Here is a 72089-nt window from a genome sequence, read left to right as displayed (position 1 = left end):
AAATTACAGAAGAAATTTCTTTTTGAATTGTTGATAACCTTGTCGTGAATAAAAAAATATTATAATTTTTCTTTAATAAATTTCACATCCACAAAATAACATTTTAAATATAAGACTAATTTATTCAAATCAAGCAAATCATATATTGGAATTATTTTGTGGCTGATACATAGGAGCACGATGCTTTCTCTATAACACACAAGATTCTTTGTAGAAACCGATTTATAATCATTACCCCAATCACGGATCCACCATAATTTTTACAAGATTCGGTTTAGCCGGTTGGATGGAGACATGAGGACAGCTTTTTTCCCCCGACAAGGAGCCGAGCAACTCTGATGTGGCAACTAAAGAGGTATTGATTTGGAATGGCAATTTGGAGGACTTTGTGACTGCGGTAGTTTGACGTGTGCACCAGTCACCATTAGCAAACACGGAGGGCCTTCGATCAGCTGGTATCAAGCCCAGCACTCTCCAACCCAGCTCTGTGGAGTCGGAGTCGGGGTTTAAAGTTCCAAGAGTCGGTGTCAGAGTCTATCATTTCCTCTCAAAATTTGCAACTCGGCCAGTGCTTGCGGAGTCGGGGTCATACTGATTTTGGGATAAAGGAGTTAGAGTCGGAGCTAGTGATTTTTCCACTGTCTCTGCAGCCCTGCGCCATCCACCAGTTCGGTGCTTCACCGATCGGGCTACATACCTCGGTCCTCTTTGAGGACTAGCAGGATTATGGTATGAGACAAAACTTCCCATCTCACATTGAAGTAAGTTTGCTTAAACGGTATAATTTTTTAGCCACTCTTCTCCCGTACATCTTTTAACTCTTTCAATATGAAAGTTTAGGAATAATGTGGGTTGTCTCCTCTCTCCTGAATTGTTTTGCAGATATTAATATCTTCCCTACCGCTTATGCGACCTATATTCACTCAACTTGCCTCTGGTAGCGCTGTACTTTACCTTGCTTACATCTCGTGCGCATCTTGAAGAGTAGCTACACCAGCTCTGACATTATTATACACCACATGAAGAAGGTTGTACTGTCGTGGGAAGGTACACGGCAGTATCAGCAGAAATGTGTTGTTGAGACATTTGAAGGAACGTGTTTTGGATTCGATGCTTGCAATAGGGAAATGTTGGAATTTCACGTATTTCTCGTTCTTTCTTCTCAGCGGAAACCAAATAAGCAAGATAGTATAAGCTAAAGTACAATCAATGAAAAAAAATTCAAAAAACGAAAAATGAAAAATCGTTTTATCACTGAATCTGGTTTTTTATTCAGATAAATATCTTTATAAGTTTTTAAACACTCAAACAATAAGCATATCTATTTGTCTTTATTCCTTTCTCTTTTAAATTAAATTAAATTGAAAAAAAATGAAGATATGTTTTCAATTCTCTCTTTTTTTTAAAGCTTGTTGATCTCCTGTCTCAGTCTCATTTTAAAAGAAATTTAATAAAAAAGAAAAAAAAATCAGGAGCAAGTCTAACAGTACAGCTAGTGTTTAACAGAAAAGGGGTTTTTAATTTAGGACTAGATAAAAATACATCTTCGTAGCTGATATTTAAGGTAAAAGTTAAACATCCTTACATCATTATAGTAAGCAACTTTTCTCATTTATATTAAAAATACTTAACTCAATCTATCAGCGAGTCATATTACTTTAGTGGGATCCATCGTCAAGTCCTTCTTTTGGCAGTCTTGGAAAATTTATTTGCACCCACTTTATCACGTTGCAACTTGTCACCAGATCGCGATCCCCTCGGGTGTAAACGGTAATGATGTGGGTGACAGACAACTGCCAGATGATCAAGCTTTGTACTTAAGGTGAAAATATCATTATAAATGATTCCGGGAGGTTGGCTATACATCTGTGTCACTTCACTTGGTTTATCTTGGATACAACTGCAAAATCTTTTCCCCATTTTGTCTTTATTACTTCACACTCTTGACTTGTCACGATATCTAAAAACGACTACGAAACAGCAGTGAATGTGTCGTCGAGGCATATTTTATTTTCTAGCTATGAGCTTCTAATATTTGCTCTATGTTAAATACCTATGAATATATAATGCGGCTGGAAAAAAAAAAACGCACAAAATCTTTTGCTTTTTGAAAAGGAAATCGCGAGGTTTTCTTTTTTTTTCGTTTCGAAATTATTTATGATCAAGTTAATGAGACTTCTGACATTTTTAGATCAAGAGTGAAATCGATGTATGCTAATAGTTAGAATTACAGTGTAATTTTTGCACATTATCCGCTGTCGGGTCCGTAATGTTGCTAATGACACATCTGTTGTTTTGAAAATGAAATTAAACTTATGTATTTGCCTTGGTGCAATTGATAATATGCTGTGCTAGTTGCGTTCCCAGTGCTGGAGTCATCCGGGATGGTAATTTGCGTTGTCAACTCCATCCCTCCAGGAGTTGCCAAAAAAAAAAAAAAAAAAAAAAAAAGAAAGAAAGAAAGAAAGAAAGCCTTTTAACGTCTTATGTAAATTGAAAGATAAGCATAAATTACAAATTAGTCTTACATAAAAGTTTCCCTTAAAATATATGTAAATGCTCCCTCCTCGCAATATTGTGTTCTATTTTCGTTGAAATTTAACAGATTAAACGTATAGTTCAAGTCTTTTCGGTGGAAAGTTTTTAGATCCAGTATAAATTTTTTTTGTATAAACTCTTAAATCTATTTTGGGTGTCACCCCTTTCCCCCTGATGGGTAATCACACGGGGAAAACCTACCTCTCGAACACCTGTAGTGACGTTTCTGGTTATGCTACTCATTTTTCAAAGACAATGAGGTTATAAATCAAGTTGATGAAGCTTTTATCATTGGTGATGTACAATTGCCTTAGTCACTTATTAAAAATTAAGGAGATAAGCCCTCCAAAATAGGAATATGATTAGTGAATCATGTTTCGAAACTAGAGCAGAAGTTTTTGGAATTACTTCCGAAAAATTGGGGGACTTGGCCTTTCAAGAGGCTGAGAAAAATAAGATGTCTCACAGATTTAATTAAGACAAAATATCTGTTAGTACTATATTCTCCAGTAGTTTGAGACTTAAGCTTCTGGTTTTAGTAATAAAATGGTCAAAAATGTTCTTTGGCATTTTAAAGAGCAAGTTCAATCTTGCTTCGAACGAAAATTTTCAAAATCGATTTAAAAAAAAATTCTCAACAGTTCAAAAGAAATTGAAAAGATTTTAGCTAAGTACAGTGTTGCACAGGTTGGGAAAATATCAAGTGGTGAACCAGATGTAATGACAACAACTGTGTGTTGGGTGAGTGCTGTTTTTTTTTATGCTCCTGTTATTCAAAAAAAAAAAAAAAAAAGCATTTTAGAAAACAAATCTATTTTTCTATCACTTATTGTTACTTTTATTGTTTATTAAGTTACGTACTGATTTTTTAATTTAACAATGTGGTCCATCGATGGAAACTCGATGGTTCATCCATAGCAACCGGTAGCCATGCGTGGACCACATGCTAAATAATTTATTTTTAATTTTTATTCTTTATTGTGTATATTTATCATGAAAGTGAATATTATTTTTAAAAGAGAAATATATTGAGAAATTCTTCCTATAATTAACGTGAAATTGGAGTTGGATTTCCTTTCTAAAAAATTTTAAAACTGTTATGTGGTTCATTTATGGCAACCTTCCCCTACTACTGTATGCTTCCTGTGAATACGGTACAGATCTTTATTAACTGAAATTTCAAATTTTACTTTTCTTCATAAATTTTGGATTTCTTCTTCCCCAACTAAGAAATAGTCTGCAGACTTTTTCGAAAATCTGCGATACACGTCGCTGCCCGCTGCGTCACGCTGTTTCAACTACCGAGCAACGCAAGGTAATGAACTTTCGATGCCTCCTAAAATAACAGATAGGACTTTAATTACCGAATTTTCATGTATTTGCATTTTAGGCTTTTTTTTTTCTTTTTCAAAATTTCTTACGGCATTAAAAAAAAATAAATAAATAAAATTGGGGTATTCCTTTTTTTCTTTTACTGCATTTTTTAATGATATTTTCATTATTCACTTTCCGAGATTTTTAAAATGCTTTATGATCTTTTTCATATATAGTCATTTTTTACAAGAAAGTTTTTTTTTTTTTTTGCCTGTTATATTGCAACTTTCAGAATCTCTTGCCACCTTATCAGCAGTAAATGATTCTCTCATAAATTCTTTAGAAGAAAGAACTCCTTGACAAAAATTTCTTGCATTTCAACAGTTTTCTTGCAGTTGTGAGGTTTAGTTTCCGGGAAATAGCCTTCAATCTGCACGGGATGAAATAAGCTTCTCCAGTTATAAAGATTTACTTTAAGACCACAGTCATTCTTTCACATTTGAAAACTTCAAAAAGCATTTATTAATCAAGAAAAAAAAACTCCTTTTTCTTGTAACTTAATTAAATGTTCAATATATATTAAAATCATCTTTTTTACTAATAATAAAGCTGAAAGTCTCTCTGTCCGGAGGATGTCTGGATGTCTGTAGGATGTCTGTGACGCGCAAAGCGCCTAAACCGTTCGGCCGATTTTCATGAAATTTGGCACAAAGTTAGTATGTAGCATGGGGGTGTGCACCTCGAAGCGATTTTTCGAAAATTCGATGTGGTTCGTTTTCTATTCCAATTTTTAAAAAAAAAAATATCATAAGATGGACGAGTAAATTACGAAATTATCATAACGTGGAACTGTAACATGGGCACAAGCCAATTGGCGAGATACGAAATTATCATAACGTGGAACCGTAAGATGGGTGCAAGCCAACTGGCGAGGAAATTCACCATACATTATTTGTAAATATACAGGCGAACCAAAAGACCTTTTGATTTTTCTATTACGGGCAAAGCCGTGCGGGTATCACTTGTTAAAACAATAAAATAAGTGAAAGTATCAATACATTTTCTCCTTCTTCTTGAAATTTATTTCTAGCCCAAATAAAAATTATATCTCAATTTTTCTTAAGATACACATTTTATTGCAATTAGTGTAAATTTAGGAAAGGTTAGATATAATGTTTCAGTTTGAAAAAAAATATATCAATACGTAAAACTACTCTATAAAAAAATGTGCGAATTAATATATTTATTTTGCTACACTTACAATTTTGTACAAGTAATACGACACAAATTTTCTCCAAAGGATCTTTTCAATTTCATGTTTAGAGAGTAAAAAACCACGAAATTAAAAAAAAAAATAAAAAAATCATGAACAATATGTATTTACGTTTGTCTTCATGTCACAGAATACCTCGACTTTCCGTCTATTTTCTTGGTTTCCCCCAGAACAGATTTCTTTGACGAACGAGACACGAGATATCCTATTTGCTGACACATTAAGAAGCCCCGAGCGCCTGTTACCGGTTGTCAAGCGACAGGAAGGACGCTCTATTCCATCTTTCTAAATGATCCCCCCTTGTTTCAGCACCTCAGATCATCCGTGTAAAGCTACACCCCATTTCCTCATCTTCCCATTAAGTGGAATCACAATCGACTTCTTTCCTTTCAAAGAAATGACTTATTTACTCGAGGATCGTCTAACCCAGCGTTCCTAAACCTTTTATAACCTGCTGACTGGCAAATTTTTGAAAAAATTTACGGACCTGTGAAGTTTTTTACTCTCTCTTATTTTTCAAAAAGAATAAAAAAAGAAAAAAAAAAGAAAGAAAGAAAAAGACTTGAGGTCGTTAAAAACTTATAAAATATTTTGCAAACCTGCGTGGATCCCCTCCCCCCTTTTTTTACAAAGCAATACTAATATTTATAAGGAAACAATTATTGTTATTAAAGAGCTGTCACGAAAATATTTAAATGTAAGCATAAGGGTCATTCTTCAAAAAGTGTAACTTTTCTGTCACACGCTTTTTACAGTAAAATCTTTGAGGAACAATTCATTTAACAATGATTTTTAATTTCATCAAAAATATATCTACTTAAACCTGCCAGCATTTTTTTAATGATAATTTTTATTTTAGTATATTTTTGGTTCACACCATGTGAATTCCCACCTCCGTGGCATGTCACATACCTTGTGTGACTGTTTATGTTGCATAATTACTTGTTTAATTAAAAGTATATACTTATTTATTTATTATTCCTTTCACAAGTGTCTCAAATACTAATTGTTTAAGTATATTTTATTTTTTAATGTTGTGTTTTAGTCCGTTTTAGTAGGATAAGGAGTCATGTCACACAATAAATTCTCACCTCCGTTACCTAAACACAAAATGCCATTCCTCACCAACAAGTGGTTGCAATGACATCAAATTTTACTTTCCATAGGGGTTTCAAAGGATCCCTTGTTTATTTTCAGCCATAGTTGAAGTTGTGAGATTTTTGTCGAAAAACAAGAAGATAGATTTCGCTTTAAAAACTTAGTGTGGTTATTCTGACTTCTCACCTCCGTAAACTTGAATTTCAGGGATGTAAATTAATGTAAAAAAAGAAGAAGTGAACATGTTTTCATATGCTTAACGTGTGCAGATTATAGCAACAAAGAAAAAAAAATTTCCATAATAAATGTATCTATTAGGCCTACATTAATGGAAAGATCCTCACCTCCGTCACAGACCTTATCAATGTCATTATTTCTGAGGTGAAAATCATGTAAGAATGAAAAAAAAAGAAAGCAAAAGGTTTCGAAATGAAAAAATATTTGCGTTCAAAAGTTACGTTTTCTGGAGAATGACCCATAAATAATTATTTCAATGATTGTAAATAAGTGAATAAACATTGTGAAAAATAAGAAAATTACGAAAATAAAACACGAAATTCCATTACAAAATAAAAATGTCGTATAGGATATTATTGTTATTATTATGGTTCTTTAGTAAGGAATTGTTTTTTAAAGTAAACCAAAAATCTATGAGGACCGGAAAAATTTTTCTGCGGACCGGTGCAGGGTCCGCCGGACCACCAGTTGGGAAACAGGACGCCGTACAGCAAACAAACATTGTGCTTCCAAACAAATAATAGAAAAATGTGAAAGAGTCCTTAGTAATATAATATGAACCTCCAAAACATTTTGTCTAAACTCTACAATTCTTGTATAACTCATCGAATAATCTCTTTTTGAGAATCTAAACAACTATTGAAACTCTACTTTTGTCGATGCGTCACAAGTATGGGACATTTCAGGGTATTTATTCAACAGGATTAAAAACACTCTTAAAATATTTTCTCTTTTCAAAAGATTTTCTGTTCACTGGACGCATTAGCGCCAGAGTGATTTCTCTGATCCCCTCAAGTGAACGGAAACTGATTGCCATGGCAACCTGTAAAGCTAGTCACGTGACTTGCCAGGGAATGACGTTTATCCTTTCTCTCGGAGGATTAAAGAGAGATGCACCGTTAATCCGTTAATTACCCTTCACTATTGCCCACTTATCATTAAAAGATACAACCTACTCGTGTAGACTGATGCGTAATTGAATGTGTGTACCTTTTGTTGTTCAGAAGGGCATATCCGAATGCGCATGGCACTTGAAGGGAAATATTTATTCCTATTGTTCTGAATAGCGCTCAGGAGTTTTCGGAACAATATGTTTGAAACAATACGATTCATCAGTTTGGTGCTGAATTTTGATTTTTCCTTTTTTGAAGCAAGAAAAATAAAATAAAATAAATAAATAAATAAAAATAAGATTTAAAAAAAACATTAAACTTGTTGCAAAGAGTTTAGAGTTGGAAAATATATTTAGGCAACATTTTTTTTGACTAATAAGGTTTTTCCTGTTTTTCACATGAGCTCAATTAAAATGCACTGTATTGAAATTAATAAATAATTTTTCACTTTCAGTCAATAAATAAAATGAACTCAAAGTGTAAATAAAAATTGGCAAATGAGAGCCTCAGTAAATCCGTACAACCACAAGATTTCAGGTGTTTTTATAAAAATGCAATTAAGGAAACATTTTTTCAAATTAAAAATATTTAGGAATCCGCACAAAATTTATTGTTTTATGAAAAACAATAAATTTTAAGAAATTATCAAGTTGAGAAATATAAACAATAAATTAGGCAATTCGCGTAAAACGGAAGTTTTTGTTCTCATGCAGAATTTAAATCTCCCGCATAGTGCTTAAAACTATAGCTTCTTTCCTCCAAGTTTAAGTTAAATATTTCATTTTTAATATATTAGAGGGGGGCACTCTAACCTCCCCTTCCTCTAACAGCACTAATATTGTCTAGAACTTTGTTTTTAGAGCTGCGATTTCAAAAAGTTCCCATCCATTCTTGTCAGCGGTTGACAGCTGCCCCAGACTTAAATCAATGCCGACACGTCCGCCATCTTAGGGCTAAACGCCGTTTTATTCCTATATCTACTATGATGAAGCAGAGGGCTTTACTTATAGATTGTGGTTAATTATTTACTCTACGTCAATCCACAATCAAGAGGAACCCCAATCCAGGGCGCCGCTACCACAGCAATGGTTCCCGGTACTAATTTTAATTCCGGGCCCCTATGACCCCAACCTCCTCACCTTTCCCACCATTGCATATTTTTCTATCGTCGCTTCATTTTTCTCACTCACACACTTCAAAATAAATAGTTTCAAATTGCATTCACGTGTCATGTTGCATTTTCTAGTTGCTTCTGAATTTTTAAATTTTAATGTAGATTTAAAAACTTTAATTTGAAGTTTGTATAAAAATATATTTTCAAATACAGTAGTAAAAATTGGATAATTTGTCAATGATATACTACGAATTTTCAGTAAGGTGAAGTCGGAAGGACCAAGGAAAAAAGTTCGAATTTTGAAATAAAAAGTTCTGTATGTAAAAATAAAAGCAGAACGGTGGTACCGGCATGCATAAAAAAGTCGAAATATTATTGAATTAAGTGTTAAATTATTACCACACATGTATATTACATTTGACTTCGATAATCAACAGCCGGGAGGAAATATTGAGTTTCTAGAGTAAATATGAATGAATAACCAAGAATAACATATACATCATATAATCTCCCCGAAAACCAGTTTTTCAATATATATTTAAATTAATTTCCGTACGTTTCCATTGCTTTAACATCCAATGAATACAGGTATACCTATCTGGATTACAAAATGGGCATTTAGTTTTTTTTTTTCTTGTCGAACATTCACTAGCATATTCTTTGTCACAAAATTGTGCATGACTGAGTTAAAATCCAGTTGTGCTGCGAGTTGATGCCCAATGTCTGTTTTGTCCAGTTCTTATTCTTACGTTTTAATTTGATTTCCTAATTTACTAAATTCCTTTTCAACTTGGGCGACAATCAAGAGGGGAGAGTGCAAAATTTACGAAGAGTGCATTTAGGAAAATAGTAGGATTACACACGTTAGGAAATATCGTTTGAAGTCTCCTGTTGTATATATATCTCATTCAGAAGTGCTAGGGGAGAAAGTTCAGGTTACTTTACTAAACATTAAAGATTGACGAATGAATCTTTCTAAAGTGAATAATCTCATATCCAAGTAGATTATTGTTGCATACTTTGACGACAGATAATCAGACGTATTTTTCACTTCTTCAATATCAAAAGATATATTTGAGTATTGACTTGAACAGGGAACAAATTCCCTTCATTTCTTCAAAACATGCGTTTATATCACCAATAATAAAGTCCAAAACTGTTTATAAATTATTTCTGTTCGAAATAGGTTCACCGGGTATGAGTTCAGTACTTTGATGTATTGCTTCTTCTTCGACTTCTGCTCCTTCATCAAAAAATGTTTTTCTATTTTTTCGTTTTTTTTTTTTTTTTTTTTTTTTTTGAGCAATCACGATTGCTTATTGTTCTCATTTGACTGTTTTGGCGTGCTATCATTTTATTTTCCAACCAGCACCCTCTGCAGCATCACCGTCGACCGGCTCTTCACGATGCTGCTCCTCTAGCGAAAACCGTCTCCAGGTTGCGTCCGTATTTTACACACACACGCATACACACACGCACATACAAATTCACACACCTACACACTTCTATGCACACAAAAAAGCACACACACGCGCGCGTACACACACAGCACTGCATACACAACATGCTCACACATGCATACATACACACACACACGAACGCCTACACACACACACGCAGCCACACACATGCGCATACACAAACACACACGCGCATACATACACACACACGCTCGTGATTGCGAAAAACATAATTTGAATTTAAGATGCCAAAAATTCAAATTATTGTTATTATTTTTTTAAATTTGGAAGTTCGATCTTTCAGTCCATTTACACACCTGCCAAGACCTTGTTCCCCTGCCAAACAGCTTGACTCAGCGCTATTGGGCGGCTCGACGTCGAATGACCAAAAAGCCACTAACAGGCATTGAACTAAACTAAGCTCTTAAGTCCATTTTCAGAAACTAATTTTGTTTCTTGAAAATTGCAGGCCAACCACCGTTAACTTTTGAAAGTCTTTTTGGATATCATTTGGAAGATTAAGCTTACATCCAGTGAAACTCCACGCGTTAGAATAATTGCGTTCGTCGATACATAACCAAAAGGACATAAGCATGCTCTCAAAAGAATCGAAATATTTCTTTAATGCTTATGGTCACTGATTGCCATCTCGGTTAATTTTAAAGCAAGTTCTTCTCACAAACGATTGAGTGCTTTCAATAGTCCTTGACGGTGCAAGGAAACGGATCAAATTATTGGAAAAACAATTTCATGACCTTACGGGCTCCCCAAACTCAGGGCTCCGGTATCCCCACCCAAACGGCGGCCCTGCCTGCCCTAATCAAGAAGCAAAGCAAGATAGTTCATCATAGCAAACATAGGAAGCAAGCGAGTTAACCTTAACCCCAAGTTGGTGGACATGATGTTACTTAACCTGCGATCTAGGGCTTTAGCCAGTGGCGTACCTAGCATGGGTGACACCCAGGTTGGTAATTTGGGTGTCACCCATGCACCCCCTCTCCTGCAAACACAGAAAAAAAGAAAAAAAAAGTGGGTTTTATTTTTTATACATGAAAAAACTGAATTCTTAAATCCAATTTGGTTTCAGCCCCCTCCAAAGGGTGTCTCACAACGCAAGTGCTCCCCTCTCTATTTGGCGGTGCAACCGTGTTTGATAGAGTAAATATAATTTTTAAAAAGGGGGAGGGGATTTCTGAATTTAAGTATTTGTATTTTTCAAAAATTTTCCATTCCGTTTTGGGTGTCACCCCCCTGACGGGTGACACCCGGGGAGGCTTCCCCTCCGCCCCCCAGTAGTGAAGCCACTGCTTAAGCTCAAGAGATAACTAAAATTAATTGCAAAACTCTTGACGTAATCAAAAGAGTTTTTTAAGAGCTGTGAAAAGTTACTTTGTATGATAAACGTTCTGATTTTGATTTTAAAATTTAATCAATGATTCATTTTCACAGGTGTGTTGGTAAAAAAGTGTTCAGAAATATAATCATCTCACAAATTACTAGATATAAAAAAATCTGCAACAATAAAACAAATCCGAAGACAGCGATTCAAAATTTATCTGCAACCTTAACTGAGAACGGATATCCAATTCATCTCAACGAAAATCTCATTTACAAGCTTTTGAAAGAGTAGAAGTAGGTCTTTTTATTTGTTCCATGTTTATGTTCTTCCCATGTTTTCCTCTTGCAATTGAGTTCATTTGTGTTTTCTTGTTGTTTGAATTTGTTCTTAATAATAACTGTGATGCTTGTATTTTTGATTTGGAAATGTTTTAATTAAATTTTCTGTCATGCTTATATTTTTGAGTTTCCGGTATCCCCTTAGCCTGACTTGTGTGGTGTCGGGGTACTAGTGCTGTTTTTTAGGCATTTAGCCTGTAGCACTCATAAACATCTCATAGTTTTTCCCTATTCTCGGGGAGTAGCCCCCTGATGAGGCCCCAGGGTGTTTTGGGATTTTGATTCAATTTTACGTTCCGTCTTGTTCAAATTTTATATTGCTGTTAAATTTTTCGTCTAACAGTATCAAAGTGCTGCCTGTGGCGCCTGTTGAACTAAGTAGTGAAACTTGATTCAATTTAGTTTAAATTTTTTGAGTTGTCCTGGTTTAAAATGAGGGAGGCGTTACGCTATGGTTACATTACTATGGCGTAACCTTCCGCAAAAGCGATGTATAACTTTACACCAGTTATATCAGTTTAGTTACTCCAGAGAGCAGTGAAGGCAGCTATGATGTGCCACCGATTTTATGGAGTATTAGTGTCACCCGCACGGCTTTGCCCGTAGTAGAAAATTAAAAGGTCTTTTGGTTCGCCTGTATATTTACAAATAATGTATGGTGAATTTCTCGCCAATAGGCTTGCACATGTTACGGTTCCACGTTATGAAAACTTAGCAATTTACTCGTCCATCTTGTGATAGTTTTGCTCCGGAAAATGTTCTTAAAATTGGAATAGAGAAAGAACAAAATCAAATTTTCGAAAAATCGCTTCGATGTGCACACCCCCATGCTACAAACTAATTTTGGGCCAAATTTCATGAAAACTGGCCAAACAATCTAGACGCTATGCGCGTTACAGAGATCCGGACAGAAATCCAGACAGAGAGACTTTCAGCTTTATTATTGGTAAAGATAAAGATAAAGAAGGATATAATTTTTTTTACAGTGCTTATGTGATTATTAGAGATGAAATTTTTACCGTCTTCAAATTCACATTGGATGAAGGGAAAATGTGTATAGAAAGGCAAGTAAACTCATATTGCATTGAAATATGCATCAAGAATTTGCATTGTCTAGCCAGTTATAGCAAACTGATTCCAAAAGCTTGTCTGTAAATATCATAAGAAATGACAAAGCACGAAGCACAAAAGATTATTTAGTTTTATTTTTTGACAATTACAATATGCTGCGGTAAAACATAAAAATCATTAACAGAGTAATTACACGTATGCTTGTTCCTATATACATACTTATTATATTTACACGTACATAAATAATTGTGCTTATAATATTGTTCCCTTTTTTAAATACTCAGTAACTGCATTTTGATTCACATTACGTTAACGCACATTAAAACTTCGCAATACTCATTTATCAGTTTTTATATTTCTGTGATCATCAAATTGTTTTTTTGTCTAGAACCGTTTTATGCAGTAATAGTGACATCTATTTGAAATATTCAAAAGTATTTTTGAATTAAATGTACCTAATGAAACCATATAATTAAAACTTCAAAAAAGAACTCTCCAATATTTTCAAATATAGCCATACTTATATTACTAACACTTATTATATACATTGCACATTTATAAAGGTTTAAAAAATATCCAAAGCCATCTAATCCGCCTTTTTTAAAAATAAACACATATGCAAATTTTTTTGTTTTAAAATCTCCATAACCAGTAGCATTCCTTCACCAATGTCACCCGCACCTCAAACACACCATAGTACTGGATAAGTACTAATAATAAGTGAAGATATTTCAAAGAAGGAGCAGAAATGTGGGAATAACATGAAATATTTTTCTAGTAATCTGTACATCAAGTGGTATAGCAATAATAACTTTAAATTTACTGCAATAAATTGTGGATCATGCATTAAGCCCCACACATTACCAATCACATATAACATATGCTAGTATTAAATTATAATATTATAAATCTTAATTGTCTCAAAATTTCCGAATTGTAGCAATTGGACAGATAAAACATTTTAGTATACAATATGCTCTTACATCATGCACAATATTAATCCATTCTCGGATAACAAGAACTTTATAATAGCAATGTAAAATTCCTTGCATCGTTACTTTTCTTTTAAATTCATTGAGAGACAGTAAATATATAATTTATTGGACTTTAAATACATCCACTTTTTAAACAAAATGTACGAATTTTTTCGTTTAAACTATAAATTAGCCATACATTTTGGAAAAAGAATGAGCTGAACGTTATCAGCGTTATCAGTTAGAGCAAAAAATTAACTAAACAAAACAAGAAGCACAATACATTGGAATTGAAATAAATCTCAGCAGTTTTAACCAGTTTTACAAATAATTAATTATACTATATACAAAAATACAGGAAAGTATTTTTTGGACTAGACATGAAATTTCATCCAGGAATAACATATTCTATGCGTAATACATCAATCAAAGTTATGTTCTTGACTGTTTAATTAAGTACTGAACACTGTCGAAGAAAACCATGAAATTTCTGTAAAAGAAAAATGATTGATTCTAACTCTTTTTTATATAATTCATAAAATATTCTATGATTTTAATCTAAGCGGTACTTTTCTGTAATTACGTGAAAGTGCTAAACTTGGCAATTATTTAAATTTTTTTCCTCGCCATGTTTGTTCAAAAATACGTGAAAGCTATTTATTTGGGGGGGGGGGGGGGGATATCTCACAGTGTGGCTCTAATAAGTTAATCAGAGACCTTGACAATGTTTACCTGTTTTGTGAGATTTCAAATGAAAAAGGGACATGTTATTGATGAGGATTTCAATTGGAATACTTTTGCAAAACAACTATGAAAGTAACCCAACTCTCTCTCTCTCACACACAAGCCAGCAACCATACTTTCATATTACCCTAAAAAGCAGTAACCTTCTCAAGGTCATAACTCAAGTTGTCAGAGCCAAACTGTAAATTACGTCTTCTTTTTTAAGGACTCGAAAACAAATTAATCTTGAAATAAGACTAAAAGATGCATTGAAATGAAAAATGTTCCGTTAAAAATTAAATAGAGCCGATTAAAGTAAAATAATCCGCGAACTAAAGAAATAAACTGTTAAATAACGTGAAACATCTCATTAAAAAAATTCTTCAACTTTAAATTTTCCAATAACAGGCCAAATCATCATCTAAATAAATATATCAAGTCATATAATTCCGCATTAAAGGTTCCGTTAAAATGTAAAATTAGAAAAGAGGAGCAAACATGGTGACAATACTAATGTAATTTTGGATTCACCACGGTAGAAAGTAAGAAAGTCGCCAAGCCAAGTGACGTACAGTAAAACCTGTAAAGTTGACCATCCTTGTAAGTTGACCATCTAAGTTGATCGCTATTTTCAGGCACAGAATTAGATCTTATCATGTAATTCAACCTCTATAAGTTGACCACCTGCTTAAGTTGACCACTAAGGTTGTGCACCCCAAGTGGTCAACTTACACAGGTTTCACTGTACCTGTAACGAAAAAGCACCATTCAAGCAAATTACTCATTAATAATTAGTTAGTAGATAAACGTTAAAATTCAGAGTTACTTATCATGTTTAAAGAAATCAGTAACATAAAGCTGATTTTGCAACAATTTTCTGTTTTTTGATCTTTTATATATGTGGAGGAGGAGGATGTGGGAAAGCTCCCTGACCACACCCGAAGAGCCAAGGGGAGTAGAGATAACTGAAAGCAAAGCCCGGAATAGGAAATGAAGGGTAAATCATGGGAGCGCGATTTCCTGGATCATCTGGACCGCATATCACTTGATCGTCTTTCACCAGGACTTTCACAGCGACTCGGCGAGGTGGAGAAAGACCATTGCCAAGCTCTTGCTGTAGCTGGCGTCTTTTCGTCTTGTAGCGACGATTCTGGAACCAAATTTTTACCTAAAGAAGAAAAATCAGAGCGTAATTATTTACGTCTAGAAATCTACGTCTAATGATCTAATTCGACATTTATTGATGGTTTTTTCTGAAAATAAACAAAAGAAAATATTTTATTTCATGATTTACACTTTTAGGAAAAAATGATTCAATGTGTATCTGTTGTATTTCAATGTGTATCTATCTTATGTGTATCTGTTACAAGAATTACTTTTCCTTTTCACTTCCTTTTACAAAAAAAGGAAGTATTGTATTCGCGAAAAAATTTTCACTCAAAATTCGGCCTTAATTTCCATTTTGCACACCCCCGAATTAATGTTGAGTTTTTTTCCAACCCGACCACACGCGGATAAGTGCCAAAGAACGTATAAACACCCGAAATATCCATTTTGACATTTCCGGAGTTAATTACAACGACTTTTCTCGTGACGTCCGTATGTGTGTATGTATATCGCATGACTCCAGAACGGTATGTTCTAGAAAGTTGAAATTTGGTACGTAGACTCCTAGTGGGATCTAGTTGTGCACCTCCCCTTTTGGTTGCATTCGGGTTTTCTAAATGGGTCTTTCGCCCTTTTTTGTGGGGAAAACATTGTTAATTTCGATGTATACTCAAGTGGTGTATAATTTGGCGGACACTTAGCGATATATCACCAGTTTTTTGGTCGCCAAATTTTGTTGCCAACTTCGCGACAAATTTGGCGATTTTTTTTAAAAATAAAAATATGGTTTCAATTTGGCCACTGGTGGTGATATTCAGAGAGTAAACTATTGAATCACATTAAAATTGCCAATAATGGGAAAATGACATTAAAATTGGGGTAAAAGGAAGTCATGTGATGCACACATCAGCTCGTTTTTTTTAATCCCTTATTGAGTCATCAGCAAGCGCTTTCGAATTAGTGATGATATCACAAATTATTTACGACTAGAAATCAAGCAATATAAATTTATAAAAAAGCCAACGATTTATGATTTTAAATGTTTGTGCTATTCCCATCGAAGAAACATTGATGTCCACTATCTATTGGCAAAAATATCTGGACTCTTTCAAAAATCAACATCTTTTGAAATTTCGAAAAATACCTGACGAATTGTACTGTAACTTTTGTAATATAAGGGAAAAGGATGTGCTTGAGCTCACACTTTCTACAAAAAATTTAACCACCTATGCATTAAGGAGACCAAGGACGGATCTAATTCGGTAAATTCATTCAGTTCATAAAATAAGCTTCAACAATAAACTGCACCATGAATAACAGTGTAACCCTAAAAGAATTAGTTTTATTTAAATTTCTACATAAAACATAAGTTCAATGCGAGTAGAATATTTTTTATGCGGAAATATAAAATGTATTTCTCTGTGAATGAACTGGAAAACACATAGATGATTACAAAAATATACCAGAGATGAGCTAAGCAGAAATAAAAACACACATCTGCTAAAAATTTGCAGTTCAACCCAGGGCCAGACTAACTAAAAGTGAGGCCCAAGGCTCACAATAATTTGGAGGTCCCCTGAAGGCTATTATTTTAAAAATTGTGTGTATTATTTGTATAATTGTATAGGGATGTGCCGGATCGTTAAAAAAGTAGATCCGCGGATACGGATACGGATCCGGATCATTAGTATCAAGATCCGCGGATACGGATACGGATCTCTCTCTCTTTTTTTTTACCCAATTCAACTATCCAAGTGTAAAATTCGTTACGGAAGGTATTCCCGTCAGAATAATGGCAGTTTCTTCAAAAAATGTCAACTGCGGCAAAAATATAATCAAGACTATGATTTACTCTTTAAAGAAATTTCGTCCGCCCAACAAAATACAGAGCTGGGAACACTTTTACAAACAGTAAATAGATAATTTAGTCTCACTTTTTTTAAAGGATGCCGAGAAAAAAAAAGAAGAATAACAGAAATCCCAAATCAATAACCAAAACTAATATTAAATTAAAAATTAAAAAAACAAAACATGTCCCAGAGAGTCGACCTCATATTAAGATGAATTTCGTGGGTCAGAAGACACATTTGTTAACAAATATGAACTGAAAGCAGGTAAAAATTTCAATTCATTGAGTTTTTTCTCCTTATCTTCTGACTATGAAATCTCTACCAATCACGCATATAAAGGCTTAAAATTGCATTTAAAATTTACTTAACAAGATTATAGCTCCTACTGTATATAAGTTGGAAGTTTCAAATAAATATCAAACGCAGAAAATTTCTTTCTTTCAATTAGGGCCAATATTTTTAACGTACGGGTAAATTTTTACTGCCGTAATTGGGAAAAACGTTAGATCGGTTTTTAATTAATATCTCTGGCAATTAAAGTTCTACAAAAACGAGGCGAAGCTAAGAACACTTTCGATCAAGTCACCTTTTGAACGAAAAATGAACTATCAAAATCGATTCATCTATTTAGGAGCTACGGTGCCACAAAAAGGCACACTGATACACACTTTTAAAACTTATTTCCCCTTCCTTTTTTTCAACGGGGGGGGGGGGGGTACAAATTGGCTTCTGCAATGATATCTTTTAATTTAAATAGGGAATAAAACCTAATTTAAATGGAATTTAAGAGTCTTTTATTCAAATATTTAAAATTTTTTAGAAGTGAAATGATCCGTTTAAGATCTGTCAAAAAAGTAACGGATACGGATACAGATCTTTATTTCCCCTCGGATATCCGCGGATACGGATACGGACATCTGAAACATCATTAGTTGTAATGCTATGCATAATTCTTCAAGTAATTAGGGACCCCTTAGGAAGAGGTGGCCCCAGGCCCAATCCTAGTAGGCCTGTGCGGTAATCAGGCCCTGGTTCAACCTGACATTTTATTTACAACTAGTGGTACCCGCACAGCTTTGCCCGTACTAGAAAATTAAAAGGTTTTTTTGTTCGCCTGTATATTTACAAATAATGTATGGTGAATTTCTCTCCAATAGGCTTGCACATGTTACGGTTCCACGTTATAATAAATTGGTAATTTTTTCGTTCATCTTATGACAATTTCGCTCGGAAAAATGTCTTAAAATTAGAATAAAAAAAGAACAATATCGAATTTTCGAAAAATCGCTTCGAGGTGAACACCCCCATGCTACAAGCTATTTTTGTGCCAAATTTCATGAAAATCGGCCAAACGATCTATGCGCGTTACAGAGATCTTGAGAGAGATCCGGAGTGACTTTCAGCTTTATTATTAGTTAAGATTTCCATCATTTACATTGAAAGTTCACCACAGTTTGAAATATTCCTTGCATACACAAATTCTATAATTATGTATATTACTTAAAACATTTTATGCACATTTTAATAAAAGAATTGTTCCGCAATGACGCTGAATTTTCAATTGAAGGCTCACCTACATTTTAACATGAAATTAATTAAAAACAATTATAATTCACATTCTAATTGCCATTGAATGTTGGTTATTTGTTTTACCTTCCCCAGAAAAATCAGGGTTTTCTATAGATATTTTAATTTGTGCGAGCATGTTTTCGACCTTATATTAAGAAGTTTATGCAGAAATGTAAATTAAAATTGGAATAAACTAATAATTAATTGTTAATTAATTAACTTGATCATAGTATATTGCATTGTCATCGGGTCTGATGCTACATAAAAAAATTCAGTATAATTCGACCGCAGGAAGTGGATGAAAATTAAGTAACTATATCCCTCCAAAACAGATAAGAACCTAATAAAATTGGAATAAACAAATAACTAACGGTTAATTAATTAATTTGATCATGGAATATTGCATTGTCATCAGGTCTGAGGTCACATACAAAATTTCAAAATAATCCGACCACAGGAAGTGGATGAAAATGGAGTTGCAAAATTCCACCCGAACAGATAAGAACCAAATCAAGTTAATAAAAACATGGTAATAATAATAAAACATACCGATTACATAGAATCAAAATTATAGACCTGAAATCGAATTCCCTTTCTCAAATTGTTAGGCATTATTTTTCAATAAACTTTAACAGCTAATGAACTTTCATTACATACATTTTAAATTCAGCAATTTTATTTAACATTTAAAAGTACAATTTTTCAAGAGATAAGTTGCAGAACTGAATTACAAAAAAAAAAAAGAAAAATAAAAAGTAAAAAATAAAGAACAAAAGAAAAAAATCGTCAACTGTAAGATTTAGAATCTTAGTAAGTGAAAAATAAGTAGATAAAAAAAACAAGTGAGAGTACCATCTAGCCCAATAATTATTATTTTAACTATTACTTTGTGTATGTTTTAGAAATGGTTCGATGAAATAGAAGGAAAGAAATTAAGTCTTCTACTGCTTCCGTGTGGTCACAAAAGTTTTGTTTTATGTATTGAAAATTTTTCGGTTTTAAATTTGAACCTTTTATTCATACTTTTGCTGGTCAATGGCTGCATTTTTGAAAAAATATACATTTGCTTGTTTTGTCAGTCACTGAACAAACTATATTGTTTCAAAATTTCTACTGCAGTAGTATTTTTTGAAACAATTCTCTTATTCATATTGATACTTCTTTTATAGCTTTTCTTCTTCTTCTTCTTCTTTTTTTTTTTTTTTTTTTTGCTAAATCGTGATTTTTTCAAAATGAAACGTGAAGATTTTGCACTTCGTTGGCTAATAGTATCATTTTATTGCCTTTTTTTTTATTGTAGACTTGGCATAAATATACATTTTGTTTAGAATAACGAATTAGTCATTTTAATATTTTTTCTTTTGTACTTGCCACTAAGTGATCCCTAAACGTAAAGTCACTTCAAGCCACGTTCTAACACCACTTCAAGCCTCGCGCTGTTAGAATGGTTAATTTTTAATGCGTTTAGAACGTAGCATGAAATTTTCTTTTATATATTTGTGAACTCCTTGTCACTTTTTTCTTTTTCTGCGCTGTATTATTGTGCAGTTCGTTTGAAATTATTACATTCTGGAGTTCATTTTGTTTATTTAAACTTTTATTAATGAATGTCTTGGTTATTTATATCATTTATAATACAATATGTACAACGTTTTTACAATTACTAATCATCACCAAGCCCAGAGCCTGGCTATCAGACCACCGGTCTCTTTCCACTTCCAGCGTAGAATGTCTTATCTTTTTCCCACGGATAGCCGGTTCCTTGGCATTTCCGGCCTGACCATGTGTGGGACACCTGTCCCATCTGCAGTTAATTAAAGCACGTGCTGCCCTGGTCAGCCACGGGCTGACATCCTCCCTCCGGTTTGAAATGCCATGAAGCATTGCATTGCAAACCCATAAAGTTCACATTCCTAGGTATTTTCCACTACCCTATGGTAGCCTTTCCATTCCCAGCAAAGGTACCTATATCAACCAAGAGCTCTGAGAATAGAAATTAATTTTTGATGTGTATTTTGGTTTATGTACCCACATACGAAATTATACCTCATACCAACATCTTTTGACACATAAACATATATTTACTTTATCAACCAAATTAAACAATTAATTCATTCCACATTTAAAATTTCAAACCATGATTCAAATAACTTTAAATTTCTGAGTATTAGCAACCAATACAAATTTCCAATCAAATCATAACACATTTTTTTTTTTCATATACATAATATCTTACATATAAACATAATTAATCATACACCATAAAGTTCAGAAATTCCTTATGCCTTTCCCTCCTCTTCATACAACCGAGATAATGCATCAGCATCCCCATTCTTCTTGCCTTCTTTGTGTTTTATTCGAACATCAAAGCGGGTTAAAGCTAATGCCCATCTCTGCAATCTCGCGTTTTTCGGGATTCCCTCCATCAAGAATTTTAAAGGGTTATGATCGCTGTAGAGAGTTATTTCCTTCCCGAATGTCCACTCTTCGAACTTTCCCAGAGCCCAAATCACCGCATAGGCCTCCCTTTCGATAGTACTCCATTTTGCCTGAGATGGTGTTAATTTCTGGCTAATGAAGGTGATTGGCCTTTCCTTTCCCTCTTTATCTCTTTGCACCAGACACGCACCAATCCCTACCAATGAGGCATCTGTATGGATTTCAAATGGTTGAGACATGTCTGGTGTGCTCAGTATGACTTTACTGCAAAGGAATTCTTTTAATGTATCGAACGCTTTTTCGGCATTCCTGTCTAATGTTATCTCATTTGGGATGCTTTTTCTTGTCAAATCAGTGAGGGGCTTCGCAATCTCTGCGTATTTAGGAACGTATTCTCTATAGTAGTTGAACAGACCTAAGACCGAACGAAGAGCTCTCTTCGTCTTAGGTACCTTAATTTTCCTTATTACCATCAATTTTTCTGGGTCAGGACAATGTTCTCCTGATCCCACTATGTGCCCTAAATACTTTACTTTCGGTTTTGCGAAGGTACATTTCTTTAAATTCGCCGATAGCCTTAACTCCTTTAAGGTTTTAAGTACCGCCTTTATGTGCTCCAGATGACTCCCCCAATCATTCGAAAAAATGACAATGTCATCAATAAAACTTTCTGCATATTCACTATGCGGTCTCAACGCTATGTTCATGGCTTTCTGGAACGTAGCTGCTGATCCCGATAATCCGAACGGCATCACTTTCCATTGGTATTGCCCCTTAGGTGACACAAAACTTGTCAACTCCCTACAATCCTCTTGTAGTGGGATCTCCCAATATCCTTTTAACAGATCCAACGTAGTTAAAAATTTTGCTGCCCCTGCTCTAAACCTTAAATTTTCTGAATTTTGCATTGGAAATGGTACTACCTGTGTATCAGCATTCAACGCTCGATAATCACAACATAAACGAATCGTGCCATCCTTTTTCGCAACACACACAATTGGATATGCAATTTCCCCTGATGACGGTTCAATTAAATCTTTTTCTAATAACTCCGCTATTTGTTTTTCCACTTTAGCTTTCAAAGACTCTGGTACTTTATATATATAAGGCTGCTTTCTTTGTGCCCCCGGCTTCAACTTAATGGAGTGGGCTCCCACGTTTGCCCTTTTGATTTGCCCATCAAAAACCTCCTTATATTCCCATATAATTTTTTTCACTTCTTCCTCCCGTTCGGCGGACAGATTTTGATCCCTTAAGATGTCTTTTATTTCATCATATTGAACCTTTTCTTCCCCTTCTATCGGGAGATGCTGCACTTCCCCAAATTCTTCATCTACCTCATAAATTACCCCTATTGTATTTATTGGTTGAACATATTTTCGCAACTTGTTTTGGTGTAAATGTCGCACTGATCCCCCTGGTAACTTTACCAAGTATGAATGTTGTGATTTCTTTTCTACTATCTCCCCTGGTCCTTGCCATTTTGAACAGATTTTATTTGTAGAGTCCGGGATTAATACAATCACCTCATCCCCCACCTGAAATTGTCTCTCTCGTGACCTCAGATTATGATGGTGTGTATACTTCTTTTGTTGTACTTCCGCTTGTTCGCAAGCGAATTCTTTGGCTTTCTCTAATTTCTCCCTCAGCGTAAATAGATACTCCCCGACTGATCGGCCTACTCCTTCAGGCACGATTATATCTCCCTCCCAACTAGCTTTTAATATTGCCAGTGGTCCTATGGGAAGATGCCCATATACTAACATAAACGGAGGAACTCCAGTCGTAGAATTTGGAACCTCCCGATACGCCCATAACAAAAATGGCAACTGTTTGTCCCAGGACCTCCCATGACTTTTGATTGCATGGTGCAGCATATTTTTCATTGTCGCCACAAATCTCTCTACCAAACCATTGGACTGGGGGTACCCTGGGCAAGAAAACTTTGGGGTTACTCCTAGTTTCTTCGATAATTCCTGAGTTAATTTAGCCTTGAAATTCGATGCATTATCCATTGCAATCATTCGTGGTATCCCGGTTCTCATAAATATGTCTATAAATGCCTCACATGTCGGCTTCGCATGTAAGGATTTTAGAGGTATTGCCTCTGGCCATCTACTGTGTTGATCCATGACACACAATACATATCGATGCCCCCTAGAGGATTTTGGTTCTATTGGTCCAAATATATCGGCGTTTAGGACTTGAAACGGTAACCCAGGGCGTACCACTGCTTCAATTGGAGCCCGGTCATTTACTCGTACTTTACGCCGTAACTGACAATTGTCACAACTTTCACAAAACGCATTAACTTCTTTCGTTAATCCTTCCCACCAAAAAGACAGTTGTATCCTATCGCGGGTTTTCTTTGTCCCTAGATGACCTCCTGTTAAAGTTTCATGTGCCAATTTTAAAATCTCTCTCCTTTTATTGAAAGGAACTACTAATTGTCTAGTTTCTTGTCCGGCTACCATCCCCTTGTGATATAAAAGTCCCGATTCTACCAAATATCCATTCTTTGCCTGTTCCGCATCTTTGAAAGCATTGATAAGAGTCTGACATTCCGCTTGCTCCTTTCGAAAATTCTCCGATTGAGAAAACTGTCTTGAATCTAACACCCCTGCTGTTTCTTCTTTTTCCCATTCCAAGTTTCCCAGAGGTGTAACGCTCGGGCTTTCTTCTCCGTTATCTCCAAACCCTTTGGTTTCTTCTTTCCTCCCCCCTTCTGACTCGCTGCGTCTCTCTTCGCTTTCCCCCGCCGTTACCTCGCTCAGCTCACGGACCATGGCTACTTGCTCTGCTTCTCCACAATATTTTTCCCATTGTTCATTCACTAGTCTATAAACCTCAGGCGTAATTAACGCAATCTCATTTAAATTTTCTGCTACAGCCACATGCACAGTTACGTAAGGATTTACTGATTCATCAGCTCCTTTCCACAAACTCACAGGTACTGCCGCCAGTTGCGCTTCTACTTGCGGACCGATTGCTGGTCTAAGAAATATTTTACCTACCGATTCTAAATATTTATCGGGGATTATTGATCTTCGAAAAACACTAATTTCCGCACCAGTATCTACAAGGGCTCTACATTTATGTCCATCAATAGCAATATCAACTATTGGTCTATCCTTCTCCAATTTACCCTCCTCGATATCTCTGAGCACCAACTCTGAATTATTTATAGGAATACATATCTTATTAATTCCCCTCTCTTCTGGCGTTTTGCGTTGGGTTTTACTTGCCGCTTTCAGCTTCGGGCAAGCCCGTTTAAAATGTCCTACTTCTTGACACTCATAGCATTGCATTGTATTTTGATCTTTTCTTGTATTTTGTCGTTCAAATCGGTTATTACTTCTACTTTCCCTTCCGCCCTCCTTATATTGATCATAGCGAGCGTTCATACGGGTCTGCTGATGGTTTTCTTTATTTCTTTCCATCAGCTCTTTCTCTACCCATTTATTTACCTTTTGATCCCCATATTCGGGCATAGCAGAAATAAAATTATCGATTTCATTAGTCAACTTCTCCAACGGTATCCAGCTTTCTGTTTCCTTTAAGTATATATGTGATTTTATTTGCGGTCCTAAATTATCTTTAATTTTATCCGCTATCAACAGTTGTTTTAGTTCTTCCAAAGTGGTAATTTCCCTAGCCTTTAAATATAAATTTAATGCTGTACTTAGACGATATGAAAATTGAGTATATGATTCTTTCTTTACTTTCACACAATTTTCCCAGTTCTTTTTGTGTTGTAAGGGGGTGATTTGATATCTCTTCAAAATTATCTCTTTGATTTTATGATAATCGCTCAGATTCTCCTCACTTATCCATGTACTCATTCTTAAATCGTCATTTAACTTATATACTAATAACTTTCCCCATTGCCCTTCTGGAATCTCATATATTCTAAATGTTCTTTCTACATTTTGAAAATAGAAAGGCCAATCTTCTACTCTCTTCGGTGGTTCTAACGCGTTCCTCATCTTATTCAAATAACTCGTGAACTCATCTGCAACTTGTTCCCTACCTCCCGAAATTTCCTGAGCAGGATTTTTAATTTTTAGTTCTAACATTCTATACTCATGTTCTCTTTGTTTTTCCTCTTTTTCTCTTTGTTTTTCCTCCCTTTCCCTTTCCAACCTCTCTTCCACTATCGTCTCTAGCATATTTTTAATTAATTCTTCCTCGTAGTCTGTGGAATCTATAATTAATTTCCTCAATTGTAGTAAGGTGAGATTTGGAGTTACAACTTCCCCTAACTCTTCTGCTAATGCAATCAAATCTGCTTTCTTTTGTTTTGCTAAAAAGGCCATTGCGAGATTTTACTACAATATCAAAATCCCTTACCCTAGCAATTTTTAGCTTATCCTTTGAAGCTTTGAAATTTAAATCGCATTCGAAATTTTTACTCCTCCCTAACATAACTCATTCACATACAAATGCAATGATAAAAATAACAATTTCCTGTTATAAACCACAGAGAGATATCACTACTCCATATATATCCTTTCCAACCGATAGTGATTCGATTACCGTATTTATACAACAATACAGATACAACTCATAATTCACTCATACTACAGTATTCCTAGAGCAATAGTCATATTTTATCTAAATTACATTATTCACCACTTTGCAATTCAATTCTGTATTTTTCCAACCATGAAATTAATAACCATAATTTAATTAGATTTCCGTATTCCAACAACTTCATCTAAATAATATTACTCAAAACTTGCAATTCCATTACTATATTTTTACACCAATAAAAATATCTTTTCATGGCAATTACTACTTTTATAGTATTTTTACATCAATAAAGGTACTAATTTGTTGTAACTTATTTATCTTTACAATATTCCTACACCAATAGTAACACATTGCATAAATACAGTTACTCCTTATTTGCATTTAAATACCTCTTAAATTATTCATTTCCTGCTACTCATACCACAATATCATTATATAAATAACTTAATTCATTCATTAAATATGCACTTAATTATTTTCACGAGTATTTCTCCCTGTACCCTTTTACCATTAACAACAACTCAGAGCTCTTAGCACAAACAGTATGCTTGGGAATAGAAAGCTTACCATTTCTGATGTTTTTCTTCCGGCAAAGCACATCAGCATCCACGATATCGTTCACTTCCTTACCAATCACAGGGCTTGATCACTTTTCTTGCACGTCTAGCTCCAATGTTGCTATCACTTGGCTATATGGCTCCATTAAAAGTTCGCTGAAGATTCCGTTGAATCATAATTCTGGTTCACAGGACTCCGCTTATTCAGCTAATCCCCACAGGATCGTATAGAAACGTCCTTTTCGGTTGATCCGCAGCGGCTTCCTTTTTAAACATATCCTGTCGACTGCGCCATTGTGAACTCCTTGTCACTTTTTTCTTTTTCTGCGCTGTATTATTGTGCAGTTCGTTTGAAATTATTACATTCTGGAGTTCATTTTGTTTATTTAAACTTTTATTAATGAATGTCTTGGTTATTTATATCATTTATAATACAATATGTACAACGTTTTTACAATTACTAATCATCACCAAGCCCAGAGCCTGGCTATCAGACCACCGGTCTCTTTCCACTTCCAGCGTAGAATGTCTTATCTTTTTCCCACGGATAGCCGGTTCCTTGGCATTTCCGGCCTGACCATGTGTGGGACACCTGTCCCATCTGCAGTTAATTAAAGCACGTGCTGCCCTGGTCAGCCACGGGCTGACAATATTTGCTGGATTTTTTTTAATATTTTGCTCTTAATGAACTTTTCCAATCGTCATTTTACCATAAATTGATTGTTTAAAACTTCCTAAATCTCCTGATACAGAATCAAGCTCAAGTTTTAGCGGGTAAGTCTGCTGATTTAACTCACTTGCATAATATGCTTGCTTTATATTTAAACTAGAGGCAGGACAAAATAACTCATGTTAGTTGGCGTTGATTTTTAACAACGGAAATTTAAATTGCTAAATTAGAAAGTACATAAGCGGTGTATTTATGCTTACTTGAGTTTCTGTGAGCTTGAGTGCCTGCGCAAGGTCTGCTCGTTCTGCCCCTGACAGGTACCGCTGATGGCTAAATCTTCGCTCTAGTTCATAGACTTGAGCATGAGAAAAAGCTGCGCGAGATCGCTTCTTCCGCACCGGTTTCGTCGCCGATGACTGGCCGCCGAAGCAGTCGCCGTTGTCGCTCGGCCGGGATGAGGCAGTCAGTCCCGAGTCTTCCAGAGTAGTGGTCGTAACGGAATCACCTGGAATTTAAATTTTTCATGGGAAGGATGCAATTTCAGTATTTAAAGAACATATCGCTGTTCCGCAATGGGAAAAAACATTTTCGTTGTTGTAAAAACTAAATAAATTCTTCGTTACAAGATTTAAACTTATTGGTTTTTACTTCCTTTTACGAAGTAAAGGAAGTATTGTATTCGCGAAAAAATTTTCACCCAAAAAATCGGCCTTTATTTCCATTTTGCTCGCCCTCAAATGAATGTTGAATTTTGTTTTTTCAACCTGACCACACGTGGGTATATGCCTAAGAACGTATAAATACCTGAAATATCCATTTTGACGATCACTGAATTAATTACAACGAGTTTTCTCGCGACGTCTGTATTTATGTGCGTATGTGTGTATGCAAGTATGTATCTTACATGACTCAAAAACGGTATGTCATAGAAAGTTGAAATTTGGTACGTAGACTCCTGGTGGGGTCTAGTTGTGCACCTCCCTTTTTGGTTGCATTCAGATGTTCCAAAGGGGATCTCTTACACCTTTTTGGGGGGAAATCATTGGTAATTTCAATGCAAACTCAAGTGGTGTTATAATTTGGCAAACACTTGGATATATATCGACAAATTTTTTCGCCAACTAGGCGACAAATTTGGCGTTTTTTTTTTTATAAATCGGGTTTTATTTTGGCTACTATTGGCGATATTTAGGGAGTTAACCATTGAATCACATTAAAATGTCCAACATTGGGAATCTGCACAAAACGTTTTTCTTCCTTTTACAAAAAAGGAAGCATTGTATTCGCGAAAAAAATTTCACTCAAAAATCGACCGTAATTTCCATTTTGCTCACCCACGAATGAATGTTGGGGTCCTTTTTCGAATCGACCACACGTGTATATATGCCTAGGAACGTACAGACACCCGAAATATCCATTTTGACGATGCCCGAGTTAATTACAACGAGTTTTTTTCGTGACGTCTGTACGTACGTATGTGCGTATGTGTGTATGTATCTCGCATAACTCAAAAACGGTATGTTCTAGAAAGTTAAAATTTGGTACGTAGACTCCTAGTGAGGTCTAGTTGTGCACCTTCCCTTTTGGTTGCATTCGGATGTTCCTAAGGGGGTCTTTTTGCGCCTTTTAGGGGGGAAATCATTGTTAATTTTGACGTAAACTCAAGTGGTGTTATAATTTGGCGAACACTTGGCGATATATCGCCAGTCTTTTGGTCGTCAAGTTTTGTCGCCAACTTAACGACAAATTTGGCGATTTGTCTTAAAATCTGGTTTTGATTTGGCCACTGTTGGTGATATTTAGGGAGTTAACCATTGAATCACATTAAAATGTCCAACATTGGGAATCTGCACAAAACGTTTTTCTTCCTTTTACAAAAAAGGAAGCATTGTATTCGCGAAAAAAATTTCACTCAAAAATCGACCGTAATTTCCATTTTGCTCACCCACGAATGAATGTTGAGTTTTTTTTGTTTTTTTTTTTTTTTTCGACTCGACCACACGTGGATAAGTGCCTAAGAACATATTGACACGCGAAATAACCATTTGACGATTTTCGAGAAAAAAAAACAACAACGAGTTTTCTCGTGACGTCTGTATGTACGCATGTATGTGCGTATGTGCGTTCGTGCGTATGTATGTCGCATAACTCAAGAACGGAATGTCCTAGAAAGTTGAAATTTGGTACGTAGACTCCTAGTGGGGTCTAGTTGTGCACCTCCCTTTTGGGTTGCATTCAGATGCTGAAAAGGAGGTCTTTTGCCCCTTTTTGGGGGGGGGAATCATTGTTAATTTCGATGTAAACTCAAGTGGTGTTATAATTTGGCGGACACTTGGCGATATATCGCCAGTCTTTTGTTTTCCAAGTTTTGTCGCCAGCTTGGGGACAAATTTGGCGATTTTATTTTATGTATTTTTTTTTTTTTTTGGTTTATTTATTTTTTTTTTAAATCTGGTTTCAATTTGACCACTGTTGGTGATATTTAGAGAGTAAACTATTGAATCACATTAAAACTGCCAATAATGAGAAAATGACATCAAATTGGAGTAAAAGGAAGTCATGTGATGCACACATCAGTTCGTTTTGCTTCAGTTAACAACAAACTTGGGGTAAAAATAATTTAAAGTTTCTTTGCTTACTCCAATGCACTATTATCATAAAATTGGCGTAAAAGGAAGTCATGTGATGCACACATTAGCTCGTTAAATCCTAATTTACAGATACAGTAGACCCGGAATCCGGAATAAGAAGGGAATAGATACATCAATGCGGAAATGAGAATGTGAAAAAGTATTTTTAGCTTGTTCAGTAGATGCATGAGATTAGAATGAGCAAAAGTCTAAAACTGTTACATCTACTGGGCACAGGGGTGCTCCCAAATGGAAGGGGGGGGGGGGGTCTGTATTGCAGATTGCACCAAAATTTACTTGAGGTAGGTGTGTTAGTGGGATATCATTTTGGCATAGCACCAAGCACATTTTTTAACACAAACTAAAAATAATTTTTCACATTTTTTTTTTCGACATAAACACAGCTGTCCCATTCCTTCGACTGCCCCCTCTCCTCCTGGATATCATCCTTGACTGTACCATGTAAGCACGTCGCACCACATTTTATACTGTACAAGATATGCACGTAATCTTCCTTAAATTAAGAATATTTTTGAAATTAATTTTTATACTTTCAAAGTCAAGATTTGTTTCTGAAGGTTTCAAATTATTTATTCATGTAAGATTTATTATTTCTAAAGGTTAGAAATTGTTTCACAACACGTCGGATAAAATTCATCAAAATATGTTGTCAAATAAATTAAAGGAAGAAATTGAAAAAAATAATAACGTGTTGCAAATATAGCTAAAAATTTTGAATTTCAGTTTTATAGAGAAAATTCTGTCATAAAGTAAATATGTTGAGGAAAGGGAAGTAGAGTATAAGTAGTGGTGTGTTTACAAGACGTGATTGAATAAACATTCTTTAACAAAACGAGTTTCACATGGTGCGTGTGTGTGTGTGTGTGAGTGTAATTAGCACGCATAAACAAGGAATAAAAAGCAAGAAGTTTTTCCAGAACTAACTGAAATTTTTTGTGCATCCCACAATTGATTTTGTAACATCAGTTTCTAAAGCTGTTAGCCATCAACTTTTTCACTTGTTCCATTTTATCGATTAAAATAACTATTTTTTAACAAAAAGGAATTTTCGTCTAAAAAAACGCAAAATAGAAAAGAAAAGGCAATTAGTGTTTTGTTGTATATTAAGTGCCTTAGTTTAATAATTTCTAAATATTGATATTACTAAGCAAGGCATAAACGTGTGAAAAGTATTTAGCCAGCACTTCTTTCAAAACTAACCTCACTCCAGCTTTTGAAGAAACTTAATTGTTTTTAAATAGCCTTTGATTTAAAAAATATGTACGTGCTTTATTATTATTATTTTTACTAACTGATGGTTGAAGTAATATTTTTTTGTTTATTTTTTCTACTTTCGCTAAATATACACTTGACAATGTTGCAATATTTTTCCTCTGTCGATACTTTTCTCATTTAGCATAGCGCTTTTGGACAACCTTACAATTTTTATAAAGATTAAATGGCTACTAATAATTAAAAAATAAATTTAAAGCAAAAGTGCTTCTACATTAGCATGCTGACCACAGGCTTATTTTTAAAATTTCACTTCAAGTTAACATAATGTAATTTTACTAGCAATAATATGAAAATTGGCTCAAAGAAATTGAATGAAATTTTGAACCTTTCTCTGGAAAATTATGAAAGTGAAGAAAATAAAGTATTCTCTTTGAAATTAACTATTGACTGTTTCAAAAGTTGAAATTATAAGGGAAAAAATTTGATGGAGAAATTGGTAGCATTAAAAATAATCATTATGACCATTAATCGAAACTACCAATTAATGGGTAATCGGTCAAGTTGCTTATCGGTGCATTCCTAATTTACCTATTATCTACCCTTTTTTTTCTTTTCTTTTTTTTATGGTAAGGTAGGAAAAGAAAAAAAACGTCATCTACTTTTGTTGTAACGTAAATGAAAAAGTTTAGAAGAGAATAACTCATATTTGCCACTAATATGCTCTAAATATTACAACTTTTCATGCTGGAGTTCGAAAGCAATTTTTAACGAGGTAGATAGTGTGAAAAAAAAGCATTTAAAAATGCTTTTTAACTACGACGTCTTGAATTTAAAAAAAATCTTCAAATACCTGTAAAAGTTTTAGATAGGTACTCAAAATCTCATGGCTAAACTGCGTGTGAGCTCACGGGAGCTCAGCTCCTGCACTTCTTTTCAATTTCATGCGAACTTTTACAGTTTAGATGGAACTTTGGTTATTTTAGCATGTTCTGAAGATTGCAGGGTACCTGAACTTCTTTTGCTAGAAATTAAGCCCTGCAAAATCCACGAATCTATAAATACTTAAATGTTGCAATGAAATTAGTTTGTTAACTTTTTTACAAAATTAACTTTTCAGCTATTACTTTTCAACGTTTTTGTCAACAATTGAAAAGTACAATCGGTAGGGAAAAGGGGAGCACATGCGAACAATATTTTCATTTCGTAATTTCTTCAAAAATATTATCAATTTCTCAGAGCAAAAGTGTCCCCATGATTGAACAGTAATTTCTTCGTGCCCTGGAATTTTTTCCGGTTGACTAAAAAATTACTTCTTAACTTTATGACATTAAAAAAAATGTCTTCAATTGTTCACATGTGTCAGAATAGGGGACACATGTGAACAAGTCTGAGTAACAAATGAACACGATTGAAAACTGCCGGAAAAGCATCATATTTCACCGAATAACTCCTTAATATGAAACATATTTGGGGAAATGGGGGCACATGTGAACAATTTTTTTCATCTCTTAATTTCTGAAAAACTTATTATCAATTTTTTGGAGCAGATGTGTTTCCTTTAGGGTCATTCCACACAGATTCAACGGATGAGTGCGCTCGACCATTTTTAATTTTTTTCAAACTCATATCCCAAAAAGATGCATATGAATGATGTTTAAAACTACTTTTATTTTTTCTCTAACCTTAACCCTTGATTTTTTAAGGGTCATCAAAAGTGATTTTCACAGTCAAAAATGGGACTTTTAGACCTTTGTATTTTGGCGAAAATCTATTTGAATTACATTTATGGCAGTTAATTTTACGCTTTGATGTTAAAGTGCATAAGATGAGTCTCACATGCTGAGTTACGTGGCTGTAACTTAATAATTAAAATAATGGCAACAGGTTAAATTTCAAGCTCAAATGTAAAATTTTTACTCATTTCAAAGGGTCATAACTCGCTTAGGGGACGGAAACACAAAATGAAATATGGCAAAAACTAATCACTGGAGTCACACTAATGAGAAAATATAGCTGTAATTGTGTGTTTGTTTACCCTTTACAAATTACAGCCCCTCAAAGATCAGAAAATTGAGAAAATGACATTTTTAGACCCCTGTAAACCAAAAGGGGATGGAACTAAAAATGAAATTTCTTGTACAATTGAATATTCCATTCAAGTACTATACATGTTATATATATCGTTTTGTGTATTTGGTTTTTAAAAATGATACAGGTCTTTGAAATTGAGCAATTTTGCTAGTTAACTCACGCACTAAAACAGAAATAAAAAAGTGAAAACTTCATTGCACCTTCTTAAATTACGTATATTGTGCTTTATGTAATATATTATATTGAAAAAACAAATTGTAAGTATAAAAACAATTATTTTAATTTTTTAACTTAGAAATATCTGAACATAAATGAGATGTTCATACATGATTGACAGCTTAAGTACTTAATTTATAGACTATCTACATACACAAATTTTCAATGCATACAAACATACGCTCTGTACATTAACTTATGTAACTTGCCTAAACACGTGCAAAAGCATTATCTACATAGTTGAAAGGAAAAAAAGGTGCGTTTTTCATTTCTTGCTTCAGTGTAGTTTTAAGAAAATGAACTCACACAGTAGTACTATAGTTCTGGTGGTGGCACAGCATGTGGCGTACTGAAATACTTTACTCAAATACACAACAAAAATAGAAAGAACTTTCTTAATTTATGTAATCACGAAACGGATGTCAACTTGAGAGCTGAATGGCATTTCTATGCAATATCAGACGGTAATGGACATTAACAGAATCAGAAGAACCGTAAAAAGAATTGATACTACAGAGACTAGCTTGCAAAGAACTACTAGAAGTCACATTTTAATTCCTACAGAAATGTATACCTTCTACATTTTTGCCACTAAACATTGCATGTATCCTTGTGAGCATTCAGTATATTAAACTAGATGAAAAAATGCTGCTAGAAAGGTTTGACTCTGCAAATAAAATTCCCAATACAGCATTTAATCACTGCTTTATGCCACCGTATTTAAATATTATCACTGTAAAATTATTGTCCCCTAGCAATAGGTATGAAGAACAGTGTGTTACTAAAAAGACCATCAAAGGAAAATGCCCATTATTGTCAAAAAAGTTATTACATAGCTTGTGTTGATCACTAAATTTAGAACCCCTGTTATTGTCTTGCTCTTAGTACATTTTCGAAATATCAAATTATGAATGTACCTTGGTAAAGCATTTTAAAACGCCATATGCTTGAGTCACCATTACAACTATAGGACTACTAGGTGAGTTCATTTTTTCAAAACTACACTCAAACAAGAAATAAAAAACGCACTTTTTAAAATTTAAATTTTGTATATATAATGGTTTTGCATATGTTTAAGGTAATTTAGATATGTTAATATACAGAGCATATAATTGTGTGTATTGAAAATTTGTGTGTGTAGATAGTCTGTAAATTAACTATTTAAGCTGACAATCAAGTATGAACTACTCATTCATGTCCAAATATTTCTAAGTTATCAAAAAAAAATAGTTTTTTTTATACTTAAAATGTTTTTTCAGTATAATATATTATATAGGCCATTTAAGAAAGTGCAATGAAGTTTTCACACTTTTTATTTCTGTTTTAGTGCGTAAATTAATTAGCAAAATTGCTCAATTTCAAAGACTTGTATCTTTTTTACAAACCAAATATACAAAACAATATATATAACATGTATAGTACTTGAATGAAATATTCAATTAGCCCAGAAATTTCATTTTTAATTCCATCCCCTTTCAATTTACAGGGGTCTAAAAATGTCATTTTTCTCAATTTTCTGATCTTTGAGCGGCTGCAATTTGTAAAGGGTAAACAAACACACAATTACAGCTATATTTTCTCATTAGTGTGACTCCAGTGATTAGTTTTTGCCATATTTCATTTTGTGTTTCCGTCCCCTAAGCGAGTTATAACCCTTTGAAATGAGTAAAAATTTTATATTTGAGCTTGAACTTTAACCTGTTGTAATTATTTTAATTATTAAGTTACAGCCACGTAACTCAGCATGCGAGACTATCATCTTTTGCACTTTAACATCAAAGCGTAAAATTAACTGCCATAAATGTAATTCAAATAGATTTTGGCCAAAATGCAAAGGTCTAAAAGTCCCATTTTTGACTGCGAAAATCACTTTTGATGACCCCTAAAAAATCAAGGGTTAAGGTTAGAGAAAAAATAAAAGTGGTTTTAAACATCATTCATATGCATCTTTTTGGGATATGAGTTTGAAAAAAATTAAAAATGGTCGAACGCACTCATCCGTTGAATCTGTAGGGAATGACCCTTGATTGAATAGTCTTTTCATTGTGGCCTGGAATTATTCCAGGATTTAAAAAAATATTTCTCTACTTTATGGACTTGTCTTCAATTTTTCAAATGTGCCCCTAGAGGGTGTAGGGAGCACATAAGAAAAGGCTTGTTCAGATGTGGCTTGGCTTGTGGCTCAGACTTGTTCACATGTGCCCCAACGGGGGGCACATATGAACAAGCCTGAGGCACATGTAAACACGATTGAAAAATGCAAGAAAAGCATCATATTTTAGCGAAAAACCCTTTAATATAAAAACATACCAATTACATTGAAGATTTCGTAAGCTATACTGAGTCAGCTTAAATTGTGCAGTAACTGTCAATTAGAGACTTCTTTCCGGACTGCATAACCGTGCTCACGGTCAAAATTTCAAGTTTCGTTTCATGTTCTAATTACTGGATCGACAGAAAAAAACTTTTAAAACTAAACAATACAAAGAATATTTTATTATATAAAGTTTATTCTTGTTATATAACGTGTTTAAAGCTTCATACATACATGATGATGAATTTTAAAATTATTTGAACTTCAGTTTTTAGTTAAAAGAAAATATTTCTTTCTTGTAAGTTTTATATAACGCTATTTTTTGCCAACTATTTAATAACAAAAGGATTTAAAAATTAAAAAGTCATACAATAAATAAATAATTAATAAATAAATATGTAATAAGAGTGAATAATAAATTTACAAGCTAATTGTACGAAAATAATAATTATAAATCTGTACACCTTTTGTAAACACTTATAATAACCCTACACCAAGATTATGTTTCAAAGAGGACGTGGGAACTGCTCACTTGTGCTCCTACTAGTTGCATTCACAAGTGTCCTGTTATCTACCTTAAAGCTACTTTTCAAAAATAAAGCATTCTTAATTTAATTAAAAAATTTAGGCATCGTCATAAATTTACTTGAATGTTCGTACAATGGTTTGCAACAAATAAGTTTAGCTTATTAGTTAGTTAAAAATATGTTTTCACTTGAAGTGAAGTGTATGTGTTCACTTGACAGTGATAAAATTGAATACAACATCTGCTAAAACAAAAGAGTTGTCACCACAAAAACATAAGCTGGCTCCTTAATCTAAACGTTTGGTCAAGAAGTAGTACTGGTACTTCCATCACTTGAGAGTTTTTCAAGATTTTTTGCTTGACGTTATCCTAGAAAAACATACCATGTTCATTGTGCCCCATGCTCACATGTGCCCCCTTTTTCCTACGTACATAGCAATTACATTGAAGGGTTTGTAACAGATATGTACGGTGTCAGTTTCAATTGTACAATGTTCAGTAACTGACTATAAGAATATATTTTTTCCTAATTATATAACTCTGCTCCCTGTAAAATTTTAAAACTTCGTAGCATGTTCTAATAACTAGATCGAAAAAAAAAATATGATGATGAATTTTTTTTTTAAACTTATGCTTTCAGTTAAGGAAGAATGTTTTAACTTTTTCCCCTTGTAAATATTATGCAACACTAAATTGTTGGCCAACTATTTAGTAGCAAAAGAGATTAAAAAATTAAAAATAATAAAATGAATAAATAATTAATTAATAAGAATGTAATAATAATGAGGTGAAAAATATACAAGCTGATTGTAGGAAAATTATAACTATAAATCTTGAGACCGTTTATTAACCCTAATAATAACCCTATGCTAATATTGTATTACGGAGAGGATATGGGAACTGTTACATGTGCCCCTACATGTTGTGTTCACTAGTGCCTCGTCATCTACTTTTAGAGCTAATTTTCAAAAATAAAAAATTATTAATTCAATTAAAAAATTTAAATTCTAAAATTTTTTGTCGTTGAATTTAAAATTCAATGTCGTCATTGAATTTAAAATTTGTTACATGAGAAGAAGACAGCGATAAAATTACGAACACTTACTAAAACAAAGAAGTTCTTGCCACGGAAGCATAAACTGCCTCATTGCTCTTAAAAGTTTGGCCAAAGTGTAGGACTGGTACTGCCATTACTTGAGAATTTTTCAGGATTTTTTGTTTGACATTATCCTAATAAAACATATCATATTCACATGTGCCCCTTTTCCCCTACATCTTAAGGCAGAAAAATAATTTTAGGATTAGTCTTTAAAAAAAAAATTCATTCAAAAAAAAAAGAAAAAAGGTTTAATGAATCTTTAAAACGACACTAAAAACAAAAATTAGCGAAAATTGAATAAAACTATAAAGTACGTACATTGAAGAATTAAAAATAAGAGACTGTGATTTTAAAATGCGGAAATATGTGTAAATGTCGTTCTGTCTGTTCTTCTTTCGATCTGTCTAACCTCCAAAAGATGAGATTTTTTTGTTCGAAATATATCCTCGAGGACATTTTATTTCCATATTTAATTTCTTGATTTGAACAGCTTTCCGTTCAATTTTGAGCAGTTCCAAAATTTTCAGCATTAGCGCCTAACGAAGAAATTTTAAGCAAATAAAAATCTCGAACTTAATGGCGGTTTTGTTTCCAACAAACTAATTTTTTTGTGGGAAAGCTCTCCATAAAGAAAATGTTCAAAAACGAACGTTCAAAGAGAAAATTTTTAAAAAATTCTGAATATATTCTTGAATTTTGGTTTCAAGAAACTAGAAAAGTTTTTCATAAAAATCGAAATACCATTTCGCGTAGATCAAAGTTAGAGATTAACTGAATCAAAATTAAATGAATTCAAACTGACTGTTGAAATGATTTCTTTTAAATTTTATCTTGAGAGAGAGAGAGATGCTTAAGTTTATTTCTCTCTTTCTTTATTTTTGCAACGGAAAACCAAAAGAAATTCAGAGTGCCTTATTTTTTGACCCAAAAGAAAGAGCTACGAACGCATTTATTTATTTATTTATTTTGATGAAAGGTATTTATTTAGGTAAACTTTTATTCATTTTTTTCCCTTCCTATGTACATTCGTTTATTTTTAATTTTTTGGCAACAGGTGAAAATAGAAAGAAATTCGAGATGTTTTATTTTTTACGCAAGAGAAATTGCTGGAAATGATATTGTTTTTTAATAGAAAAATATTGAATTTGATATTTTAATTTTTAATTAATTAATTATTATTTTTTTTGAAAGACACTTAAAAATTTTTACATAAAATACCGACTTTTGTATTGTTTAAAAGTCGAAAAGTCGCTACTGCTTTATTTGTTTATTTATTTATAATTCAGTGAAAAAATGACTAGCGATTTTTTTTTTCATTCAAAAGAATTAATTAGACTTTCTATTTTTGACAACAAAAAATGAGAGGAAATTCCAAGTGTTTAATTTTTTACCTAAAAGATAAAGTTTTAGAGGGGGATTACAATATCGGACCAAAAATGTAATGCCGGTATTCGGTATTTTTAAAACGTGATACCGGAATACCGGTATTAATACCGGTGCTTAAAATGTCTCAAAAAGTGATAGAAAACAATTTGTTTCGTTGAAATTTTTCATAATTTTGTACAACAATTGTATTATTTATGAAAACGCGTATTATGTACAAATAAGCAACGAAGGAACAAATGTCATAATAAAAATCAATAATTTTAGGAATGAATCGTCTCTTAATCTGAAATTCATTTCAGTGCATAAATATCTTGCAGTTGAAAAAACTCTTTCTGAATTCACGGTCCGTGATACTGTTAACAATACGTGATACATCTCCTTTTTGGTTATATCGAAGTCTTTCATCTTCAAATAATTCGGTGTCTTTCGTGTTATTTTTGGATAAATCCATTTGTGTGTGTGTTTTTCTTGCATTGTGGTTACTGTTATTTGAATTTATAGCTGTAGGTTTGTATTTGCTCCATACAAGCCCTTTGGTTTGAAATTTAAAATGAAGTGAACTCAATTTGATCGTGTTAGTTTCTTCATTCGTTTTTTTTTTAAATTTCTTTAAAACTATAATTGTGTTAAATATCTAAAAATATGTTCCAGTTGATTTTTCCTTACCTCTACTAAAATTTTAAAGGCACTATATAATTTCTAAATTGGATAATTTCTAATAATCTTGCTCAGTATCAAACTAAATACCTAGACAGGACAACAAACCAATGCCGGTGACAAGAAATTACTATTTGTTATATTAACAAGAGACATTTTTAGTCAGTCAATTCAGTACAGTTGAGACAAATATTAAAAAAAAATAAACAAAAGAAAATAAAAATAATAATTTAAAAAAAAAAAAACGTGAAGTACTACTGCAATGGCTGGTTGAATAAATTATTCTTAGGACAAATACATCCGAAATTTCTCTTGAAATTAACTTTTACAAAAGGGACAATGAGGGAACGGAAAAGAAAAAAAAGGGGGGGGGCATTGAAGCACGAAAGTGCGATTCATCTCGCCATTTAATAATAAAAATATCATTTTGTAATATTTCCGAAACTTTTACTTTGTGATATTCTATTAGTTCGTGCCTTTGAAGCCAAATTTTTACATCAAAAGATTGATTTTGGTACTGTATCATGGAAAAAGAAATGTACATTTAAAATAAAAGTAGATATCTAATAAGTTAAATTTAAAACTCTTTAATTAATACTATTTATTATTTTCAGCTAATACCGAAAATACCCGTTTTTTACCTCAGCAAATGCCGGTATTACAAAAAAGCTCGAAATCCTGGTATTCGGTAACCGGTATCGCAATCATTAGTTGTAGACGATCTTAATTTTAATAAGAATTGTTTATTTAGAAGTATAATTTTTATTAATATAATTTGTTTTTGTTTTATTTATTTATTTATTTATTTTTTTTTTGAGTTTTGGCAACGGACAAAGGAAGGAAAAAGGAAATCCAAGGTGATCCAAGGTTTGCACAAGAAAATAGAGATGCAAATGATATTGTTTTTGATAAAAATATTTCTTTTGGTGCGCTTACAGTTTAAATTATTTTTTTTAATTAATTAATTTATTATTTTCAAGTGATTAAGAGTTCTTCTTATGCAATACATAATATATTAGCTGCCTTTGCTTTGTAAAAGAGATGTTGTTACTTTGTTTGTATACTTATTATTTTTTTCCTTGTGAGATTCGAAATTATGTGTTGGGAGAAATTTATATTCGAAACTATTTTCTGAAATTTGCTTTTGACAACATCAAACGCTTAGCAGTGTTTAAAAAATTGCTACATTTAAAGTGTTCCTAATGGAAAAGTCATGAAAGGTTAAAATTTTCAGATTCCCCCCCCCCCCCCACCTATTTGTGGAACTAAATTTGATATAAATTCTATATCATTAATTTTTTTAATGTGCTTTATTGAAAGGCATATTTTGTTGCTTGAAATCAGTGTTAAATGTTAAAAAGGTACATTTGACATACTCTTACTGACTGAGTAGAAAATATTGATCATATGTTAAAAAGTAAATTTTTTTAGTATATAGTAGGCTTGTTTAGTTATAAATGAACTTCCTGTAACTACTAGACAAGAGCCTAGAGAAGGAAACTCAACAAGATAGAAAAAAAGATTTCCATGGGGAATTTATTTGTTGAATATGAATAGTTTTATACGTTGTTACTTTTTATTTATTTTTATATTTTTTTGCACCAGACTTTATTATTTCACAATAATAAAACCAGAGAAAGAGGAAAATGCAAGATGTACCTTATTATAATGAATTGATGTATAGGGGAGGGTGGCCCAAAGCGGGTACGTTTTCGAAGAACGCTGGAAAATTGTTGTGTTTGGATTTTTATCGCAACAATTTCAGTTTTATTTCCTAGCAGGGTCCTAGAACTTCAAAATAAAATGATTTTTGTATTATTTCAAACACAATGTTTATTTATTATCAAACTTTACGAACATTTGAAAAATCCTCTTTGCCCTACCAGGGAGCCCAAAGCGGGTGAACTTAACAGTGATTTGGTACATTTGCCAACAAATGTTTTAAAAATTATAAAGTCGTACAATAAATAAATAATTAATTAATTAATATGTAATAAGGGTGAACAATAAATTTACAAGCTAATTAATCATTTATAACTTCAAATATGAAGTTATAAATGATTAAAATAGTTGACTAATTACCTGACATTATAAAAATATATATAAAACAGTTGTACATATCCAATTTAAAGTCAGCACATTTGTTTATACAACATAAAGAATTAAATTAATAGACTAATTTGCCATCCTAAAAAAATAATTTTTTTGAAGTTCTAGTTATCCTATCAAAATAAAAAATCTGAATCAGCACACGAGTCAAAAAATTATAAATAAATATAAGAAACAAATGAAATGACTATCGTAGTTTGTAGGCGGATGGTGTCAGAATAACGTAATATTATTGACAATAAAAAAAAAAAAAAAAGTCGGTCTTCGACTAATCACAAGTTACAAAACTTCTTCTTTTTTTTTTAAAGAAATGTATCATTTTTTTATTTTAAGCCTGTTTACGTCATACCGCTTCAGTTTGGCTTCGCTGGGACTGATTAAAACTCTAGGGTGTTAATGTAAACACGAAATCCGTTTGCATCGCCGTTTACACACCATGCGGGGGCATTCGAAGGCCTACCCGCTTAGGGCGACCTACTTGCTTTGGATCACCCTCCCCTACGGACGTCACTAATTATTTTTGCAACTTTGTTTTATTATTTCTAATTATCACAAATCAGTTCGACATAAATCTGTTTCACTTGATTTACATTTTCCTGACTCTAAAATAACCTTTAAGGTTATTGATTGAAAAAAGGATATAAATCCAGTTTTTTTTTTTTTTTTTTTTTCGACTGATTTCTGTGACGAAATGAAACGTAATTTAAGGTAAGGTAACGATCCCACTTGTAACTAGATTATTCATAAAAATTCTTGTAGAATTAAATTTATTTATGAATAAAATAAACACTTTTTATTGAAGACTGAAAAGTTTCATTAGTGGTAATTATGCCCTTTCTGAAATAATCGATTCAATTATAGAAACAAGGACTTAATGCATTTGCTTCTAATTGAAAATAAAAAATGGAAAAAATATTTTAACCGGCTTGAAATTACAAAAATTGAATTTTGTTTTCAATAAAAATGACTTCTAAATGAGTAGTCTTGCAGAACATTGCATGATCAACTTTCTATTTCCATTATTTTAGTCGCTAATCAAACAAAATAAAATGTATTTGTAGGAACGTTTAAGGAGAAGTCAGACAAAAACTTTTCAATAAAATACTTTAGCAAAAACCTAATTTTAAGAAAACAGTCCGATTAGACATTGCTTTGAAATTGCAGCATGACCTGATTTTCTAGTGAGTTTAAGTGACTAATTATTTAAATAAGAGGCTTTGGGGATATTTCCGGAAGTTTCAAATGGAAATTAAAAGCGGGTTACACACTAATGATCTATTATAAAAGAATTGATCTCTATTCTTGTTTCTTTTTTAGCAAATAATATTCATCTCATATTGAAAAATAAATTCAAACGTTTAAAACTTATTAGCAGATCATTAAAAGCAAAAAGGATAAAAATGTAAAAATATAAATAAATACATTTCCTTACCTCCATCTTGTTGTTCAGTGTCAGATTCGGAAAATTTCAAGTTTGGTTTGTAGTCAAATTTGTATCTTTGGAATCTGATGTCGTTTCTTTTATCTGTTTTATGAATTGGAAATCCAGTTTGTTTTAGAGGATGACTGTGGGGATATAATGGCATTGTAAAATCATTCAATTCATAGTTTTCCAAAATTTCATTGTCTTCTGATGACAACTCGTCATCTAGTGCCGAATCTTTTTTCTGAGACAACGACATCGGAAGATCAGTGGATTTGGAATCTGATTCATGACTGTGATCCTCTTCTGTTTTGATCACTTTAATGTCTTTTTGGTTTGTGTCTTCTTTGTTATTCGTAAAGAAGTTTGGAGATTGTGATATATAACGAGTCAATCTCGAATCTCTACTGTCAGATACCAGTGATAGACAGTCAATATCCTGAACATAAGGCTCAGATTGTTTGGTAGCAATGCTCGTTCTGTGATATTTTTGTGACAAGTCCAAATCTGCAGCTTGCTGACTAAATTGCTGATTTCTCAGCGCCAGCTGAGATTTCTGTCTCAGAATATGGAAAATAGAGAAAGGGGTACCGCTCAATTCTTTGAAAGCCATGCCTCTGCGAATCTGACTTCTGATAACAACTACGCTAGTGGATAGACTTCAACCCTCTTTGGGTCTGTGGGTTACGTGCGGGAGGAGGGTCGCGAAGGGTCAAAGAATCTGCGACAAGAGGTTCAACTTGTGGGGTCTATCGCTTTGCCTGATTGACAGAGAACAGGCAACATATTCTTTAGCACTTGGGATGATTTTCTGGCATGGTGTGAATGACTGAAATGATCCTCGAGCGCAGGTGATAATTGAGTGGATTAAATGAAAAGGAAGGATTCAGTCCAAAAGGAAATGTTAAAAGTATGCTTCCACTCTGTGGTGGACAAACTACTGAGAAATTGATGTCTTGGAGGATTTGCTCTCGAAGGGAATTGGAATTTCGTAACTTTAAAAAGAAGTATTTGAAATATGAAATTAAATGTTGAAATGATAGATGTTCTTTTCCCAATACAAATTTTTCAACAAGTTCGAACTTATGAGATCAATCATTTTTGCAGTTCTAGAAATGCACAGCAACTATAGTACACATACAAACTAAAGTAAATTTTGAACAACAATTTGCGATATCAGTTTTGAAATTCCAAATTTTCAATTAATCTTTTGATCTCTGGAACCATATTTATTTTCCACGTTCAACATCATTTTTCATACTGTAATTGTTAGCTTCTCTATAAGAAATGTGAGCAAAGATCTAAAATTCGCTAGCAATTTGAAAGTCAGAAATTGATCACCTTAATTTTTTTCATACAAATATGACTGTTAACGAAGCGACTAACTGACAATGAAAATATTTTCCGAATGTTGAAAAACGTTTTTGCTGAATAAATTAAAGTTAAAAGGGAAATATTTTTAAATAATTCGATTTCGGATGGCCATGCTACCAAATGATAAAATCACCAACGCCGTAAAAGGTCTCTTCTCAAAGAGAACTCTGGTAGAGAAAACGATGCGGGAATGAAGTGGTCGGTAGAGAGGAACGATCGGGGTGGAGCAAATGGAATGAGAAGGGGGTGTGGCTGAATGGGTGCTCCGCGCACGTGCTGTTCTTTATTTCTTTTTTCTATAGTTGCGCTGCTCTATCCGACGTTGTGTCCTGTTGTCGCGTGGACGGGTTTACCAGGGATGCTGTACAAAAAAGCTGACGGGAAAGGGATATTGAGAGATACTAAAAGATATTAATTGAAATCATTTCTTGAATTTTTTCTCTCTTTGAAGTGCCTTTTTTCTTAATTCTACAAGCTGACGGGGGAAAAAATCGAAACAAACAGTAACATGCATGTTCTTCATATGACAGCAAATTCAGAATTTTTTAAAAAATACTTCTGAACGGGTGGCGAGCGGGGAGGGGGGGGGGGCTGGCTGCTAATCTTTCTTGTTGTACATTTCTGTAAAAAAAAATACATTTTACATTGATAAATTTCAGTGAAATAATAAATATTGCACTTAAAAATAATAATCTCTAGAGAAACTAAAAAAAGTTTTTTTTTTTAAATATATATTTTTGTGAAATAAAAAAGTTCTATTTTAAATTAATAAATCTTATTGAAATAAAGTTTGAATTTAGTTTCAAATTCATTACGTTAGTGAAGTAATAAAACTATTTCAAAAGTTGATAAATTTTAGTAAAATAATAAAAAAATGAATTTTAGATTAAGAATTCTTTGTAAAATAAAAAAGATTAGATTTTGATAAATACATTCTGATTAAACAAGAAAGTTAAATTTTTAGTGTGTGAACTTCTATGAAAGAAGAAAGTTGCATTTTGAATTAATAAATTTTTAAGAAATAGAATTTATTACACTTTAACTTTTGTGAAAATTTGAAAAATGCGTTCCAATAAGAAGGTCTCAGTTTAAATTCAGAAATTTAGTGCCTAAAAAAGGTACATTTAAATTGATAAAGTTTAACAAAAACGGGAAAAAACCATTACAATTAGAAAATTTTAGTGAGATAAAAAATCTATTTCAAAATGATAAATTTCAATTAAATTTGAAAAATTTACATTTTAAAATAATAAATTTTAGTACCGAAAAAGTGTTATGTTGCATTAATGAGTTTTATTGCAATGAAATGGTTAAATTTTAAATTAATCAAATTTAACGAAATATGTTTAAAATTAGTACTGTAATAAATTATTTTACAATTTTACAAAATGAAAAATCCAATCTCAAATCAATAACTTTTAGTAAAGTTTTTAAAAATGCATTCTAAGGAAAAATATTTGAATAATAAATAAGTGAAGAAATCATATTTAAGGTTAACAAATTTTTGTGAAAAAAAAAAACATATGAAATTAACTAATATCAGTGAAAGAAAGAAAATATATGAAATTAATAAATTTCAGTGAAATAGAAACATGTATTTTCACTTAATGTTTTCAATGAAGTATTTTTTTAATAATTAATTGAAGCGAAATAAAAAAATTAAAAGCATTTTAAATGAATACATTTTATTGATATTAAAAATTAAATTGCTATTTATTAGGGAAAAAAAGAAACATTTTACAGTAACAAATTTTGGTGAAATAAAAAAGTTAGTTGTAGTTCATAAATTTTATTGAATCAATAACGTAATTTTTAATTCATAATATTCCGTGAAATGATGAAAATTGCATTTTAAAGCAATGAATTTTCGTGAAGTAAAAGAAATACATTTTGAATGAATAGTTTTTTCTGGTGTGATTAAAAAAAAAACAATTTTTAAATTAAATTTTAATGAAATGAAAATATTAAATTTTAAAAACATTGGATTTTAAATAATTAATTTTAGTAAAATTTAAAAACATTTAAAATTATTATACAAGTTTAGTGAAAAAAGAGGTACGTTTTGGAATGAAAAATTTTAGTAACGTAAAAAATTCACATATTAAATTTTAAAATGATTAGCGGAACAGAAAAATTGCGTTTTAAATTAATGAATTTTAATCAAATATTTTTAATACATCCTAATAAATTTTAATGTAATTAGAGATTAAATTTCAAATTAATTCTGCATATACGGGATTTTGTTTCAAGTAGCTGCATTTTGAAATACCTTTAATTGTAAAGCTCCGTAGGGAACTAATATTTTGTAAACAGAAACTTGTTTAATAACAGAAATATGTTAGCAAAACGTATTATTAGTAAATATTGCTTTTTGTATTATAAACATAAATGATATTGTAAAAATTCAATTTGCAAAATGAATGAACAAAATGTACAATTCAGTACAATTTTAATAAAAACTTGATTTTAAAATTCCCCAGTTTACTCAGCTTTTGCATTCTTCAGCTAAACAAGTTGAACTCCGCAATTCAATGAGAACAATTTTCAAACAATATAAACCATTTATTTTCTATGAACTGTCCAAGAAGATATTGAATTAAGTATGAAGACATACAATCTACCGACAGCCCGTGTATGCCATCCAGAGATTGCAGTTTCGACCTAGGTATGGACTCTTTAGCTGAAAGTGCCAACAATCTGGTAGCTTAAACTAAATTTCGCACCCCAGTCGGAGTCTGCAGCATTGGTACGGTTATTGTTTATCCCAGACTGTTGAGGTGCATAACAAGGACGAAGCTGAAGTCTCTGGATGGCATAACTTGGCTGCCGGTTGTCTGTAGCCGGTATATTGTTCAGCCCAAGCTAAAGGGTGGGAAATTACTGCTTAAGTATGATGAATTTGTTAATCACAAAATTGAAAATTACATAAAATGTTTACCTTTACTAAAATTTGATACATAAAAAAAAAAAAAAAAAAATTCTGGTAGCCGCAGACTCAAGCTTTTTTTTTTTTTAGAGATGGCAATCATTAGAATTTGTTACTAAAAAAAAGAAAAATAAAGGTAATAAACAAGATAATTAAAGGTTCAAAGTGCTATAAACGTACTATTTGCTCAATTAATCGATTCGTATCATTAACCTATAAGAAAAGACAAAAGAGTGAAAGAAAAGAATGTTATGAATTCTCAACTGAGTGGCCAGACAACCCATGGGGGCCACGGTTTACAATGACCATTTCAGTTCACATTTACCAAGGGCTGTGGGGCTAGGCAAATGTTCCCGGATGGTCAACCGAGCACAGAACCCTCAGGGTTTAGTTCCCAAGTACGCTTGGTACTTATTTTAACGGTCCACTGAAGGGATGAAAGGCTGAGTCGATCTCTCTCAACCCGGGAGTCGAATCCGGGCCTGCGACGTGGAAGCACGAGGTGCTTCCACTGAGCAACTGGGTTTCTTACAAGTAAAGACGACACATAAAATGGAGATTGAAACTCCTAGCCAATGCAAAAGTACATAGAATTAAGAAGTTTTGTATGATTGATTTGCTTCAAGAATATAAAAATGCTCAAAATAATAAAAATGCGTAGATAAGTAAAAAAAAACCTAGCGAATTTCAAAACGCCTCCTAACTCTTGAAACGAAAACTATAATAATGTGCACATATTCATTATTAGTTCCAACATTACAACTGATGCTTCAGAACAAAACAATTTTTGAGAAGAAGAAAAATGTTTCACACTGAAAAATAGTTTAGAAGATGTTTTTGACCGAAATACAATTTTATTGCAAATTCATTATAAAAAATCGTGTAATATTTTCTCTTTTTTTGCCGAAACCTTCCTTAAACAATATTAAAAAATATTTATGTTATTAAATTACTCATTTTTGCAGTGAAAAATAAAATGTGTAAAAGTAGGAGAATTTAAATTAATAGTAAATAGCACGACAGAACCTACATGTGTGAATAAAAAAAAGGAGAAAAAAAAGGAAAGAAAATCAAAGAAAACATATACGTATTCAAAATATCAAAATTATATAATAAACAAAATAAAGTGAAATAAAAACACTTTTTCCAACACTCTTTTTTATTTGTAAAAGCTACATTTGTTGCCAATTTTACTGGAGAAAACGCAAAAGCACTGGATTATACTTTACTTTGGAAACCAATTACAAACACTTCATTAGTTTTCTTTTCATAATGTTACCGTTCTCTCTGTATTTCATATTTTGTACCTGGGAAATAAAATTTGGTATTATGTGGAAAGTCCCTCCTCTTTCTCCTCGTTACCTCTTCGGTGATGTTACGTAGTGAAAGGCAATGTTGTCACTTCCACGACCTATCAGAACCTTTGAGAGGCGGGATCTGATGTAACATACAGAAAAACACAAGACGTTGCCATAGTAACCATCATGAAAGCATCATTAAATCTCCTAATGCTCTTTAGAAACGAATTTTCCTAAAACACATCCAGCGGAATTACTTGACTACGTGTGACAATCTGCGAAATTGTCTTGAAGAGGGCAATCGAATAAGAGATTTTATCCTTACTGAGGTGAAGTTTATTTAGGAAGTCAAATTCTTAGGAGTTTTTAAGTTATTCTCTTTGGTGGTGGTAGGACACCGTAATTCAAGCTCGAAGCGAAAAGAATTTAAGCATCTTGTATTGAAATTTAAGAAACTTAATTTTCCCTTTATTTTATCTTATTTTATTTATTTATTTATTTTTTTCACTAAAAAGTTTTAAATAAAACCTGCATTTCATTCACGCATTCAGCAGTGATGTTGTGGTAGTCATTAATTTTTTTTTTTTGGACTGGTTAAGCATCCCTTTACTTTTTAACAGCAATAACTCTTATGCTCGCATGTGTAAACGTTTTCCAAAATCTTTTTCCCTAGAACTACAGCACTGTAATAAACATAAAGTGTACTCTGATTAGAATCAGAGAAAAAAACAAATGGCAGGAAAACATGACTACAAAAGGGGAAAGAAACAGGTAAGAGTAGTTTGGGGATTGATATTTTAATCAGTCTCTTCTTCAGTTACGAGCAGAAGAGTTGTGTGAGATTAATTGTGCTGCACTTATTCAAAAATTAAATGTAATTAAATTACTGCTATGGCATCATTAAATTTTTCAAACGCGAGAGAACAAAACTGAAACGACTCGTATCTAAAAAACATTACATGAAAACTTTTTTGAAAATAAAGTCGGTGCTTCAAAACAATTGTATGACGTTCTATTTCACAATGAGCTTCAAATTAAGTGTGTGACATATTATTTCTCATATGCTCCAAATATTTTTTAAGAACTCTATTTGAAAAACTCGGCAAAATGATTTTTTTTAATAGACCATGACTTAAAATCTATATTCAAAAAGAGCTGTAAAATTTTTGAAGATTTGAATTAAAAATGTTTTGATGAGTTTAAACTTAACTAGTATCAGTTTTTAAAGGGAAAATTGATTTAAATTTCGGAGTAAATCAAATTGTTCTTAACCATTAGAAACTCCAAGCTCTTTTCAGTTTTATAATGAATAACGAAGGTTAGAGCATTAAAACGTTAACATTGTACAATATTGTACAAAATTTTAAAATTTAAATCGGTTGTTTATGAAACTAAGACTTTTAATTAAGAAAAAAAAAAGATTATCATCTTTTGAATGAGTGACTGTTAACCAGTTTACTACAACTCTTTTCTAGAATTTACGGTCTACCAAATATGAATTGATTAAACTACATATGAAGTTCAAAAAATTCACTGTACGTGCTTTGCATGGCCTACTTTCTAGTTATTTGAAAGAAGGAGAAATTATTGCAAAAAAATATATATATTGTTTCGGACAGAACAGTTTAAATACTCTCTTTCTTCCTTATAATCCTCTAATATCTTCGCTTTCATTCTTTCAAATCAATCAATTGGAAACAGAATGGAAGCTTTTTAGAGTAGTAAAGTAAAACAGTGCATAGGTTAAACTTGGCCCTGTAAGTTGTTAAGAAATCAATTGTGTAAAATTTAACTTCAACAAAATGGTTTTTTTTTTTTTTCACAAAAATCTTACTAACAAAATACAGTGAAATCCCGCTACAACGAATGTTAAGAGAATGAAAATTGTTTTTAAGCAATATAAAGCAATGTAATGGAAATAAAAGCGAAACTGAAAATCTATTTTGTTAAAGCGGATATTTAGTTTTTAGATCTTAGTAATCGCTGTAACGGGATTCCACTGTAAATCATTACATGAGATACTTGTTACAAAGCTTTTAAGTTTCATTCTTTTCTTCTTCTTCTTCTTTTTTTTTTTTTTTGAAGTAACGAACCATACTTCTGGAAAGGTTCGCACGTGTGTGATAGATATTAAGTAAAAATTATTATCAGCATTGCTATTGCACTGGATTAAAATTTGAAAAGGGAAAATAGAAATCTAAAAGAAGAAGAGTAGAGTGAAGAAGTGATAAATAAATGAATAAATACATTTTACTGTGCTAAAAACAAGATGATTAAATAACATCATAAATGCATAGATTTGAATTTAAAAAAATGTAGACACTTGCTTATAATTTAAAGAACTCCTTTCTTAATTTGAAAAAATGTGCGCGTTTTGGTTAAGCAACAAGACGGAAAATAAAGTAATAGAAGCAGAGAATTTACCAAACAAACAGTGAGAAAGTTATGAACCCTCAAATAATCAATTCGCATCTTTCTTATCAGAACGAAATGTGAGTATAAAAAAAATTGTTTTAATAACTATAAACCTCGAAGGAAAACTTAGGAAAATGAACAAAGATATTCTAGTAAAGAAAAATCAGTAAAATAAAGAATTGTTACAACAGCTTAAAAAAAAAAAAAAAAAAAAAAAATGAACCAAAAATCAATGTGAACAAAAATGAGAAATAAAACTGTAAAATAGAACAAATTATAAAGATATAAGTTAACGAATTGTTGTAAATAATAGAGTTGTCAGTTCTTTATAGCTGCGCAAATTTAGCTGCTGCAAAAAAGGGGCAAAAGACCCCTTTAGAAACACCCGAATGCAACCAAAAGGAGTGACATGTGCACAACTAGACCCCACTAGGATCTACGTACCAAATTTCAACTTTCTAGGACTTACCGTTCTTGAGTTATGCGACATACATAACCACATACGCGCATACGCATATCCACACATACGCACATACATACATAAGTACATACAGACGCCACGAGAAAATTCGTTGTAAGTAACTCGGGAATCGTCATTATGGATATTTTGTTTGTCTATACGTTCTTGGGCACTTATCCACTTGTGGTCGAGTCGAAAAAAAAAAAAAAAAACTCAATATTCATTCGGGAATGAGTAAAATGGAAATTAAGGTCGATTTTTGAGTGAAAATTTTTCCGCGAATACAATTCTTCCTTTTTTGTAAAAGAAAAAAATAATGGAGAGATTTCTCAAACGCTTTTGCTCCATTGCCGTTTTTCAATTTATTAAAATTGGAAAAATGCGTAAAAAACGTTACTTCAAGGGTAGGTTGACCACCCATCCCCATCCCCTCCGCATAAGAGATTTACAAAGTACACCTACACTGTTATAACCAGAGGTTCCAGACGAGTGAATATATTCCCCCTAAGGTGAAAGCATGGTGACCAAGGGTGCCATACTGGCCAGGAAGTAAAGCAGAGGTGCGAAAGTAGCAGACAGTCGTAGACTGGGGTGCCAAAACAGCAAGCAATTGCTAAATGACTTGCTGGCGCATGCGCTTCCGGCATACATTCACCATTCAACCACTTCAATATGGCGGACGAATGATAGGTTGCACTACGCGTGGCTTCTACGTCTTTCACATTGAATGAAGTACACTATTGGATTAAATCTCAACTTTTGTAGGATAATTCTTTAAAATAACAAGTAAGTACAGCTTTTGATCACTTTGTAGCTTTTAGGGCTTTCAAACATAGTTAAAAGTACGTTTAATGCTTTTCAGTTACCGTTAGTCCGTTACGATACCGTAGTACCGTTAGTTGTTTATTTTCAGGTTACCGTTTACTGTTGTGAAAATTCCATCATTCAAAACGCTACTAAATGTATCTATCATTATTTTCTTGAGCACTCGATAAGCAACATTTAATCACCGAAATAGTAACCGCAATGATATTTTCAATAATCAAGTGAGAACCTAAATAAAAATGATTCTTGTGCTTTGTGTAGCGAGCGCAAAAAATAAAAAAGAAATCTCTCTCCGTCTATCTTTTTCTTTTGCTTTTTCGTTCAAGTGTTTGAATCATTTCCTGTTAGCGGTTATTCGATAGTGTTAGGAATTTCTTTAAATTTTTAACTGTCGAAAAATTGTATGCGCATTTTATTTTATTGTTATTTTGATTGAAATTTTGAACGTTTGAGAAACGATTTTGTTTTTCCGTAACTTTAATATCCCAGAATATTTTTGGCTGTTCACGTAAATAATTCATAAGTACATCTACACTTTACTTTCGGTGCGGTTATTTCTCACAAATGATCATTAACTTAACTATGATTATTCAAATAATTACTCGTCTCTAACTTTAAATATATTTGTGACAACTCTTTGATACCAAATAAAGTCTGTAGATATTTATTGTTTTATTCATTTTTAATATTACTTTGTAAAAAAAAAAAACTCATCAGTACGCAGAATTTTTTCACAAGTTTTTTACCGCCCCGAGAGTTATTATAATTATTATTATTTATTTTATTTATTTTTAAGAAAAGGATAAAAATTTCACAGGTCCGCAATGTTTTTCATTTGTTTTTACCGACCCGTGGGTCAAAAGAGGTTGAGAAACACTGATGTAGAGAACGGTCAGATGAATTAAAGCAATGAGCACTTCTTAACTATGTTGAAAACTCTGAAATATGGTCAAATGCTGTAATTACAAGTTTTAATCATTTCCAGTACTGAATTCATGCAATGTGAAAAATGTGCAAAACGTAGACTATCATGAATCAAAAGAAAACTATTAAAAAAAGAAAAATACACAACTGTATTCAAAAACGCACACAATACGGGGGAGGGGGGGAGGATCTACAGTAAGGGTGCCATTTCTCTCTCCGAAGGTTCATTTTTTTCACCCCGGCTGCCTATTTTTTAAAAGGTGCCTGTTTTTCACCCTAGTTAGAGGTGCAATTTAGGCTCCGTATTGGGTGCCGCTGGTGAACAAGCGTTTCACCCCTGAAAGGTGCCGACTGCAACCTGTAGTTTTAACAGTGTACACATTCAATTCATAAAAAATTACAAAATATATATTTAAAAAATCATTTTAACCTGTGTATCCTTATGTTGATATCTTTAATTGCTCAAGACTCAAGTTCAAACATGGGACTGAAGTGACTCAGCGGAGATTTTAGAAACAAAATATAATTGTTGTTACGAAGCTATATGAAAAAAAAAAATGTTCCGTTTGGGATGTTACCCCAGAAGAGAAAACTCCCCCCCCCCCACACACACACTAACTTCGGGAAATATAAGGGATGTCTATTGTTCTTTTGCTACAATAGATCCCGATCCCACCCTTCGGAAAGATGGAATAAATATGACTTCAAAGTTCAAAAACATTTCTAGAATAAACCCTTCCCCTTTTCCTCTAGCGTTATCAAGCATAATTTAAAATTCGTTTTTATCGCTTCAATATCGGATAGTCACTTGTTTCCAAAATGTCACCAAAGACAGTCAAAATTACCCTTTAAAGCCTTCAATTCGAAAAATTTCTAAAGGAGATCACCAAATCCTTCTCCTTTCTCCTAAAGCAGAAAACATGGTCCAAACTTCTCTATTCCCTTCGCCCCCAAAGTTTGCAAAAAATTGTGTTTTAAAAATTAAATGTCGGCAAATTTCTGAGAGGAGCCTCCTATCTCCTAACGTCACTAAAATGGTTACTAAACTTTGAAAAGTTTATTTGTTATCATCAATTTTGAAAAGAATTAGGTTGGGAACTTAAGCGGTCAAAGTACCTTTCAAACATTTTTTTTTAAATTTAAGTAAATTTCATATTTCTTTGAAACCATAACATGTATACTTGTTTCGTAATCAATAATTTATTTTAAAAATTAAAAAAATATTGCCTACTTTTTTAAAAATTCAAAAAATTGAGAAAAATTTAAATTTTTTAAAATCCCTAAGGTTTTTTTATTTTTGCACTAATTCAAAAAAGTTTTTTGCTAAACGATCACTATAATCATCTCTAAAAATCTGTGCATTCATTTGCTTATGAGTGTATTAGAAAATTTTCTGTGATTAATTATGTAAAAAATCAAAGATTTTTTTTTTAAAAATTTGGTTTTTAAAGGTTTAACATGCTCTAAACATTTGAGTAATTCATAAAATGCTTATCCAATACACAGTTTTGTCAAATATGTTATCCCAATTGTAAAAAGTATTACTTTAAAGCTGTATCTTTAATAGAAAAAAATCCTTTGGGATTCTAATGACATGAGAACATACACAAAAAAAAAAAAAAAAAAAAAATAGCCATCATCAAGAAAAAGCAATTTAAAGTTTTTCTTTTGCATAAGAACACATAGCGAGCATGGCCTAAGACCACTCAGCACTTTTTAAATATTTGAACTAAAGCAATGAAACTTTTCCCCTGTGTTCAGAATAGTTTTTAGTTTTGAACTAAGCAATAAAAATTTTTTTGATCGTTTCATCATTTTTGAGGTACAGTGACCCCTTAAACCTCCGTTCTCTTAATTTCACCAAAAATTACCAGAACTTTCGATTTTCCGATAGAGGTCTCCATTCCTCACAGTCACCACAGTCTAAAATTGCGTTTTTAAGGATTTGTAGCTATTACTATATAGTAACTTTCCTTCAAAGGAAGAAATCGCACGTATGGACTCTAAGTGTTAAACTTATCTTACGGTTTTCTAATTCACCGTATTTATGCTTTCATTGTACGTTTTTATTTTTGATTTTAAAATGAACACCTGTTACAGAAACGTGAAAGAAGACGGGTAATTGCTGCAGTTTAGTCTTTTCTCCTCCTCGAAAAGATCGAAAATCTGGCACTGCTCGAAAGAAATGCAATCATTCTGTAAAACGCCTTGCTAGAATTCACAAATCGGCACCTCCATTCGCTAAGGCCGTCCCTTTTCCAGAAAAAGAAACAAGAAGTTCCGTCCGGAACTTCATGAGATTACTTTACCGTATACCAATATATCGACTTTCTAGTATCTGATCAATATTCTTAAAATTAGCTAAAATCGCAAATTATTTCAAACGTAACTTTTTAATATTTTGACCTGATTTCCAGAAATAGAATATGACTCGATCATCTGAAGAAATTGAAGCTTAAAAAATAAATAAACGAACAAATAAAGTAGTGCCACCTTTTGAACAAAACAGCTAATATATTTTTACAGCAAAAAAAAAAAAAAAAAAAAATAATCGCTTTCAAAAAGAAAAGAAAGAATGAAAAATAATAAGATCATTGAAATAAATACATTATGTCAAAAAAAAAAAAGCCGCATGTATGCACACACACACACACACACACACACACACACACACACACATATATATATATATATATATATATAAATTGATAAATGTGCTTTCAAAATAAATAAAAAACAACAAAATTTCAACCTAAAAATTTTTTTTCAACATCAAAAAAACAAAACAAAAAAAAAACGCGTATATATTTGTGAGAAAAATATATAGGACTCCAAATTTCTCAGCCAAACATTGAACATATAAACTATAACTTTAGCGTGAAAAAGAAATTATTTCAACAATTAATTATTTCAACGTAAAAGCCATGGCTGTGGAGTCGGAGTCAATCTCGTTTCGGGGTAAAAGAGTCAGATTCAAGAGTCGCAGGTTTTTAATTCAAAGACTCGGGAGTCGGAATCGGTCATTTTCCCTTAAAGTCCGCAATTATGCCAATGTTTGCATAGTCGGAGTCGAAGAATTTAAATTTCCAAGAGTTGGAGTCAGTCATTTTCCCTTCGTGTCTAAATTTTTGCCAAAGCTACCGAGTCAGAGTCGGAGTCGACTTCCCTAAAATTTTAGGAGTCGGACTCGGAAGTTGGTCGTCAAGAGCTATTTCCAACAAAAAGTAAAATCCACCTTTAAGTTTGGGACCTATATTGACTTTTAGTTTCGCCGTAGGCGCTAATGTTAAGGGATTTGAACTGTTCAAAATTGAACGGAAAATTGTTCAAATCAAAAAGATATTTTCTATACATGCTCTTCTTCCAAAGCTTTTTCCAACAAAAATTGTGTGAAGCAAATTTGCATCTAAGTACGGGATTTATATTTGCCTTGAATTTCCCAGTAGGCGCTAATGTTAAGTTGTTTTGAACTGTTCAAAATTGAACGAAAAACAGTTCAAATCAAAAAATGAAATATGGGAATAAGGTGTCCTCTTCGAGATCTTTCGAACCAAAAGTAAATTTGTTCGAATCGGACTATTCACTTAAAAGTTATTCGGGTGGGTGGAAGGGGCAAATAGAGAGACAGACCGACAGACATTTTTCTCGATCTCAATATTCTACTTTCCAATTTTTAATTTTTCGACATTTATTTAATTATTTTATCGATTTTTGACTTTTTTTGCGATATTTTTGATACGTTAAACCTCCTTTTTTTTTTTGAGCAATCACGATTGCTTATTTGTTGTCACTTGACTGTTTTTGGGGTTCCTATGATTTTATTTTCCCACCAGCACCTTCTGCCAGCACCACCGGCCTCACGATGCTGCTCCTCTTTGCAAAAACCGTCTCCAGGTTGCGTCCATATCCTACACACACGTGCATACACACACACACATACACACACTCATGCGTGCGCACAGACATAAACACACACTCCTACACACATACACACATTCATGCCTGCACACAGACACAAACATATATGCCTACATACACACACACGAACACCTACATACACGCGCGAGTACACACACAGCACTGCATACGCAACACGCACATACATGCATACAAACGCACACGCACCCACACACATGTGCCTACACAAACACACACGCGCATTCATACACACACACGCTCGTGATTGCGAAAAACATAATTTGAATTCAAGACGCCAAAAATTCAAATTAATATTTATTTATTTTGTTTCTTCTCTCTCTGACTTTTACTGGGAAAGTAGGCGAAAAAAGAGAGATCAGTTGGGGATAAACTCCATCACTCGTCCCGGACACGACATTGGTGAGTAGAATTCCTAAGCTGACCTAGTGATGTCCCACATGCAAAATTCCTCTTTTTCTTGAAAATGGGAAATCACTTCTTTTTCTCTTCTTGTTCTATTTTTACCCGACTGCGCGTGCGCGACGCACAGGAGGGTAATGTGTTTATGAGTCTATGCATGTTTGTATGTATGTTTTTTCCTATGTGGCGTTGTAGTGACTAAACACATTGGCTAATTTTGATAATTCTTGCGTCAATCGATTTTGTCTTAATATTGGGAGAGTCACTATACACATGTTGTTGATATCATCTCTGGAAAATCTTGGGGAGCAAATATCCAACTACGCAGATTGCTATACCAAACAGTAATAGAGCCTTCAATTATTTATGGAGTTGCAGTATGGGGTCAATTTTTGAAGCAGAAAGATCTGAAGAAATTAGGAACCATTCAACGTCATTTCCTCCTTGTTGTCTTAGGAGCATATAACACATCAGCTCATACCACTTTGCATGTTCTTGCGGGTATTCCACCAATTGCTCTTACAATTCATCGAAAATTAGCTTTGGGAAACATATTTATCAGGAAAACCGCAATTCAAATATCACCAAATAATACTTTCTCATCTAATAGCTTTGAAGAAGCCAGCCAAAAATGGACAGAACATCCAAAATTACAGTGTGCAATTCCGTATATTAGTCTAGAAGAACCTAATGTTTCAATACTTCATACAGGAATTTTCACGGACGGTTCGAAAATATGTGATGGAACAGCATCAGCATTCACCCACATCTCCAATAATCAGGTTGTCTACGATTGCTCAGCCAAACTAACTGTAAATAATTCAATTTTTCAAGCTGAACTTTTCTCCATTTTTCACGCTTTACACTATATCGCATCAAAAAATATTATCTCGAGCACTACAATATTCTCAGATAGTATGTCTTCTCTCAAAGCGATAATGGACCCGATGCATACCTCAAAGTTGGTCAGAGACATTCAAACTCTCTGCAGAGAAAACCAAAATATAAAACTAAACTGGATTAGAGCTCATATGGGACACTTCGGCAATGAACGAGCCGACTTTTTAGCTAAAACCGCAGCAATGAGTCTTACACATCCATTCGTCTATAAAATTCCGTTGCCAAAATCTTTCCTCAAATACCTCCTCTGGTCTGAACTTCTTCAAAATTGGCAGGAAATCTGGGACACTGCAGAAACTGGTCGGAGAGTTCATGATTTCCTGCCAAAAGTAAAACTAAAACAACGCTGCAAACATCCAGTAGAAGTACAATTTCTAAGTGCACATGGACCATTTTTAGCGTATCTACACAGATTTAAGTTAATTAGCTCACCATTAGCTCACCCATGCAGTCAACCAGGAACTTTTGAACATTACATATTCAACTGTCCTCTAACCAGCTCTTTCCATTGCGCTTATAATTCCAACTTTTCTTTCTCCAAAAATATTTCACACGTTCTATCTCATCCAGTTACACGCAAGAATATGCATAAAATAATGTCGCTTCTCATTTCTCAAGCAGATGACTTTAAATATCCAGCCTAAAAACTTTCAAAACTGTGTGTTTACATTGTATTTACCAGCCATCCCAGTCTTATTTAGCTTGTTCACTTGTATATTAGTTCTTTTTATTTAGTTCTTTTTATTGTTTGTTATCTTAGTACTGTTATTGGTTTTTGTAATTATCAAAATTGTACCAGCGAGTGTCGCTCGTGATCTGTTATGTTCCCCCGAGTCACCACATCCGGTTAAACCCTCACCGGGATTGGTACGGTGGTGATTGGTGGGGTTTAAATAAATAAATAAATGTTGTTGATATGCTAATCAAAATTCACCATATCAACAACCAGTCGATTTTCATCTCTAACATGTAGCCTTTGTTTTTGTCGTGATTCAACAGACTGAGTTTCGCGACGTGTACTTTCTTGATGGACTTTTTTAGTTTTTCCAGAAAGATTTGATTGACGTCGTTTCCAAGCTCACGTCATCATGAGTAGTTATACAGGCTGTTTATATAGCTATGGTTGACTTAAGTTCGCGCATTTTTGCTGAAGGTCAAGCATATGTAGCTTTAAGTCGAGTTAGGTTCCTAGAAGGATTAATAATCAGTAGGTTAGACCAACGCAAGTTACTTAATACCTCACAATATAAACTCTCTCAATGAAATGACAATATTGCGACATTTACCGTCTTATAATCATAATAACTAAGTCAATGAAAATTAACTAAAAAGTGTAAAATAAAAAATAATTAATAAATAAAAACAAAGAACCCGACTGCGTAAAAACCAAAAAAAAAAAAAAAAAACCTGAAAAAAAAAATATAAGACCAATCAAGGAACCCCGTAAAGTTTGAATGGAGCCCGACTGTTGATCTTTCTGTTCTGCTTTTTAATTTATGATTTGTCGTATGTGTGTATCGATTATAAAACTATTTCAATGCTGTAGTTATTCAGTAGTACTTAATAACGTTCTAAACTAACTGGGGTTATATATATTTTTTTTTTAGTTTTTTTTGGGGGGTTTTTACGCTGTCGGGTTTTTTGTTTTTATTTAATAATTATTTTTATGAATTTCTCTTATCATAATCATTAAAACATTTTACTCAAAAATCATCATAAGTTTTCGAACTAATCATGGCAAATTGTAGCTCTTGTTGTTGAGATTCAATTCTTCCAACCACAAGGTACGCCACTGGGAATGGACCATACAGACATTCATATATTATTCATTTACTCAAAATTTTACACCTGACATATCAATGTTCATTACGTCGCCATTTAATAGGTTTGAAAGATTTCCTTACTCTACCACAAAGCTTGTGGTGGTCCTTCAAGGGTTAAAGCTTATGATCTGGTATATTATATTTACTGCCGGTAACGCAAAAAGTATGGGGCTTAACTGCATCAAAGGCCAGAGAAATAATAAACAGCGACTTTACTCCAATTGAACGTCTATCAAGAAGTATCGAAATATCTTCGGCTTAGCCTAAAGGAAATAAACAATGTCTGAGTGTAATATCCGGGTGGTCTAAAAAGCACAACTGCAAGATCGCAGCTGGATTTTTGGGGTGGGGCTCCCTCAAACCAGGAATGGGAAAGGAAGCTGTCATGAGAATGTGTCGGCCGGTGTTTATTTTCACTTGAGCTTTCGGATTTTAGTGGCGATGACAATTCATAGGCAGGCTAGAAGATTTTACAAATGAAAAAGTTAGGTCGCGTGACGATTGGCATCAAATTTATTTGGATTTGAAATGTGAATTTCTTTAAGATTTTATGCCTCTGATATTAGTTTTAATTTCCCAGTAATAAATAAAAACTTCAGATCACTAAATTTAATTCTTCTTCTTCTCTCTCAAAACAATTAAGTTAATATTTTTTAGTTTATTAATTCTTGTTTTGTCAATCAGCATAGTTTTATTTTTCCTCAGTTGCAGGCAAATATACTCTCGAGAATTAAAGCCCTTGTATCAACTTAACCCTGTACCTCAACTGCACTCGGTTTCCGCTAATATTCTTTGTGGCATACTTTTAACGAGTTTTCTGAAAACTTAGATATTGATGCTGTAACGTCCTGCACGGATGAAAAACTAAAACTTTTACAAATAAATAATACGATCTAAACATTCACTTTTCTAACAGGATAAGTCCAAATTTGTCTCATAATATTTAGGTCTAACATCTACATCCAAATGTTTCTTTCTTAAAACCATTTTTTCTGCCTAAGAAGTGTTTAAGAAGATCTATGTTGTTGAAACCTAGAACTGATGTTCATTAAGTGTAACAGCATACTAACTTCTGCACGTAACAGTAGTCATACAAAGCCTATCTAGTGTTTATAATTATAAAACAAAGTGCTTCATAGGACACGAAAAATCTCTTAACACGGATTCATACTTACTCCCCTATACCCGGCCCTGAGAAGCACCTATTTTCTGATTTTTGAAGGGGCTGGCCTCCTGCCCCCTCCTATGTTTTCACTCTTCTCTTTCAATAGTAATCCTTTTTTCTCTTTAAACCAAAACGTTTCTAAGTATAAGAGTTTTTCAGATCAAGGTGTCTTGAATTCAAGTAAGCAGTTTCTCTTCGGACGATTTTATCTTTATCGATTAATACTGGTCGACTTCAATTCATTTTTATGTAGTTTATAAAATCAAAATTAATGAAATGTGTTACAACTGCTACGCTCTCTCTCAAGATTTAAAACACAACAAGCTATCAGATATTGCATCTTTGATGCTTATGCTTGCTTTACCCCAGATCTCTTCTGTACTTAAGCGCCAACTTCAAGTTTGATTATATTTCCTCCTGTAGTTTAACATGTTCTGATTTCTTTATCCGTACGGTAAATTAAAGTTTCACGATCACGAACCGACCAGTTTTTGCATTACAAGTACCATGTTTTTTTTCCCAAGGTGTTTCAACTAATATCCATTGAGAAGAACTTTAGAGCTTGTATACGATTTGATAAGATCAGCAATTATTAAATTTGGATAATGATCTGTTGTTACTGAAAATTGCTCGTAAGCTTTGATAATTACGTGCATATAAAAATATTTTTACTTTATATGACTCATTTTTCAATTTTGTTGAAAAAGTAACAATTTGGTTTTCACACTCATTCACAAGAATTTTAACTCGGTTTTTCAAAAACATTGTCTTTACTCTACAACATATTATACATTGCAAAACTGAAATTAAACAGTTTCTGATGAAAAATTCTTTCATGCCCGAACAAAAAAGAAATGTAAATGATTGATATTTTTTAAGCATTTCTAAAACAGAACATGGAATTGTTTCGAATAGAACGTGATTGATCGTCTCGAACAGATCAAAGTCAAAAAAATCAAACACTTCTAATAAGACTGAAAAATGAATTGCTTTTAAGAGTCCTTCAGTCACCATCTAATCAAGAAGGGTGGAATTCTAGTCCCCCTTCAACGACAACCTAGTCAGCAGAATAAACAGTTACCCGGCAAGCATACTTCACCCCCTCCACCCCGATAAAACAAGGGCAATCAGTGTCTCCTTATCCCCTTGGTGTCGTGTTCGAGTGCGGACATTGTTTTTTAAACATCCCTTAAAGGTTACGGAAAGAGGGGTGAGCCGGAGCGAAACCCGTGGGTGGGCCTCCCCGCGACACTGATGTAAACAGAAGTCGAGAAAGTGGCCACTTAACTGCTCCTGAGTAATGGGAAAGTCGCCGAATATTGCTCTCTTCCACAGACCCTCTTCAGAAGAGATAATGATTTTAGTCCGCGTATAGCTCAGCTACTGATTACGAATGGTTGCCAGCGGGTTATTGATAGTCACGTCCACTAGAAAGAATTATTTGATATCGTGGAATGCCAACCTTATCTCGTTGAAAAAGTGTTCTCTTGTCATTAGAGTGTAGAAGTGACACGAAGTAAATTGCTTGCTAACAATTTCAATTGTATACTCTGATTAAGAAATAAATGACGAAAACTACAAACGCTTTCTATTTGATTGGGATAATTGGAATAACTAGAAATAAGGAACAAAAACATCGTCGAAAATCTGCCCTTATGAAAGCTCGAAAAGTAGCTAAAATTAGTGTTTATTTACCAGCCATAACAGAATTTCAAGTTCTAAATTGGAATATTCAAGAGTGAAATTGCAAATGTTCCTTCTTCTTTGAACAGATGCTGTCGAACGAAATCAATTTTATCCACTTGAAATCAGTTTCTGAACGAGGATCCTTTCAACTTTTCTCATATGAAACACCTGCAAAACCATGTTTAGAAATAACATAATTTTGCTATATTCATGTATTTAGCTTGCAATTTTTATTGTAAGTAAATCAGACAATCTTTTGGCATCACAAGCTCGCTAATTTAAATGATACTTTTGCAATCAGGGGTGCACTACTAGAGGGAAAAGGATATCGCCATTAATCCGTCGGCGCCATTTAAATCTTAGGGGCATTTTTCTCTTTCTTTTTTTGTCCAAAATATTCTTCGATGCCCCAATGAACATAAACAGCTGGGTTAGCAGCTGGGGTTGAGTTACCAGCCTTCCAATTTCTAACGCTTTTCCCAACTTTCGGAAACATCCAGAAATAGGAAGTGCTAATAACTTGTGCTCCAGTCACCTGCATACTGTATCTTTACTCTTTACTAATAATAAAGCTGAAAGTCTCTCTGTCTGGATGTCCGGAGGATGTCTGGATGTATGTAGGAGTCTGGATCTCTGTGACACGCATAGCGCCTAGACCGTTCGGCTGATTTTCATGAAATTTAGCGCAAAGTTAGTTTGTAGCATGGCGGTGTGCACCTCGAAGCGATTTTTCGAAAATTCGATGTGGTTCTTTTTCTATTCCAATTTTAAGAACAAAACTATCATAAAATGGACGAGTAAATTACGAAATTATCATAACGTGGAACCGTAGCATGGGCACAAGCCAATTGGCGAGATACGAAATAATCATAACGTGGAACCGTAACATGGGTAAAAGCCAATTGGCTAATAGAAAATTCATCATACATTATTTGTAAATATACAGGCGAACCAAAAAACCTTTTAATTTTTTCTATTACGGGCAAAACCGTGCGGGTACCACTAGTCAAAAATAAGTTTAAATTCCCAAATGACTAGGTCTTCTGGGTCATTGACATCAACGTTAACTGGCAGTTTGCTGAGAGATGATGAAGAGACACCATAGATGGATTATTTCCTACATCGTAAGACATTGGCTGTAAGCTGTAAGAATTTAACGCAGCAGAAAATACGTTTTTACTATTGAGCACTATCAATAACGACTACCATTTACCAAAAAGGATTAGGTAGAGAAATTCTTGAAAGGACATGCAGGAGAAGGAAGATGTCGAGAAACGTCTGAACGACTTTGAGAAAAATGACGTGAACGAAACTTTTTCCGATCCTTGCGCTTCTCCCATCATCTGCATCTATAGGGATTGCAATACCGGACCAAAAATCTAATACCGGTCTTCGATACTTTTAAAACGTGATACTGGAATACCGGTATTAATACCGGTATTTGAAATTTTCCAAAAAATGCTTGAAAACATGTTGTTTCGTCGCCACATTTCATAATTTTGAACAAAAATTGTATTATGAAAGTGTATTGTGAACAAACATGAAATATTAGAATTTAAAATCAATAGTAGTAAAACACATAATGGATCTACTGAATAGTCTCCAAGTCTGGAACTCATTCTAGTGCTCAACTTTCCTGCAGGTGAAAATACTCTTTCTGAATTCACGCAGGTAGCTGGTACTGTTAATAATGCATGATACACCTCCCCTAATTGCCTAGAAGTCCTTCATCTGTAAATAATTTGGTCTCTTGCGGGATGGTTTTGGATAGATCTTTTTTTTTTTTTTTTAATTGTGCGTAGTATTTTTTTTTTTTTTAATTTGTAATTTTTCTTCACGAGAGAATTCCATTATTAACATCATTTTCAAGAATTTCTTCTTAATAAAAATCGGTTTCAGCTTGTTTCTCATTAGCCCTTTGGTTGGAAATTTACGATGAATTTATTTAAATTTAATCTTTTTTTTAAATTTTTTTAAAGAATTGATCATATAACTATCTGAAAATATTTTCTAGTTACGTTTGCGTTTCTTTTATGTCAATTTTCAACTGGACAGAACAACAATTCCGGGGAAAACAAATTACCATTTTTTTTTACTAAAAAGAAGAGGTTTTTCTCAAAATTCAGCGCAGTTGAAAGAATTATTATTAAAAATATATCATAAAGTATTGCTGCAATGAATGGTTGAAATGCATTACTTATAGCTCAGTACAAATACATTCGTAATTACACATGCAATTAACTTTTACAAAAGGGTAAATGAGTGATCAATGAAATGGAAAAAATAAAAAAAATGGTGTACAGAAACGCAAGAAAATACGATTCATCACACCATTCAGTGATGAAAACATTATTTAATAATCTTTCCGCTACTTTTATTAATAGATATTCTACAAGTTCGTGCTTTTGAAGCCAAATTTGTACATCAATGGATTGATTTTGGTACTGTCTCATCAAAAGAGAAATGTTCGTTAAAAGTAACATCAGATATCTAATAAGTTAAATTAAAAATTCTTAAATTAAAAACATTTTATCATTTTCAGCTAATACCTAAAATACCGGTATTTTACCTCAGCTAATACTGGTATTATAAAATTGAAAAATAGCACAAAATATCGTTATACCGGTATTGCAATCACTATCTGCATCAGAAAAAAGATTGTTCCATCCAAAGCGAACAGAAAAGGTGTTGTTGTTAAGCCCATGATTTTTTAACACATGAATTCAAGATGTCAGGTTGACCTCATAGATTTTCAATCACAACGTGATGGAAATTATTTTAGTTTATCAATATCATCTTACAAAGTTTGTGGTTTTAAGACCTCTTCAAACAAAGAGAGCAAAAGAAGTTGCAAAGCAGTTGCTTGATATATTCCTGTTGTAGGGAGCCCCATGTATATTGCAGTCAGACAATGTAAGATAATTTTGTAACAAACTTATTGATGACTTAAAAGTAACTTGGCCAGAGCTTAAGATCGTGCATGGCAAACCAAGACATAGCCAAAGCCAAGGCAATGTCGAGAGAGTCAATCAGGACATAGAAAATATGTTTTGGACTTGGATGCAAGACAACCAGTCAACTTCGTGGAGTCATGGGTTAAAATTTATCCAGTTTATGAAGAACAGAGCGTTCCATTCTGGTATTAAAAGGCCCTACGGGGCTATGTTTGGTTGCGCAGCTAGAGTTGGACTGTCAACAACTGCTATTCCGAAGGAAGCACTTAATTCGTTGGTCGACGAAGATCAATTACAAAATACTTTGACTGCAATGAATGTTTCTTCTCAACCTGATAATAAAAAAGTAGTTGAACAAGCAGTATTAAGTAGTCCCATTACGAGAGTATGTATTGTCTGTTTAAAGGAATGCAGGGAAAATATAGTTTGCTTCAAATGTATGGAGCCTGTCTATATATCATGTTCGGAAGATTATGTTTCAAAAGATGAAATTGAGCAGCAAATCTGCAAATTGTGTTTTAATGAACTTAATGTTCAAAGAGAAAGAGAAACGTCTAAAAAATGTTTAGAAATTCAAGCGAAAAAGATGAAATTAATGTCGGATAAATCTCATTCTGAAGCCTTTGTGGGGTTCACCGTCCGTATCCCAGTGCCTGAAGTTGACAGAGGAAAATGTGATGCTAAATCTATTTTAGCTATCATCATAAAAATAACCGAAGAAGGATTTTTCCAATTGGGCACAAGAAACGGCCGTATAAAACAGTTATATTCCCGATCCCAGTTCAGTGTCTGCGAACAAAAATTAATTAGAATCGAAGAAGTACCGGATGTAGAAATATCTGTCCGGTCGGTTTCTACAGCTCAAAGTTTAGGTACTGGTCAGGGATATAAAAATGTTCGTGTAAAACCCAGTGTGTTAGCAAAAAAGGTTTTTGTTTTAGAAGTAATGTTCTTTGTAATTCCAAGTGTCATTTTAGTAATCCTTGTTGTAACAAATGATTTAATGGTACGTTTTCATAAATACCATTTATACGTTGCATTAATTAGATAAATTGCTTCTTTTTCAGTTTAACTGTCTATCATTAGTTTATTTATAGAATACCTAGTTATTTCATTTTAGGTAAATTGTTTATTTTACACTTTAACTGTCTCTCATTAGTTAATTTATAGAATACCTAGTTATTTCATGGCATAACTAGTTAAAGTGTCAAATTAATAACATATTTATACACTTGAACGAACACGATCAGTTATTTCATGAAATACATAGGTATTCTATAAAATAACTGCATTATATGCTTTAATGGTAACATATATATCAGATACCATACTATTCTGGCGTTCCATCGATTTAAGCTGTATTTACTAATTTTGTAAATTTACATTTTAAAATATAAAGCATATTTCAGAACTTCAACTTGGTTTATTTTATCTTAACTGCTTGTCTTGAGAGAAAACAGAGAGGTAAAATAATAATTATAATTAAATGCTATTATGACTTTTTGGAATCTGATTTGGGGTCCCAATATCATTCTGTAGGTTGAAAAGAAAAAGTCTTTCACTAATGACACTATGCAACAAAAAAAGACCTTTGTGATGCGACTCTAACTGTGCAACGCGCAATACTTCCAATACATACTGTCAGCCGCTTAATTAGGTAACCGATAAACGAATACCCCGCTTATACGAATAAAATCTTCCGGAACCAAACATTTCCCCTTAGACGCAATGTTAATGATCCCCGCTTAATCGAATAATTTTCCCGGATAATAGAATAATATTAATCAGCTTTCGCAAATGTTTTTGCTGAGAAAATTTTGGAATAAATTAGAAAAAAAAATGTAAGAAATTGTGATTCTAAAATAATAAATAATATTTATCGCCGACAACGGGCGAGAAAAACAACATTCATAATCCATCAAAAACGTTTCCACTATTCTATCAAATTTCTTTTATTTCGTCATTACAAAAAAAAAAAAAAAAAAATGTGTAGTCGATAATTAAATTGCAATACACAAATAAATGTACACATTTTAGACGAAGATAAATTGACAATGTTAAATGTAAGATACGGTAGACGAGGAGTGGAAAAAGAGAGTCAGAAAAGTATTTCCAAAAGAACTTGAGCAAACAATCCCCTAATATGGAATTTTTCAAAAAAATTTAAAAAAGGTGCTAAAACAAAGATTTCATAACTCAAGTCGTAAGTTACTTTTTATAATTTTCATAATTACTTGTAATATATATATATATATATACTAATAATTAAACTATTTTGTTGTTTATTTAGCTTGTTTCAAAAACTTTTCAGCATCAACATTAATTATTTCCTATATACAATGTAGCTATTGATTTATTATTAATTCGTTTTAAGAAAATATTGTCGATTTAAAGAGATAAATAAAATTTCCCCGCTTAATCACATACCCGCTTAATTGAATAATATTTCTTGGAACCGACGATATTCGATTAAGCGGGGCCGACAATATACAGTGAAACCCCTCCTAACGGACACCCTTTTAATGCGGACACCCATCTTATGCGGACAGTTTTTAATTCCTCGGCAGAGAGACATTAAACCTAATGTATAAGGAACCTCTCTCGTACGGACACCCTCAAATACGGACACGGACACCCTTTTCGAAGTCATTTACATTGATATATCCTTTTTTGCGGATAGTATTTAAAACTTGAGAATTAAATAGCTACTCCATTGAAAGGCTTCATTTAATGCAAAGTCGACCAGCTTATACGGAGATAAAAAAAATATTTCTTTGCAATTTTACTTTGCATCTACTGCGTAGCAAAAAATTTTCAGCTTGACACCGAAATGCATTTTTCATTCCAAAAAACATCATCAAATCGTCAAAAATAAAAGAAAAGAAAAGAGAAAATGATTATTCTGCAAGTTTCTGTCTGTATACCCCCACCCTCCCCCGTTGCCTTGTTCCTTTTCAGATGACTAACAAGCAGGCGTGTTGTGTCTAAGTGGAGCCGAGTTGACGCGCCATCTAACAAAAATATTTTATAGAGAGTAAAAGTAAAGCCAATGCAATATCATAAAGTAAACTTAAGGGTAAAAGCATTCAGTTGTTTCATCGTTCTCATTGAAATGACTCTGAATACTCATCGTCAGCGTCGTACTCTTTCTCTTAAAGAAAAAATTGAAGTTATAGATTTCGCAGAAAAAAATAAAATTGGAATACGGAACATTGCTGAAAAGTTTGGTGTGGGACGCACACAAATTTGCTGTATATTAAAAGGAAAAGAGAAGTTTAAGAAAGAATGGTTCATAAATGGAAACCAAGAGAAGAAAAAAGATTTTCCTAAAAGTAATTCCCTTGCAGTGGATGAAATTGTGTTTAAAATGGTTTGTGTCCGCAAGAAGCAAAAATATTCCGATTTCTGGCCCTATTTTACAAGAAAAGGCGAAAGAAGCAGCTACTGAAATGGGTATAGAAAATTTCAAAGCTTCCAATGGATGGTTAGATCGTTTTCGAACGAGACATGATATCGTTTTTAAAAAAATATGTGGTGAATCCATGGATGTGGATGCTGACGTTTGCGAGAAATGGTTTGAGAAAGTGCCTAGTTTGATTGAAAATTACGAGCCATGTGACATTTATAACATTGATGAGACCGGTTTGTTTTATAGAGCTCTGCCAGATAAAACCTTAACTTTACGGAAAGAAAACTGCTCTGGTGGCAAAATCTCCAAAGAACGCTTAACAGTTTTGTTGGGTGCCAGCATGGATGGTACAAAATTAAAACCAGTTGTCATCGGAAAAGCAGCCAGACCTCGGTGTTTTAAAGGACTGGATATAAAAAAATTACCTGTAGACTGGTATTCAAATAGAAGAGCGTGGATGACAACCAGTGTCATATCTGATTGGCTTGTAACTTTTGATAAGAAGTTGGGAGAGAGAAAAAAGGCATATTGTTATTTTTATGGACAACGCGCCCTCCCATCCCAAAGAATTTCACTTGAAAAATATAGAAATAGTCTTCTTGCCAGCAAACACAACATCGAAATGCCAACCTATGGATGCTGGGATAATTCAAGCATTTAAAATTCAATACAGACAACTAGTTATGAAGCATTTAATCAATAAAATGGAAGAAACTGAAACAAGTAGCGAATTGTCCAAAACAATTGATGTGTTAGATGCAATCAGCTGGGTTAAGCACGCATGGAAGGAAGTTAAAAAAGAAACAATAGTAAGTTGCTTTAATCGCGTTGGATTCAAAAAAGGATCTGCCACAGAGGAAATTGACAACGAAGTTGATTGTGACAATGATGGATCCGATTTGCAGTTGTTAATGCAACAAGCAGGGTTCACAAATGTGACCGCTGAAGACTATGCTCCCATCGACGACCAAGTTTTCACTGAAGAAAGCGAAACAGAAATTGCAAGCATAGTGCGCGAAATTAACGAAGATCATACAGTTGAGGATGACGATGAAGATGAACTGTCCGTAAAAGAAGACGTTAAAACAATTAAAAATGTTAACGAAGCTTTAAGCGTATTAGATGGACTCAGGGAATTTTCAATTAAACACAACGATCCTAAAGGACTAGACTTGGTACAAGAACTTAAGATACATTTCGAAAATGAAAGACTTTCATCGATCAAAACATATCAACAGACATCAATCGAACAATTTTTTAAAAGTACAAATTAGGTATGTAATTTTTATGCGAACCTGTTATTTAAATCTCTTTGAGTGTGCAAAACTGTAATATTTGAATTTAACCTGATAAAATAATTGTTTATTATGTATATGTTGGTAAAAACTAGTAAATTAAAAAAAAATCTATGCATATGAAAGAGTAGAATTCACACATATTTCATTTAAGATTTCAAAAAACATAAACAAATAACTAAAGTTAATTAAATTAAAAAAACCTCTGTAAAGCGGACACCCCTCTCTTACGGACAAAAAAGTTTGTCCCGTTAGTGTCCGTAATAGAGGGGTTTCACTGTATATATATATATATATATATATATATATATATATATATATATATATATATATATATATATATATATATATAATATATATATATATATATATATATATATATATATATATATATATATTTATATATATATATATATATATATATATATATATATATATATATATATATATATATAGAACCTCCATTAAGGGGACACTCTGTTTAAGGGACAGTCACAAAGCCAAAAAATGCAAAAGATAACGTATAAGCGCATAAGAAATACTGAATTTTCTGGAATTCAAGTTTCACTTTTCCTCCAAAAACATAATGTGAATTAAGTTTCACTTAAACATAGGTATGTGAAGGAAATAAGTAATGTATTGAAAAAAAAAAAAAACTTGCTGAAATTAACATGCATGTTTTGCCCGCTCAACAACTTATTTAAGGAGGTTCAGGACCGACGGAGACTACGCAGCAACTAATTAGCTTTGGATATAAAACTTAAAATTTGAAAATTAATTTTAATTCACATAGTATTACATTGTAATTTACATAACGTAAAGCAAATATATGTAATGAATTACTTCAAAATTGTATCTGTATGCTACAAAACTTTGCCATTACAAAATTTTTGATTAAATTTTAATTAATAAAAAAATATAAACTTAGAAATTTGAATAATTATGAACTTTATTTAGCATATAACAAACATTTTCAGCATTTAATCATAAGGATTAATTGTCTTAGTGTTAATGTTTATTGTGATATTATACTACTAAGTACACAGCATGCATCAACTCATCCACCTCCAAATAAGGGACACCTCTATTTAAGGGACAAAATGTCTGATTCCCTTAGTGTCCCTTATTGAGAGGTTCTACTGTGTATATATATATATATATATATATATATATATATATATATATATATATATATATATATATATATATATATTATATATATATATATATATATATATATATATATATATATATATATATATATATATATATATATATATATATATATATACGACGAGAAATATATTTCCGACATCGGGTTTTAACAGTAATTCATATACACAGGTTTTATGCTAAAAAAATAACTGAAAGTATTGTGAATTAATTTCATGGAAAAAAATCGATTTGATCATTTTCCTAATACTTCAGGGAGGGGGGGAGACCCCCATAAGTCTCCGAACTTGCCCGAACTGTTTAAAATTTTGAGCTTTGCATCTTTCTAGCCCCTCAAAAG

At 32.9% G+C, this 72089-nt stretch overlaps 1 protein-coding gene across 1 annotated transcript; it reads right to left on the bottom strand.

Moving 5' to 3' along the window:
- Window positions 1-15264: 15264 nt before the first annotated feature.
- LOC129216176 (homeobox protein slou-like) lies at window positions 15265-43397 on the bottom strand. Its single transcript, XM_054850356.1, has 3 exons — window positions 42794-43397; window positions 27358-27602; window positions 15265-15540 (listed from the first exon to the last, which is right to left on the bottom strand). The coding sequence occupies exons 1-3, from the start codon at window positions 43395-43397 to the stop codon at window positions 15265-15267; spliced, it is 1125 nt and encodes a 374-aa protein (XP_054706331.1).
- Window positions 43398-72089: the final 28692 nt, after the last annotated feature.

This window comes from Uloborus diversus, chromosome 1 (assembly GCF_026930045.1).
Source record: "Uloborus diversus isolate 005 chromosome 1, Udiv.v.3.1, whole genome shotgun sequence".
In the NCBI taxonomy this organism is placed as follows: domain Eukaryota; kingdom Metazoa; phylum Arthropoda; class Arachnida; order Araneae; family Uloboridae; genus Uloborus; species Uloborus diversus.
This window is presented reverse-complemented; position numbering and strand designations above follow the sequence as displayed.

What these genes read in the sequence shown, in the direction of transcription:
- LOC129216176 (XM_054850356.1), bottom strand. Translation starts at nt 43,397, where the DNA reads ATGGCTTTCAAAGAATTGAGCGGTACCCCTTTCTCTATTTTCCATATT. An exon ending in CACTGAACAACAAGATGGAG is followed by an intron (nt 27,603 to 42,793) that starts GTAAGGAAATGT and finishes TTTAAATTCCAG; the next exon opens with GTGATTCCGTTACGACCACT. An exon ending in TCAAGCTCACAGAAACTCAA is followed by an intron (nt 15,541 to 27,357) that starts GTAAGCATAAAT and finishes TTTCTTCTTTAG; the next exon opens with GTAAAAATTTGGTTCCAGAA.